Consider the following 72089-nt stretch of genomic DNA (forward strand, 5'->3'; position numbering starts at 1 on the left):
ACTGTCAGAAGAAATAAAAAATACTTGCGCTGGCTCGTTTTGCTTACATTCCATCCTAAACTCAGCATTACAGTCAAATCAAGGGCATTTTATCCTACGTTTAGCATGCGTTGATCTAACTGATAACAGCTCACTGCATGGTGCGAACAAACTGAAAAAAAAATCCCCTTTGTAAGACTGGTAAAACCAGACATGGGGGAAACTAAAAGACATGCACAAACAGATGCACAAAGAACATTGACAAACACACGCTTATACAAATGCACACATCAGCACTCCATAGACTGTGTGATTGACCCTTCACTAATGAATGCAAATTAACAGCGACCACATATCAGCAACATATATGTTGACCCTGGCATTCTCATTAAACCATTATAACCATTGGGGGGTTCTTAAGAATTATTAGAAGGGGACTCTTATCTCTCTCTCTTATAGTGTATTTTTGTTATTTTTATGTGTTATTATATGTGTGATATTGTCTATCCCTCATGCAGAATAGCCCCATTGTAGCCCAAGTAGGGGCAGGTGCTTAGTGGGAGCCCCCCAGGCCACAGGTTTAGATGTATTGGGAACATATGGAGGAAAGGGTGGAGGTTGCAAAGAGGTTGGGGTGGGTTGCTTCTGTGCAGTTGCAGTGCCACAAAAGATTCATTCATGGCCATAGTGTTGGACATGTGGAGATGCCACAAGCAATGAAACAGACAGCGGGTGGTGACCATATTTGAGAGAAATAGGGATCCACTCTTTATACCTTGACATAAAGAACATAAAAAGTTATTCATCAAATGATGAACATATCTAAACCTCCTTAGGAGCTTTGACATTTTGATCAATCTGATATAAAAAATAAATAAAATACATAAAAAAAATACAAAATAATACATTTAAAAAATATATAAATAAATACTTATTATATTATAAATATATAGGAAATAAAAAATAAAAAATAATAATAACAAATAAAAATGTATTTAATAAAATTAATGAATTAATCACTTACTAAATAAATAAATGAATGAATGAGTGAATGAATGAATGAACTAACGATCAAACTTTTCAGAAAAAAAGATTTTGGGTGTCCTTCATTTCTTTTGTCTGTCTCTCTCTGCTTGGTGTATTGTGGCCAACTGACTGAAGCAGTGTGATGGATTTGGTTGCATGTGTTTTGGATCATCTTCTGAAGCTCCAGGTATATTGAGGATTTAAACTGGCAGGAAATTCTCTGCTGAATTCCAACACCCAGCCCCCTATGACAAACATATCATCCCACTCTTACACATGGATTCAACCAGGGAAGTCTTCACAAGCCCCCCAAGAACCCAGTGAACAGAAACTAACATAGTAATGGAGCATTTTCAACAGTGAAAAAGCATATAAAACATAAATCACATAAAAATTTAGGAGTGTGCACATATGTATGCAGGCCAATGAGCTCTGGTGACAATGATGGATTATAACCAAATGCTTCATATCACAACATTTTACCATACCCTGATTAGAGATAACAACATTTTAAAGCAAAATGAGGAAAATTACCGTTTGTATGTCTACAACATGACAACTCTCATCATTACATAGTCCATTCCTGATAGGGCTGAAGATCAGATTGGGACAGGCATAGCCTTCTGTATACCAAAGAGCATGTGAATGCAGGGTTGCGCACAGAGCTGCTGCCAGGTATTCTGTTTGCGCAGGGTTTAAATTTAGGGATGCAATCATGTCAAACTTCCCTCTACTTTTGTGAGAGGCTTCTGGGGCCTCCTCTCAGCTGTTGCGGTTGTTGGCTCCCATTCAGACCTTCGGTTTCCAGTAAACAGCATGACAAACTGAAAAAAAGAGTGCAATCAAGAGGCAGATTGTCAGTGCCTGTCTGACAAATAGACAGACATAAACAGTTGGAAGAGTCGCAGTGCAACATTTGAGATTCCGAAAATCTGCTTCTTATACAGCCTGCAAAACAACAGAGGACTAAATAACTTTGCATTTAGTTATTATTATTTCTTTGTTAAAGGTGAAGCTTTCTAGACAATAATGGTACATCTTTCCAAAATGAATGTAAACATACATTATGACAATAAGCAATGAATTGGCTCAGGGATTTAATCATCCAAATGTCAAATAGTAGAGTGTTATTGTACATTGTGTTTCAATCTCTGAAACTTATTGGGTTTTTATTATTATGTGTCTCAAACTTATTATACTATTCCCATATGTATCTGCTATAAATTGAAGTAGTTTGCAAACATAAAATTTAACTCAAAACTGTGTAAATTAATGTCAAGTACAAAAACTGGTGTTGTTACACCCTTCCCCAATACCTGTGTTTTAAATTCATCAATTCACCTAAAATATTTAAATAAAATAATAAAAATGAGTAAATAGTGTATTTCAACAGCAAATAAAATATAGAAATACATGAAGCAGGACAATATCTGTGTGTGTCTTAGTCATTCTTACGACTGTTGCAAATATAGACAAGTAAAATTTAAAATGCTACAACCCAGCCCATATGCTCAGTAAAAGCTGGATGCTTTATGTCATTAAACAAGACAATCTGCTTATTCAGATGATACCAGTCATTTAACATTCATTAACACCATCATCATGACATGAATTTACACTTTCTTATATGCCTATCTCAAAGTTTTTTTTCTACTGTAAATCCTTTATATTTTATATAGAGCTTTAAAACTTCGACTATCACCTCTGGAAGGTGATGGTCATGCAATGATATCATCCATTAAGATATAGGCCTATAATTTGTAATTTAAAAAAATGATGCTGTTCTCTTCAAGAGAATTCATATTTTGGCCTCATAGCAATAACTGAGATTAACTACTGAGTGATGACACAAGCTGAACAAGAAGCATTTTGTGCATTTGAAAATGTGAAATTTCGTGCTTGTATTGTGTACGTGTGGACGAAGTGCAGCCTGCATTACCTTTCGCATGTACCCGCGTTTTAACTGCACGCTTGATGAACGTTCCCAGCAGTGCAAACATTTGTCTTCACATCCCCGTGGCTCCTCCTCGCAGGGGCAGAGCGGCGAATCAAAATGCGCTCAGGGCTTGGACTCCTTTCCAACTTGGGCTGTGGAGTTAAACTTGTGGTGGAACTAGGGACGCCAGATCTTATCCACACCACACAGCGGTCAGATACCTGATCGTGCTTGGATGGAGGGGCGAAATCCGATCGCCTGATGTGCTGCCTGAAACCCAGAGGAGTGACTTATCAGGACGCGCTCAAAATGTCTTCTTCTTTAAGCGAGGTCCTTAGTGCCGATGACATCAAGAGGGAGAATCGTGGGAGTGTCAAGCTGTCAGTGCTGGACACCGCGGAGTTGCCGATGGAGAATGCCGAACTTTTGGACTGCTCACCGGCCTCCCTGGCCTTCTCCCCCGAGCAGGTCGCGTGCGTCTGCGAAGCGCTGCTGCAGGGCGGGAACGTGGAGCGCCTGGCCAGGTTCCTCTGGTCACTGCCGCAGAGTGACCTGCTGCGGGGGAACGAGAGCATCCTGAAAGCGCAAGCGATAGTCGCGTTCCACCAGGCCCGCTACCAAGAGCTCTACTGCATTTTGGAGAACCACAGTTTCAGTCCGTCAAACCACTCGTCTCTGCAGGACATGTGGTACAAGGCGCGCTACATTGAAGCGGAGAAAGCGCGGGGCAGACCGCTGGGTGCCGTGGACAAGTATCGTTTACGCAGGAAATATCCGCTGCCTCGGACTATCTGGGACGGAGAGGAGACCGTGTATTGTTTCAAAGAGAGGTCTAGAAACGCGCTGAAGGATATGTACAAGCGGAACCGGTACCCTTCTCCAGCCGAGAAACGAAATCTGGCCAAAATGACAGGACTTTCTCTGACGCAGGTCAGCAACTGGTTCAAAAACAGGAGGCAGAGAGACAGAAATCCATCCGAGGCGCAGTCAAAAAGGTAAGCCGCAGTTACATTTAAATTGTTAATCAAGAGTGGAAAACTTATGATGGAATGCGCGAGACCGAATGGAGGACACGTTTCACCAATGTTTTGAAATACGAAGCTTGGAGCGCTTCAGTGAGGGGCATTTTTGAAGAACGTGGAGACTGCGGCGCGTTTACTCTTAAAAATAAAGGCTCTACACTGGTTCTTTCGAAAAATTTAATCGAAATTTTTTTTTTTTTATTTAAAGCCATTTAGGCTGTATAGGGTTCTTAAGTTGATTATGGTACTTTGGAGATTAAAAAGTTCATGCAAGGTTGCTCAAATGAGTCAAGACAAAAAAAAAATAATAATAATAAAGTACATATATATGGAAAATAAAACGCTTATTTGAAGAATTGCTTAAAAGTTCGTCTATGTAAAACCCACATTTTGAGCTGTTAGCTCAGCTAACAAATAGCCTCTTTTAACTCTGTAGACATTTCATAAATTGTCAGATTTAATTAAAAGGGTTACATTAATTGGATAATCACAACAAAGACATTTTAACAGACATATTACTGCTTTCAAATACAACCCAAACAGACCCTAAGTTTACTTTAGATATGATCAGCCATTACCATAGCCATTGTCTATATTTGTTTCTGGATTTTAAAGCTATTGTCCCACCCTGATTATCAGTCAGAGAGATCTGCACTCAATCTCCTGAAGTGGCAAAAATCCTCTTCACAGCTGGAGGCATCTGAAGATAAGAAGCACCTCTGTGTTTGTAAACTTTTGCTTGCAGATCGTTCAGAGTTTCAAACTGCGGTGGAAATAACTCTGTTATGCCCGTAAAATGCTGCTTTTATCATAAATACTAGCCTAAATCTTGAGACTCGTAAATAAGGGATGTCAGGCTTTTCCGTATGCCTATAGAGTACGCGCTGCTTTGATGTTGCACTGTCACTCTGACAAAGATAATTACTCATTGTTTAAAACGAAGATGTGCATGAACTCTTAATGGGAGCTTCTGGTCTCAGAAAGACCAATGGCTTGTCGTGTCAATAAGATCTTTGTATAGACGCGGCTTCACTGCTCGAGTCACTCCGAACGATGCACCCGCAGCTGTCATAGTCTGTAAAGAAAGAGACCCACCAAATGCCTCCAAGAGCTCAGATCCTTTTATCTAATTTTTGACCCCCGGGGGCAAGTGGTCCTGTTTAGAAAGGATGACTGAGATATTTACAGTAAATTATTTTTATTATAGCGGTCTGTTTTTAGTAGAGCACAAGAGGTTTATAAATGGTTCATAAAGTGTATTTCCTAAAGTGCTTCTACACAAGTGCATATAATGCTACTGAAAAAGCAGTTAATGGCATGCCTTAACTTGGCATGTACACACTTTCTTCATTTTGAAACTGCAGAGAAAAAAAATAAACAGAGAGATCAATTTGAAAATAATCTTTTTTTGACAGATTTAAAGTATGCAGGTTTACCAGATAATTACAATACACAGTAGCTATTTCCAAATGATTATAATATTTTTTTTATATTATTTATTGTTTATAAAATTAAACAATTCTTGAATTAATATGTAGCGTACTTCAACAATTCAAAATGAACAGACTAAATTCAAAACACTGCAAATTATGGATGACTTTGTAGAAAAAAAAATATCATCTCATGACAAACACAATTTTTTGCACCAAAGCAATAAATAAACATACACTAAACCATTGGTATGTTTTTAAAAAAAAATCTACATTTTTTCAGTGAGTCAGATGGCAATCACAGTACAGAAGATGAGTCCAGTAAAGGCCAGGAGGACTTGTCACCACGTCCCCTCTCCAGCGGCTCTTCTAGCTCAGTCACACATGGAACAGCCCCCCCTACAATGTACTCAGATGGAGGAACAACCGTCATCCAACAAATTGGAGATGTCAAAATGCATTCACATGCATCTGGAGGAATGAGTTTTAACGGTGATCTTGCAAGCGTGAATGCTCACTACATCAACGGTGGAGGCTACGTTCAGTCACACGGTAGCAACTCTCTCCTGAATGGACTCGGCGCCACGAGTGGCCATTTCTTGACCTTTGATCCCCAGAGGGTCTCCCATCACAGTCAGGAGAGGCTGTTAGGTGGGTCTTCTGTGACTTATGCTCCGTTCTCAATGGGGGTTTCTGAATCTGCCTCTGGAAAGCTGGAGGCCATGCAGACTCTAGTTTCCAGTGCTGAAGATGGAGTCATTTCTTCAGTGGTCTCCTTCGCTTCGGCCCCCTCCACGCCATCCACTACCTCAGGAGGCCTTCATCTCAGCAGTTACAGTGTGGTCAATCTCCCTGGAAGTGAAACCACCATGGGTCTTCCTCCTGTAATGCTGCCCCCATCCTCAACATCATCCACTCACGGTAGGAGGCCATTTATTAGATATATTGAGGCAGTTCACTCAAAAATTCACTAACTTTCATGTTGTTCCAAACTTGTATGACTTTTCTCAGTGTGTTTTTGTGAGTATAATAAATGTCAGTGGGGTTCAATGTTGTTTTGGATGGCTTTGCATGGGCAAAAAAGCAATCTTCTTTTGTCATCATACAGATTTGGAACAACATGAGAGTGAGTAATGACAACATTTTTCATTTTTGGGTTATTTCTTTCTTTAGATTGGGTATGTACATAATGTTTTCCTGACACTTCCAGTTGTGCTCCTCTGCATCTCAAGCATATGTCTTTGAAGATACAATAACAACAATATTTAAAGTAGTCCAAGCACTTCTAGTGAGCTCATAAGAGCCAAAGTAATTACATCATCACTTTGGAGAATACTGTGACCGAACATTTATGTGGTTAAGCTTGCCAAAAGTGACCGCAGACCTCTATGCAAAAGAGCAGAGGTTTTGCAAGAAAGCCTTGTGGGTCACGGGAAGTTGGAGTGCATTGTGGGTGAAGTTGTGAGAGGCATGTGGGGGTCCAGGTCAACTGGCTAGCGGATCATACCAAACGCAGTCTCTCAACACAGTCCCCACCTCCCCTCCATGGCCCTAACCACTCACTAATGGTTCTTTCCATGAATATTTTATGGCCACATCAATAACAGCAAGGCTAGCTGCATTCTGCTCCTCTCTTGCTAGTCTGTTTTATCCTTTATTATGCAGTTTACGAGCCACATAAAAACAAACCCACCCCTGGCTGAACTTTTGATTTAGAAGGAAAAATGTTGAGCCCAAACGATCCAGCAAGAAAAAGACGATATTAAATTTGTTTAGCCAAAACCCTGTTTCCTTGTGCCCATAATTTTCAAGGCAATTCAATAAACCACATCTTCATAAAAACACAAAGTTTGATCTCCAGTGCCTCACAAGTACAAAGAAACAATAGAAATGTCCTTGCAGTGCCATTTTTGTCTATGAAGTCAAAACTAATGAGATACGGTTTCAGATTTTTCTATTGCATAGTCATCCCGATGACAAAAGAGGACTGAGTAAACCATATAAGTCAGATGGAAGAAAAATATATTCCTGACCCCCTTTAAACAACAACCCTCTTCCCACAAGCAATGTCTGCGGGAAGCTCAAGAAAACTTGTAGAAAACTTGGTTCTAGTTTCAGAAAGTGACTGAGTGTGAAGCGGGGGAGGGGGGTTTGGACGGAGTGATTATTTATCAGACATTTGTGCAAGCCTAATGGAAGAAAAGTGTCTGGCCGAAAGCCAGCAGCTGTCACTGCAAGAGACATGTGCCAAGAACCACATTCTAGAGTTACAAGGAAATCATAGCGAGTTTAACCACAAACTGAAAATGAAAAAGGTGTTTCATTTTACAGTTCACTAGAAAAGTTCTGAAGAAAAGAATGAAGAGAGGTACAGACATACTGACTGAAAGAATGAAATAAAAGAAACAGACAGGGACAGAAGCAAACCTCTTGAGATAGCAACAAAGGAGTCCCATCTGGATAAACAGATCACACCTTCATGCTCTGTCCTTTCTCTCTCATCCATTCTCAATTGAGTTGATACGAGCTGTAAGAGCAGCTATTGCCAACTAAAAGAAAAGAACCTTGAATTAAACTCAGAAGTGTTCGGGGTTACCACTGTATAGCTGCTCCATCATTTTCGTTGGTGTCGGTTTGAACCTGAAATTTTCAGTTTTTTTTACATAATTAGATGTATTTAAACTACATAAAATAATTAATACATCAATATAACATTATGGAAAATCTAATACATTTATAATATTTTATAAAATATCTTAGTGATATTTTGCTATTTGCACTTCTCTAAAATAATGTTTTTCTTGCTAACTACTAACTATGGACACTGAATGGCTTTCCTGAGGTAAACGTTCAATGAAACACTGATAGAGCTAAGTTGTTTCAACATACCTTCTGATGTTCATTCATGTTTATTTAGTGCTATAACGTTTAGTAAAGCAGAAGAGCAGTTCATGTGCGCTTCGTGCCACAATTTGAGCTGAGGCAGATACAGTGATCAGTTACACCACATTAAAGAGCGTCAAAAAGGACATTTACTGTTTAAAATTTAGCGAACTGACAAAAATGTAAAAGCTGACACAAAGTTTTTTTTTTTTTTTTTTTAATTGCTTTAATTGTGTTTCTCCACAAAGGACTCACTGCAAATTCCGATCAAATTAATAGAGCATGAGCATGAGCGTGTGATGCATCACATATATTCAATAATTTATGAAGCTTGCCAGACATGTAGAGCTACCTTTACTGAACTGGATTTCATCTTCTCTTTTAACCCCCATTCAGGCTCTGTTTCTTTAGGCAACTTGGTCAGTGAGTGTCCTCAACACTCGAGCCAAACCCTGCTGTACACCCAGACCGTGAAGCAGGAGCCTTTGGATGTGTCTGGAAGCTACACTTATCCTTCTGAAATGCCCCTGGACCAAGGCAGCAACCTGGGCTATACAGCATCCCTTTTCCTTTCTTCTTCCTCTTCCGGTGGTTCACTTCCCCCTACTGTGACAGCCACTGTCACCTCTGCCCTCTCCGGCACTGAGGTACACCATGCTCTGAATCAGTCTGGACGTGGCCTCCAAGAGACTACAGACTACAGGTCTCAAGATGTCCACCTGCACAACAGCCTGCAAGTTGCTTCTAGGGCAGGAGAAGGCCCAGTTAGGGTTGTTTGTGGGGATCTGGACATGGAAGGGAAAGAGCTGGCCAAGCTGCAGACGGTACAGATGGACGATGATGGAAGTGACCTATGATGATGTCATTAGCAACAAAGAGCTGCATTTCACTCTTGCTAGACTGGTTTTGTCGTGCCGCATTGTGCCCTTATGGACCCTGTAAGCACAAATAATTTTCAAATGAACCTTGACGATGGATATAAAATGCGAACAGTGCCTTCCTGTCCTCAGATGTCCCAACTTGCACTAAGAGAGCTGCAGACTGTACCAGACAATGCACTGACCTTCTGAAGATTATTTAGATGCACTGTCTTTATACTCTCACCTCATAAAAATGTACGAAAAGACCCGTTAAAAAGCACAGTTGTGCTCTGAATCAAAAAAAATGCAGCTTTATAGTGATTGTTCTCTTTTAACAAGATTTTATTGAAGCACAGATGTGTTTTGTTGTTGTTGTTGTTCATGGTTTTTTTTGTATTTAAATTCTTTGAGTGTGATGATGCAAATGTGATAAATGTTATTTGTTTCCTTTGACTGTGGAGGAATTTTATGTTAGAGAATTTGTGATTCATACTCATACGTCTCTTTCTACGCATCCCAATGTTGACTTCTTAAGTGTTCTTTTTAAGTATATAATCATGACCATTAGCACAACTGGTCACATGTGCCTTCCTCATAAACTGTTAATATACTAGGAAGCTAGTATGAAGTACGAGTGTTTGTTTTTGTTTATTCGTGTGACAGCTGTTTTACAATGATTTGGACGTGTTTTGTAATTTCAGTTAGCATTCGAAAATGCCCAGCGCTGAATTCTGTGAGCTTTGTAGGGCAAGATAAATATTCGTAAGGTGCGGTCACATTTACCGTAGTTGGGCAAATTTTCACAAGCAAAATGCAGTATGAATTTCAATAGGAATCCACTCAATTTGGAATTTCAAGTTCAAGTTAGTGAGTAATGAATTTTTTGTTTAACATATTTTTGTTTGTTTTTGTGAAAGTTTCTTCTTCTGCGTGAGCTGTGAAATGTCACTACAAATCTGGCAATGACCTTTTCAGCCATGAAATTATGCTAATGTGACTGCACCTCTACACCAAACATGAGCTCTGTAAATACTGTGAGAACCACAAGAAAGCTTAAAACGTCAGTCCTGCTTGAAAAAAAAAACTATTTTTCGAAACCCTTCCACCCTATTAAATATTTATATTTGTACATATATAATGAATGATCCGAGGATTGTCTATGTCACTGACACCGGTGTTTCACATTAGACTCCTAAGCCTGATAATTCAATAAGTAAAGGGAATGACATCACTTTCAGTGAATCATCTCTTATTAGAAGCACCAGGTAAGTCAGCTATATGTTTTTAACCAACGGCAATCCAAGACTCTATCCATTTAACCAGATCAGGCTACAACTTGGACCCCCTGGATGGCTGGCGGTGATCTCAGACATTATTAATGCATGGACGTACACATATGCAGCATGGTGGAGATCAGGCTTGTGTTCTCACCAGAGGCGTCCTCTGTGATCTCTAGCCAAAGCCTGGCAGCTGAATAAGCCCCGCTCACCCTTAAAGTGTCATATGGTACCTGACATGACATTACTCAAAGTAAAGGTCGTCCAAAAAGCCACAGTATATGAGGAGAAGTTACACATCCTTATTAGATTTCCTGATCTGTCCTCACATGATCTAGCAAAAATAGATTTTGGCTCGAACTCTATGGAAAAATGCAGGCTCATCATTTGGTAGATTATGAAAGAGTGATAAAAGATATATACTCTCTTAATAGTAATACTAAACATGATTTTACAATGACATTCTCTGTTCTTTCATATCAAGACATTGTAGTGTATAATGCATTAAGACAGTATAGATACTTAAATAAATGAGACAGGTATTTATGCAAACTTGAATTGCTCATAGAAGTGTGAAAGTAGGAGCCAGGCTGTCCAAAGTCAGTTTACTGCCGTGGGAACATTTCCTTCTCTTGATGCACAGTTGTCTACACCAGCCCGTGTGAGTCAGCGCTAATTGAATGGCGCCCAGGTAGGATTTGCTCCCTCGCACAAAGGAGGAGACAAAAAAGCACATTGGGTAAAGAATCTATTGTTACCTGCCCAAAGGTGACCCTGTCGCCTAGGGCACCAGATTAGCTGATTGCCAGGTATCAGATGGCGCCGCCTGGAATACTGAAGGGTAAGAAAGCACTATTGTCTGGGGCTTTGGGCAAAGAACTGGTGGGTGCAAGAAAATGGGACATGTGTGTTTCATGTCCCCTATTTCCCCTTGGCAGACTATATGTCACTGTGTGTTTCATGGGAAGCGGTGTTATGTTGCTTTTTTGTATTATTTAAATAGAAAATACGTCACTCCATCTCATTGTATCGTGAATGGGATGGTTTATTAGGCAACCTTAAAACACTTTTCATCCTTTATAACAAAAGGCACCAAAGAGAAGAAAAACACCTTCCTTTGAATTCACTCTCCAGTTTCACCAAAAGAATGTAAAGTACAAGGAACAGGCCTTCAGTGTGAATGAAGTCAACCAAATAATACATATATATTCATATGAGAAAAGTTCCTCAAAATAATAAGTTTACAAATATGAAGGAAGTCATAATAGATTCACACTCCACAAGACAGCAATTTTCAGTGTCTGTTATTAAAAACAGTAAAGATGCTCATAAATCCTGGGAATGACAGACCATAAAAAAGGAGGAACCCTGCAGAAGAGGGCTTATTAAAGAACCTGACCCCTGACTTTTTCTGGAGGTTTCAAAGTGTGAAATTTACTGAAGCACAGCAGACTGTGAAGCACATGTAACCAGACCCTTGTGCCCACTGCGCCACAGCACTATACACTGTGCTAATGTGGGGTCAAGGGGCAACTGGGTTTGAGACCCACCCCTTTCATATACCCCCTCTTAAATCAAGAGAACAAAAATCATTGGGGCTATGTTTAAGGTTTATTGTATGAACATTTCTGAGGATGAATGTTTCAGCAAGACATGTTTGTGCACATCCATTATCACACTCATTCTAAAAAAAAATAAAAAAAATGGGGTTATATGATGTTTATTAATATTTAAAATATTTATAGTGTCATTGTAAAAAACGTTGCTATTTATTATTATTTATTTATTATTATTATTATTATTAACAACTTTTGGCATGTCTCTAGAGGATCCATACCAGCAGGGGGCAGTGCTGCATGACTTCAATGTCAATAGTCCATTAAATATAAGTGATGCTCATAATCATAAACCTGTTTGCCTGTACCTGTTTTGAGAGCTTTCCGGTCTGGGTCTTCTGTGGCTTTGCAAACTTTATCTCAGGAGCAAAATATAGAAATGAATGCTGATGAGGGTTGTGGTGTAGTGAATCCAAAGACTTGATACCACACATTTAAACTTTAAAATACAACTATAACAATACTAGTGAAAAAGAAGAAGAAGAAGAAGAAGAAGAAGAAGAAGAAGAAGAAGTTCTATTTCAAGCTTCTTGAGGCACATTTCTGAAATAGCTGCATGGAAGTGATCGGTATCAGTGATTTAGAATGATCAGAATTAGGAAAAGACAATAACAATGTGACTAAAAAAAATGATGTTCACGTCACGTGTCCAGTATAGACCCAGCAAAACACTTTCTTCTTATTTTTTATTTATTTTTTTTTTAGTGTTCGGGACACAAAAAGACAGTATGATAGTATGATTGTTTTAATGTTTTTTTATTATATATAATGGTAAATTTGGTGTTCCCAACCTTACACGATGTCTATTTCTTTATAATAACATGTTTTTAGCAGCAACTGGTAACACAAATAATACTGAAATAAGTTTCATAGAAGTGTCATGTTTCATAGGAACATTTTTTCAATAGTATGTAATTAATCTGTAGTGTCTCCCCAGGAGATGAACACACACACACACACATACACACACACACACACACACACACACACACACACACACACACACACACACACACACACACACACGGTCCTGATGTCCTCTGTTGAGGACACAATGTCTTTCTTGTACAGTAAATTAAACTCTGCTTAGAAAACAAGAACAAATCTGGAAAAAAACACAAGTATCACATATAAAATAATAATCAGGTTCTCTGTATCAGGTTTTCATATTTTTAGAGGAAAGTGTCATGACCTAAGCCCCAAACATTTGGTATCTCTGAAAAACCTCTTTAAGTTGTGCAGTCACATTTAAGCATACACAATCTCAGAGAAATTCACAAAAACTCATGTCCTTAAGAACTGTTGGTTCCCAGGAGGATATTGCTGAGGCTATAAATAATGACTTTGCAGAATAACAGAACAGACCCTAAAGACAACATTAAAATAACAAAGATGCCATTTTTGCATCGTAAATTGACTGATGGTGATTTGTGAATAGATTGCCCAATAGATTATATTAACGGGCCTTCACAGTTATTTCAACCAATCCATTATTATGATCCATTGGAAATGAAAAAAAAAAAAAAAACACCTCCTTATCATGGGGACATTTTTCCACTTTTCGACAGCTGACTCAGGGATTGTTGCTCCCAATATTTCAGAACAACGAATGAGAATGTCATATCATAACTTACCATATCATAAGAAAGTTGTTTATAATTGAGCAGAAATAGTGTATAAGCTTTTTTTTTTTTTTTTTTTTTTTTTTTTTTAACCCAAATTACTTCAATTCACCCTATGACTTCAATAATTAAATGTAAAAGTATTTTAAGCCTCAACCTACTTTGGTTCTCTTCTTACAAATGACCAAAATTAGATTTGCGAATTATTGATTTATTAATTTATTTTTAAATGTATTTATTCAGTGGCAATCAGTTTGTTTGTTTTTTCTAATTTTGGATTACTTTGATGTTAATCGGTCACACTGCACGTTATACTAATGGCGCTTTAATAGAACATGCATGTTTAAAATCGTTCTCTCAAACTGCTGAAAAATAAGAATTATGTGTTTACGAACGAAATTATTGCTGCTTTAACACAGCATTTTGAATTTCAGCTATTCCTTTAATACGTCTGGAGAGTTATGGACATGACTGAAAGATACTTCAAGAGAATGACCTCATTGTTGTCCAATGTATAGCCTACCGTGATGTCTTTTTGAGGGAAGTAGTTTATGGTGTGTTTACCATTGGTATGTGTGCAGGAGTTTGCGTCGACCTCGCCAACCCTCGCCTTTAGGCCATAAAAGAGCACATCTTGAAATGATCAAGGCCTGAGAACGGGCACGGCCTTTCGATTTCTGAGGTTTAAGGAGGGGGCGCGCCGCAATGTGCTGGAGACATTACGACAACCCGAGCGCCGTCAATCACAGGCCCGTGTGCTGTTACAGTGAAGCTGATACTTGACCCTACTGACGAATAGACCAATATGTCGTTAAATTCAATAAAGTCTACAGTCACATACAGTAATGGAAAATTGGTTATGAACTGGGAAACCACCGTTACAAACTTAAGAAACTTCATTTAATCTAATAAGAAATAAAGTGATACAGAAGTCAAAATAAGACCGTAGACATTCGCATGAACGTTGAAAAATATATTATAAGTAATATAACTACATTGTAGGCTATGTCTTTTTGTAAGATATGTGCTCTTACATAATTTTGTAAAAAGAGAAACATAATTTTGTAGCTCAAGTGGTAGAGCATTGCGTTACGAAGCGCAAGGTTGGGGGTTCGATTCCCCGGGAACACATGATAGGTAAAAATTGATAGCCTGAATGCACTGTAAGTAGCTTTGGATAAAAGCGTCTGCTAAATGCATAAATTTAATTTTAAAATTTAATTTAATTTAATTTAATTTTAAAACCTTTAAAGTGAACAAATGATATAAAATTGGGGATTTTCTAAAAATTACAAAGTGCAGTACAACGTTGATTTGTTTTGTATTTTAAAACAACTTTTAAGCCCAGAAAAAAATCTATGGCTTTTACATTTGAAGTGTTTTTTTTTTTTTTTTTTTTTTTTTTTTTTTTTTATGTGCCTTGGGTGATCTTTCAGGACAGATGGATGGGGCAGCTTTCATTAGCCTGCTCCTCTCTGACCCTTCAGAGACAGTGGTCAAAACGTTGTTTTCACAGGTGTACGGATTGGCTTGCTAAAACCGATTAAGTCCTCGTTTCATGTCAATGTCTCGAGGCTTGCAAGATCATGTCAGCGCCAAATAGAGGGAACAGTGGAGGCTCCTTAAGTATAGTCCACATTAACGGCCCCATGCATAAAGAGCATCTTAAAAATGAACGCCGCGTCTCAAATTAAATTAAAAGAGGTTCTCCATTATGGGTGAGTGATTGTGAGTTTTGCGTCGCCGTGGTGTCAGGTTGCAGATTTTGATGAAGATAAAGAAACGCGATCTATGCCTTAAAACAGCGTCTGGATGGCAAAGACCTCGACGAACACAGAACTCATTTACTAATGCACCGGTTTTAGATTTCACTGTACAGAGAGAGGAGAGAGGACTAGAAAGAAGAGCTGGGGGTGGGGTGGGGGGTGTTTGGCATTTTTCTGAGCCTATAGAATAGAAATCATTTAAGAGCTACGTCAAGCTAAGATGTTTTTATCATAAAAAGTAGTATCTTAATCTTAATATATAAGTATCTTAATATATATTCTGTAATAACTTTTATTTATTTTTATCATTTTTGTTTTACCGATGTTGTTTATCGATATTAACTTTGATTAATATTAACTTTGATTTGGATTTGGCTAAGGTTTTTTTGTAAATAAATGCATCACAGTCTTTGTGTAACTAGTGCCATTTCAGAGATTCTACCGGCCTTGCACGTTCGGTCGAACAGTTTGAAAAGCCGGGAGCGCTACTTATCTAGTTAGGTTATCTTACCATCTCGAGAGGCTGATTGTTTTTAATGGAACTCCAAATATCTCTGCGCGCATCTAGACCTTGCGCACAGCGTGTGCCGTTGACAATGGCACAAGCCAGGCAGAGTGAAAATAACTGAGTAGCAATCAGCTGTGTGATTATTTGTTACAGATGAGACTTGTCCACCTAATAATTAATTTGCAATTGAGGAACATCTTTTCTCATAAGTTAATAAATGAAGATAGGCTAATGCAGTTCATTTGACTCGCTTAACTTACAAAACAATGTGCATTCAAATTTTGTTATGATAAAAAAATAAGTGCTAAAAAAGCATGCAGTAGCTTTGGGTGCAATGCTGGGTGAACGCTGCCTTCAGACAGTTGCTATAATTGATTAGTTTCGAGGTGCCCAGCTCCCTCAGGTAGAACTGGAGACGGGGGATCCAGTTTCAGACCACCGAGTCCCCGTGGTAGGAAATGGAAGCAGAGTTTTCTCCGCACTGCTGCTGGGGATAGGGCAGCTGGAGAGCCAATCAGCAGTTGCGCAGTGCTCTTTTAGCGCGACATGAGTCTATAGCGAGCAAACTGTCTTCAACAAACACCCAAAACTTCACGGCGCGCGCAGAGGACATCTCCAACCCCAAAAATTGTCAAGCGACATAATCGTTCTCATTAAACGAAGGCAAACGGGGTGTCTCCCATTCCGCTTCCTTCACAGCATCTAGAGGAGAGCGGTTTGGTAGCGGGAGTCAGACGTCATGTCAATGTTGCCTTCTTTCGGGTTTACTCAGGAGCAAGTCGCGTGTGTGTGTGAGGTGCTGCAACAAGGGGGGAACCTTGAGCGTCTCGGCCGTTTTCTGTGGTCTCTTCCGGCGTGCGACCATCTCCACAAGAACGAGAGCGTCCTCAAAGCCAAGGCTGTCGTCGCTTTTCATCGTGGAAACTTCAGGGAACTTTATAAGATACTAGAGAGTCACCAGTTCTCTCCGCACAACCACCCGAAGCTGCAGCAGCTCTGGCTGAAGGCCCATTACGTTGAGGCTGAGAAGCTGAGAGGGCGACCGCTGGGAGCAGTGGGGAAATATCGAGTGCGGAGGAAATTTCCTCTGCCACGCACAATATGGGACGGCGAGGAGACCAGCTACTGTTTTAAGGAGAAATCCCGCGGTGTGCTGCGGGAGTGGTACACGCACAACCCCTATCCATCTCCTCGGGAAAAGAGGGAGCTGGCCGAGGCCACAGGGCTGACCACCACACAAGTGAGCAACTGGTTTAAAAACAGACGGCAGAGGGATCGCGCAGCGGAGGCAAAAGAAAGGTAAGCTCAATCACCTGAGAACAAAATAAATAAGCGTTTCCATCACCCAGTTTAGCTGCTCATAACACCCTACTTTACAGCTGACGGCTGTTATAGTGCTGACGATGCTATATTTAAGCCTACTTGGATTGCAAGTTTGCTGCTTTATTTTAGAAAAACAAAAACAAAATAGAGATCAACATCGTAAAACTGTATGTAATAGCATACGAGTTTTACCTTATAAGGATCTATTGCTGTCTTATCTGACTTTTACAAAATATATTTATTAGTGTAACCAATAACATCAGGTTAATTCAGTTTTTTAAAATATGTATTTGTTAAGTAATTAATTTGTTAACAGATGGAGCACCTAGAATTCCAGTGAAGCCAGATTAAAGACAGAATACTAATATTTCAGGTCATTCCAATTAAAAATGTTCCTTTATTTCGAATGCCAATTCAGTAGATATTAAATAAGTTTGAATTTGAATGTGTGAGAATTTATTTTAATATAATTTGTCATGACCGAAATTAGATTTAGATTCAAGAAAACTACGGCTTTATATTTTACACAGCATATTTTATCTACAATATAAAGTTTACCCTGATCTCGTTATCTTTGACAGAGAGAACAGCGAGAACAACAACTCGGGCGCTAACAAACAGAACCAGCTGTCACCGCTGGACGGCGGGAAGTCCCTGATGTCAAGCTCAGAGGACGAATTCTCACCCCCGCAGAGTCCTGACCAGAACTCCGTGCTCCTGCTCCAGGGTAATATGAGCCACCCCGGCGCGTCCGCGTACTCCATGACCGGCCTCGGCGCCGCACAGTCGGTACACGGCATGCAAGGACACCCACATCAGCTTCAGGATTCATTACTGGGACCTTTAACTTCAAGCCTAGTGGACCTCGGTTCTTAACTGATTACGACTGAGCTTTTATTTATTTTTATTTTGTACCAAATATAGACTGAGATCTGCCACTTTTACTGTATAGCTATATATATATATAAGGGTAAATGAACAGTATAAATCTAAGTAAAAATCCTTAATTTTTCTCTGGTTTTCAGAGAAATACTCAGTGGTACGCTTTACCGTGGTAGACTATTATGGACTGACATTTGCCAAGTCGTTAAACTGGTCAGAAGACAAACCAAAATCAGTTAATAAAACGATTCTTTTCTTCAAACTAATAAGACATTCGTCTAGCCATTCACCATTCTGTTTTGCACCAATAAAATCCTGAGCTGAATTAGTGGAAAACTCATATTTCTATTTAAATAGAATTTCGGGGTGGTAATTTTGCCATAAATCTGTTTGACAAAGGTATGCTGAAAAAATATTTACAGATGAAGCGTCAGGTCTTTGTATTATAACCTCTAAATAATTCGAAATATTATACCATTACATTTAAATAAGAAAAAAAGTTCATTTTACTTGAGGGTGAAAATAACACTTTTGAGTAGGCACTTCATGTATAAGGCGAAAATATTCTCGCTCATCATCTTAGACATAAAAATACTCTACAAAAGTATATTTGTTTTAAAAAAAAATCCTTAATCCTACTGGCAATCATTGTATAATAAAACTACCGTGTTTTTCCCACTCCTTTGTTCATCCCAAATCAAACTTAAATGTTAAATCGAATACCAAACAATTCGTTTTTCAATTTCTTAGCTTGCAGAAATGACATAGGACACAGACCAATAGAAATTAGGCATATTAAATAACTAATAAATAACGAATTATTAAAATGTACAAATTTTTTTTAATTAATAGATATTTCATGACGCTCATTTTTTTTATCTTCTTATAATAATAGCCCTTCTTCTTATATACTAATCCAGCTCATTTCTATATAATTTAGGCCTACCCATGTCACAAACGTCCTCTTAATAATGTGGGTCAACAAAAGCGGGGAGTTGTTGATTTTCCTTTAGCCTCAGGAGGCGCGTGTTGCTTTTGTGGTCGCAGTGCATCGTCAGGTTTGTAGTGGGGTGTTTACTTTGCGCTCTCCCAATGTTTGTTCTGGTGGTTCTGGGCCAAAGAGAAGACATACCAGCTGCAGGAGGCAAACTCACGTGGCTTCATTCATAAGTTTCTTTTGAGCAAAAACGCAAACATGGGTTTTAGGGCCAGCTGACTGATGTTCTTGCTATCTCATGGGCATAATGGTCTTCAGACAACAACAACATTAATAATAAAACAAATAATAATAATAATAAAAATGGCCTCCACTAATACAGAATAACAACATTATTTGGCATTGCCCAATGTTAGTTTATTGAAAATGTGGTCAGATCGTATAGGAAAAACTTTATAAGGACCCCAGATCGTTAGCCCAGCTAAATGTAAAGTAACCAGGCATCCTCCCACCCATCTTCCACGTCAGGGTAATTGTTTTTAGCAGAGAGTACCGAGGATTTCCGGTCGCTAATCGGAACCAGTTGCTTGCGCTCGGTTCGCATTGTAGAGCACTGGAGGCCCAGAACCGCCCATAGAGGGGAAACTTCAATTCTGCCCCAGGGGTAACAAAACGTGCAGTTTTGACGTTCAATGCAACATTTGTTGACAGCCGTGGGTACCATTTTTTTCCCCGTTTCTTATCTACATTCCCTTTATTTTGTTTTAATTTTAAAATAACCAGATTAGCGAATTACTCAGACTTTCTAAAATGAATGTATTATTTCGTATTAATAAACGTATTTCTAAAATTAATTAATTAATGATTTAGAGAAAATGGAATAGTATACTTAACCCAATTTTGTTCATGACAATCATGAGTGTATAAACATTAAGAGCAATTGAACATGTTAACATGGTTGAAAATGTATTTTCCCGAAACGTTATTTGAAGAAATATGAGAACACATATTTGTGGATATTTCAAAATGTGAAGATACACCTACACAACATTATAAGTGATAGCTACTTGTACTCTTAACAAATTATCCTAATTCACATTTCTAAAAATGCTAATTAGGATAGTTCACCCAACAAATAATATTCTTTCATCATTTACTAACCTTTCTGTTGGTCCAAACCTATAACTTTATTCATTCTGTGAAACACAAAAGTAAATATTTTTTATATACTTTTATTTGTATCCATAAAATGAAAGCCATTTGGTCCAATGCCATTTACGACCTCAACAGTCTTCAGAATATCTTCTTTTGTGTTCCACAGAAGAAAGTAAGTCATGTCAGTTTTGTCAAGAAAGATTTGTATGACTTGAGGGAGAGTCAATATTGACAGAATTGTCAATTTTGGGTGAACTATCCCTTTAATAAAAGCATTGAATGCTGAACTTAAACAGAAAAAGAGTAAATCAAATTTACCTGGGTGCACTGTACAGCTTTATTCAATATGCAATAACCATTTAGAGTTGAGCACAAAAAATAAAATATTAAAAATAATAGTAAATGAAAAATAAGAAAAAGTTTTAACCTTTAAAACAAGGTTTGCTGTTATTTTGTCACCACCCAAAAAGCGGGCAGCTTGGGAAAGAGTGTGGAGCACTAGTGGGCCAAAGCTGCTTTTTAAAGGGTTCAGGTTTCCAGTCCCTCATTCTCTGTCGGAGCATGAGCTCTACAGCACTGTAAACCTAGGTGAGCACACAAAGCAGAGGCCTGTGCTGAACGTAAATGAGACAAATAGAGTGCTTCTCATGTGGGAAGAAAAGGGTTCGGCTGTAATGTGAGCAGCCTTTCTGGGGTTTAGGAGGGGGAATGACTGAGTGCCATTTTCTTCACAGATAATAGTTGAGACTTTTGGGAGTTGTTGGGGAGGGGGGGGGTGTAAAGGGAGAACAGGTGGGCTTCATGGCTCCCTGCCCTTCCCTCTCTACCTTTTGTCACCTGAGCTCAGGTCATCCCTTGCCTCGAGGTTTGGCTCAGTGAGGCATCATGGGATTACAGGACGGGAGAAACAAACAACAAACACACAAGACAAAATGTTTGGAACCTGTACAGACCGAAAAGTTTTTGAAATAACAAGTAGAGAAATCTGTGTGACTATAGCACATATATGACAAAAAATTAACATACAGATGGTTGAGAAAAGATAGACATAAACTGTTTAAATTAACTTTAGAATTTAGAAGATTAAGACCGTTCTGTGTCGGAGGCAAATGTTAATTTGTGTTAACAGCTTATAATAAATCACTGAAGTGCTCAGGAACAGTTGGGCATTTGCAATAATACGTGAAAGCAGTTTTCCATATGGTTGTGTCATCAAAGAATATGGGCTTGGAGAGATGCTTAGAATCCTTTATTAACTGTAGTGGACGCTGAAAACTCAATAGAGTATTCATTACAATTCAATGAATCATAAATGAAAGAAGATAAAAATAAACTATCAATATTTTTAAATAATATTCTATTTTCACTAACGCTTTATTTTAAAGTGTCCTTGTTACAGTGTAATTATATATTTAAGAACTGAGTAATATAAGTTAACATACTTACTATTGGGATAGGATTAGGGTTTGGTTTAAGGTTATTAATTATGTATAATTTATTGTTATTACTATAGTAAGTACATGTGTAACAAGAACACTAAAATAATGTGTTAACCTATTTTCCTATTCCATTATTAAAGGTAAAGTGGAAATAAAAATAAATAAATAAATCTGTCATCATCTATCCATAATTTATCTGACATCCAACAAATCTGTATGACTTTCTTTCTTGAACACAAAAGAAAATATTTTTAACGTTTGCTGTTTTTGCAGTGTTTGTCCATTTAACGAAAGTCAATGGGGTCCAAAACAACACTACATAGACAATGTTTTATATATATATATTTTTTTTTTTTTTTTGGAAATATCTTTTTTGCATTCCACAGAAAAAAAGAAATATTTCACAAATATAAACTTGTTTGGCAAATTCATGTTCAAAATTAGTGGACAGCTTTTAAAACATTTTCGTTTCATTTTGGTTTTTGTTCGTTCCTCCCGAAACAAACTAAACAAAGAATGAAGTGCGCTGGACTAGCCCAGTGCAGTACGCTGTATCACCTTACAGGAAGTTATGACTAATGGCATCACCACAGTGACTGTGCGCTTCTCTGACTGTCTACTGACCAGCATTGTTTTCCATTACAAAATGACATCAACGTTTACATTAACAATACAATAATAATTGTTGCAATTATCTCATGTAGGAAGGTCTGGAAAAAACACAATCAGAACATCAGACCTCGGTACCCTCACAGGGTGTCACGTGGTACAATACAGAGAACTAATTTTCAGCTTAGGAGGTCAGAAAAAGGCAGCAGTTGTGAACAAACAAATGCCATGTTCCCTTATGCACTGACAAGCACTCGAGCAAACACACGTCATAAAAGGTGGACTAAAGCCTGTGCTGCACACCTGCTTGTGTGTCATCTCTCTGTACAGCAAAATTACAGCTGATTTCAGATGAGCTTCCTCTCTGGGGAATATTTTGTCTTTTATAGATTTGTCAAAATGACAGCAATATTACTCCATCAATTTAGAATTACTTCACGCTTTTATCTGTGAAAAGTCGAGGGTCACACGCTTTCCCAGCACCCTCGATGGTCATGGTCTGTTCTGCAGAGCTGGCTAACGGATTACTTTCAAACGGTCACAGAGGCTCAGGTTTCAAAGCCAAGCCTCACTGATAAACGAGTGGAGGCAGTTGTCACCCAGGCAGGGAGTCCTCCATCAGCAGCGTCTGAAGAGTAAGAGGGCAGGGGTTTCTTCACAGACGCACTGCAAGCCTGGCGTCAGTCGCTCCAGGATTCACAGAGCAGGTATTTAAGGGTGATGACCATAGAGGAGCCGACATGTAGAAAGCACAGCCTCATTTAAATGGACATGTAGATGTGTGTGTACACAGTCACATTCACACATACAAACTACACTCGTTCTCTTTCTCAAGTTTTCCAGACTATGGAAGTCCTGGCTTATATGGCACAGAAAAGTTGAGTGTACTTTAAAAAAATAATATAAAAAAAATTACATAGATGCTAAACATGGATGGTAATAAACAGGAAGAAAGGGAGGAATAATCTAGAAATTATAATATACACAAACCACTGTTTAAAGGACAGCAAATTGATCATTTATAGAGAATTTCACATTTATACAGACATTTATAACACATATATTTCAAATAAATGCTGCATTTTTTAACTTTCCATTCACCAAAAAAAAAAGAAAGAAAGAAAAAATCCTAAAAAAACGTATCATGGTTTTCACAAAAGTATTAAGCAGCACAACTGTTTTCTACATTGATGATAATAATAATAATAATAATAATAATAATAATAATAATAATAATAATAATAATAAATGTCTCTTGAGCACCAAATCAGAGTATTAGATTTCTGAAGGCTCATGTGACATTGAAAAGTTCAGCATTTTCATCACCGGAATTTAATACACTTAAAAAAAAAGAAAAAAAAAAAAACAGTCATTATAAACTGTAGTAATATTTCACAAATATATTGTTTTTGATGTATTTTTGATCAAATAAATGCAGCCTTGGTGCACATAACAGATGTTAAAGAGCAAAAACATTCATATTTATAATAAATAATTTATTGGCATATTAAATGTTATAACACTGTTATTTTTTTTTTTTTTATATCCTGTACATTATGATGTTGTGATGCGTAAATTTATTTGTGGAATTTAGCTGATTGATTTTAGCTTTTAGTGTTTTAACTTTAATATATTGAACTATAGTATAAGAATAGTTGTGTAGACTTTTTCATATCTGCCATTTTTCTGTTGTCAGCCATGATGTGAAAAGAATTTTTGTGCATTCCTAGTTGAAATGATAAGAAAGGCAGAGATATAGAACAATCTCACAAAGTCTCACAAAGCCTGAGATCATTCAAGGTGAGGGAGAATAACTGTTTGTTTACACACATATTCTGTTCTAAACCGAACAAACCCAGCAGTCTTTTCACACTAGACATTTCCACACTGGGTTTTTTTAGAAGTGGACTTGACAAACACTGAAAGGAGATCCTTCCTGTGGAGTGCAGAGGTGAAGACATGCACAATTACAGAGGTGAAGAGGGGCATTGTGGGAGGAGACTCACAGGTGACCAGCGCTGACAGACACTCTGTCATAACATCTTGATCTGCGTCCAGGAGAGAAGGTCAATTATTTCAATTTGCACTGAATTTAAAGGAATAGTTCACCAAAAAAAAAAAAAAATAATAATTTACTCACCCTCATGTCGTTCCAAACCTTTATGAGGATATTTGGGACCCCACTGACTTTCATTTTGATGACAAGAACAGTCCTTTCAAAACATCTTCTTTTGTGTTTAACAGAAAAAAAAAGAATGTCAAACAGGTTCGGTAACAACATGACAGTGAGTAATGATGACAGAATTTACATGTTTGGGTGAACTATCCCTTTAAGATATCATGTGGCTTCTTGCTAGTCTATATTGGGTTCACACATAATATTAAACACATTTGTTTTGATCTGGAACAATGCTGTTGACCTTGAATTGCTTTTCTGAAACCTCTGACTCAAGCATACTGTTAATACTTTATATTTTGCATGTGTGTGTCCGAGTGAACCCTGAGCAAAACTGAATCGTAATGGAGGAGGTCTGTACGAGCCCCTCGATCTCAGCTCAAAAAGAGAGTCGTTTGTTCATTGAGGATAAGTGACTGGCCAGGTAACTCGAGCTCCTTCCCCCTTCCTCCACTCCCTTCACTCAGTGTAACGGGCACTGATAAAACCCTGGATGTTCCCTCAAACATTTCAGGAAATGAAAGTTTGAAACATGATCCGGCTGCACCAACATCTCCTGCTCTGAGACAAAAGAGGCTCACAAACCTGGCGGATACTGTTCACCTAACAGATGATGGAGAGAAGAGTGAGATGAAGGAGCGAGAGGGAAAAAAAGAGAAGGATGCCAGAGAGGTGACTCAAGGAGAAGAAGAAAAAGCTATGCATTTAGATGTTTTCATGCAATAAAACTCAAATACTTTAGCAGTCACACGTCGCAAAACCAAGCGAGTTCTCTTTTTCTTTCTGTGTCCCGTTCCCCACTGCTTGGAATGTTTAGTGCTGTCTGTCACTGCTCATTGCAGAGCTGGTCATGCTTCACTGAAGCTTATCGTGAGAGTTAAATGAGTGACAAAGCATAAACTCATAAGGTGAGACAAACTGGAAACACCTTTGATGTCCTCCGCGTCTCTTTCACTGAGACAAGCCCGGGCGCCTCTGTGTGAGAAATTAAATCATTTCTAGTCCTCCATCATCTCTGCACTGCATGCTAACAAACTTGATAAAGAATTTAAAGGATCAACCACTATCTTGAGTTTATCAGTATCCTGTGCTTAAAAGCAAGTATCTATTATTCTGTCACTACAATAGCATTTTCTACCTCAGGAAAATGGTTATGGATAATAATATTGACTATTCAAGACACCAAAAAGTTAGTTTATGTATTCACACTTTATGTGTAACAAATATTTGTCTTGATGCCACAGTGTCTCCCTAAATAAGCTGTAAATAGTTGAATATGCAACAGCTAGAGTGCAAACCAGATGCAGTGTCAGTGTTAAAACATTTATAGCCAAACATCATATACACACTACTGTTAAAAAGTTTGGGTTCATTAAGATATATGTTACATTTAAATTTAAGTATTTCATGCTCACCAAGGCTGCAATAATATATTGTAATAGAAATATTACAATTTAAAAATATATTTTCCCCCCCAATTTTTTATATATTCTAAAATGGAATCTACTCCTGAAATGACAAAGCTAAATTTGCAGCAGCATTGCTCCAGTCTTCAGTGTCACATGATCCTTCAGAAATCATATGCTGATTTGCTTCTCAAGAAAATTTTCTTATTATTATCAGTAATCAAAGCAGTTGTGCTGCTTAATATTTTCGTTGAAACTGTGAAATGATGGATAGAAAGTTCAAAGGAACAGTGTTTATCTTTTGTAACATCATAAATGTCTTCACTGTTACTTTTGATTAATTTAATGAAAAGTATTTTCTTACCTAATTTATTATATATATTGTTTTTATCCCCTATATATTATCATATTATTATATAATATATTATCATACTAATATATTATCATCTTGTTGTCATTAATTCTATTAAATGATTACAAATGATAAAATTAGAATCAGAATCAGAAAAATTAACATCTTTGTGCAAATATTTTGCCATGAATTCATGTCAGCCTGTAAAAGAGAACCTCCTCAGCTGATTTTTTTAGTTCTTTTCATGTCCTTTAACATCCAGGGACTGAATTTATTGGAACTATTTCACTGCGATGTCAGAAGAATGAGACAAAGCCTTCGTGCCCTAGTAAGTGTTCTTCACTCAGATCCCCACGGAAGAGGCCGCTTTAGCCTCATTAGCACCTGGTCTCATCTAAAGGCCCGCCGGGTTCAGTGTTTGGGATGGGGATAATAATGAAGAGGACAGAGATCCAGCGGCTCAGTCTGCGCCCGCTGCTCCTCAACCAGAATTACTGGTTAGCATGAGGGTTTAGCTGTTTCACATTGAAAGATAAGCTTTATGGATACAGGAAGAAATACAAATGAAAAGTAGTCGAGTACCTATATTTACAGAGACTGTAAAGAAAAGCTAGTATCAGGTCTTTCTATGATGAACCATAATTTGAATCTCCTTTGAATATATTCATAATTTGAAAGCAGGATGATATAGAAGTGTTCTATTCATAGAATAGATTCCATTGATAAGAATCTTTGAATATATTCAAAGATCAAATATATTAAAGTCAAAACCCAGAACAAATTGTCCTAATACACAGTCCATGAGGGACTTTACGCTTCTCAGTGGACTTTCCTTTACAACAGGAGGTTTTCTGGTCTTGAATGAATCTACAAGCAGTACACCAGGTCTTGTTAGGGTTCTGTCCTCAGAGAGATACAAGGAGCAGGAATTAACTATGGTGACAGCTGCAGAAACCAGAGACCAGAGTTATTTATAAAACCCCTTCTGTAACATTTCAAGTCAGCATCCCTCCTCAGACAAGTGCACTTATTAACTGGTGCCACTCATCATGTGAGGAATCTGTACATTTTGCCAAGAGAAAAACAATCCTGAGCATGCATGAAAATTTGTATTGTATTATTAGTATATTTCCAAACAAAGTATTTGGCAAAAAGAGAGGGGGCACAAGCAAAAAAACAAAAAGGCCATTAATCAAGACCATTATTTAAATAATAATATAATATATAAAACAAGACAATAAGAATACTTATTTCCTCATTTCTCATCAGTGCATCTGTAGTGGGATCAATTTTGTTTTCAAGACCAGTTGCTGCATCATTCATGTGCTGCCATACTAACAAGGAGTGCTAAAGTCACATGCCATCTGGAGTGCAGGCTTGAGGTGTGTCTCTATGCAAAAAAGGACAAGTTTCTGTCACTCTAAAAATGAGTCATTTTACAGCTTTCCATTAAGATCAAATTGTCAATATGCATAAATATATATGATTGTTTAGGGGACTCATGGGATAGCTCTATGCATCACTTGTTTCTCGTTAGCTGTGACAACCAGCCATTGTGTTTTTATTTGTCATTTGTTCATTTTCATTCAGGCATTTGTAATTTTCATAGGCCTATCTGCCTGACTATGCCAGTAGACTAGTGGCTAGTCCATACAGTCAATATGTGAAAAAACTGTTCAAATAAATTTGACAAATACCACTTAATCCATGGAGATCATAAAGACTGGAAACATGTAAAAAAAATAAATAAATAAAAAAATAAATACAGATGCAAAGTAATTGCAAGCTTCCATACTCACACCAAGTCCACCCAGAACGCTAAATTTTCAGAAGTCTATAGTTCATTATTAGATCTCCATCTTTTGGTCATAACTGTGCATTACAAGAAAGTCAGAGCTTCGAGTTTCTTATATTGGACAATTCTAGATTTGATCAAAGTGACGAATTAAGTTGCAGTGTGTGATCAAAGTGACGCACAAATCATGTAGTTTATAAAGTTTTCAGACTGAGAACTTAATTATGTGAAAGTGAAATAACGTAAGCAAGAACCAGGTTTGTGTAAGAAGAAATTGCAGCATTCTGCTATATTTGCCGCTCTCTAGTGGACAGAGTTTGTATAACAGTCCACATAATATGCCCAACCACTCGCAACTCTGGAAAAGGTTCATTAGTGATGCATCATAAAACAACACAAGAAAGTTCTGATAAAACGAATTCCAATTATATACAGAAAATAAGAACATCCATTTTATATTTACGATTAACCTCATAAGTAGTTTTATTTTAAATAAATGTATCGTAAAATAGAAAAATACTGTATTTTTCTTTGTTCGATAAAGAGCATATAAGCCTACTTATTTAGTAACTGTACCTTTAATACGTAACCGATACGTTAAATATGTCTGGATTTACATTTTATTTATCAGTAGATAAGTCTGTCCTGTAGATAAATGGTGGAGACTGTAACTTTCTAGTTGCATTGATCCCTCTGCTTCGGATGACAAGAATGGTACACTACAACAAGAAATCGTCTACAAGGCTCAATAATGAACTGTGCACATGCTGCAATTGTGTCGTCTGCCACTTTAAATGCTCGAGCTCTTTAAAGCAGGATGGATCCTGATTGGCTGTCAAAGTTTTTAATCATTCCTAATCATCCCAAGTTGTTCCTCGGTGCTTTTATAGTTATAGTTGTAGCGTGAACTCTGCTATTCTTTTGAATTTAGAAGGATTTTTAACGATCTTTATCGATGTAATTGTCGTCCTTTGTGTGAATGGGCCTTCAGACAAATGCAAATCATTGCAAAATGACTGTAGAAAAAAAATCATATGAAGATTGCACAGGCACTGGCCATGGTGCTGAAATTGTGAAATTGTACAAGACTGATGAGCTACAACAATGGGGAGAGTAGATTTATAGGAAAGCGACAATCATTCACAAATAGCCTATGGTGAAATTAAAAAGAAAATAATGTGATTCTGTCTTGCAGTATAAGGATAATCGATACATATATGTGTTATATATTTGGAACTACAGAGTTTGTTACTTTTTAGTCCCTTCAGTAATGTTCTAAAACTACATTTGTGATTCTTAAGATAACCTTGCCTTTCTTCTTGCATTACTTGATGACATGAGAGCTATAGCACTGAGAGGAGAAGGCCATCATAGTATGAATTGAAACGAATTGCTATTTTAATTGTAACATAAAACAGCAAATAATATAAGGAATGGAAATTCCTACTGAGGCAAACTTATCCCACATCTGAACCCATAATGTTCATATATGTAAACGTTTTCATTTTGCAACAGTTATTAATGCAATTTTTTAATTAAAATTTAATTTACAATCATGTCATATATAATACAAAATAATAAGAAATTAATTATTAAATCACACCTGTAACAACATGCCAGTTTTTAATTTCAAAAACATTTTTGCTCCACAAATCTAAATGAATCTAACAATTACTGCTTCGATGAAAAGTCAAAAATAAGAGGAGCAAACAATTCACTAAACGTGTTTATTGCGATTTAGTGCCATCTATGGCCAAGAGGAAAATTAAATACGATAAAAAAAAAAAAAGACAAGCCTATATAAGTCGTGGCCAAAAGTTTTGTCAGAGACATGAATTTTGTTTTGCAAAGTTTGTTGCTTCAGTATTCGTAGATTATTTTTCCACATGTTTCTATGGTATACTGAAAAACAATGATAAGTATATCATAAGTTTTAAAGGCTTTTATTGGCAAAAAAAAAAAAATATGAGTCAGTATTTACAGTGCTGACCCTTGTTCTTTATAACCTCTGCAATTCACTCTTGCATGCTGGATATTAGCTTCTGGGCCAAATCCTGACTGATGGCGATCCATTCTTGTCTTATTAGTTCTTGGAGTTGATCACAATTTGTGGGCTTCTCACAGCAGCTTCACACATGGTCTCAGGATGCTTCACTGTTGGCACAACACAGGACTCATTGTAGCGTTCACCTTTTCTTCTCCAAACAACTGATTTTCCAGATGTCCCAAACAGTCTGAAGGGAGCTTCATCAGAGAAAAAAACTTTGCTCCAGTCTTCTATTATCCAATCATTATACTTCCTGCAGAATTTCAGTCTGTCCTTGACATTTTTCTTGGAGATAAGTGGCTTCTTTGCTGCTCTTTTTGACACCAGGCCATTGTCCAAAAGTCTTGGCCTCATTGTGTGTGCAGATGCTCTCACACCAACCTGCTGCCATTCCTGAGCAAGCTCTGCACTGCTGGAGACACGATCCTGTAGCTGACTCCTCAGGAGGAGACGGTCCTGGCGCTTGCTGGACAATCTGGGATGTCCTGAAGACTTCTTCACTGCAATCAAAACTCTCTCCTCGAAGTTCTTGATGATCCGGTAAATATTCTTTGTAGCAATTTCCTTGCATGTGAGGCAATTTTGATGCAGACTGATGATGGCTGCACATGTTTCTTTGGAGGTAACATTGCTAACAAGAACACAATGATTGGAAGTGCTTCTTCCCTCCTTTTATAGCAATCAGCCTGCTCTTATCTACATTTACATTTATCAGACACTTTTATCCAAAGCGACTTACAGTGCATTCAGGCTATACAATTTTTGCCAGTATGTGTGTTCCCTGGGAATTGAACTCACAACCTTTTGCACTGCTAACGCAATGCTCTACCACTGAGCCACAAGAACATGGCTTTACTCTTTACTCAAATGGCCTCCACAGTCACCAGATCTCAATCCAGTAGAGCAGCTTTGGGATGTGGTGGAACAGGAGATTCACATCATGGATGTGCAGCCGACAAATCTGCAGCAACTGCATGATGCTATCATGTTTTACAGTCTAATTAGTATGCTAGTGATTTTATCTGTCTATTACTCATTCACACTTTCACATGTTCTGCTGATATGATTAGTCAGTTAATGTTAGCTGGTCATTTTGTGTTAGGATCAAAAAACAATGAAATTTTTTTTTTTTTTTTTTTTTTGTGAAAAGTTCTTTTTTTTTTGGCCAATGAAGCTTTCAGCAATTATTTAAAATGCATCTGATCACTCTACACAATAATCTAGAAACAATGTGAATGTACACCACAACAGCTTAAATGTCAAACTTTGCAAGACAAAAAATTTATGTCACTGCCAAAACTTTTGGCCATGACTGTATATATACTCACTGGCCACTTTATTAGGTACACCTTGCTAGTACCGGGTTGGACCTCCTTTTGCCTTCAGGCCTTCAGAACTGCCTTATTTCTTTGTGGCATAGATTCAACAAGGTGTTGGAAACATTCCTCAGAGATTTTGGTCCATATTTATATGATAGCATCACGCAGTTGTTGCAGATTTGTCAACTGCACATCCGTGATTCGAATCTCTCCTTCCACCACATCCCAAAGCTGCTCTATTGGATTGAGATCTGGTGACTGTGGAGGACATTTGAGTAAAGTCAACTCATTGCCATGTTCAAGAAACCAGTCTGAGATGATTTGAGCTTTGTGACATGGTGCATTATCCTGCTGGAAGTAGCATCAGAAGATGGGTACACTGTAGTCATAAAGGGATGTACATGATCAGCAACAATACTCAGGTAGGCTGTGGTGTTTAAATGATGCTCAATTGGTACTAAGGTTCCCAAAGTGTTGTGAGAAAATATCCCCCACACCATTACACCACCACCAGCAGCCTGAACCGTTGAGACATGGCAGGATAGATCCATGCTTTCATGTTCTTTACGCCAAATTCTGACCCTACCATCTGAATGTCGCACCAGAAATCGAGACTCATCAGACCAGGCAACGTTTTTCCAGTCTTATATTGTCCAATTTTGGTGAGTCTGTGCAAATTGTAGCCTCCGTTTCCTGTTCTGAGCTGACAGGAGCGGCACCCGGTGTGGTCTTCTGCTGCAGTAGCCCATCTGCTTCAGGGTTCAATGTGTTGTGCGTTCAGAGATGGTATTCTGCATACCTTGGTTGTAACGAGTGGTTATTTGAGTTACTGTTGCCTTTCTATCATCTCTAAACCAGTCTGCCCATTCTCTTCTGACCTCTGACATCAACAAGGCATTTTTTACCACACAACTGCCGATCACTGGATATTTTCTCTTTTTTAGACCATTCTCTGTAAATCCTAGATATGGTTGTGTGTGAAAATCCCAGTAGATCAGCAGTTTTTGAAATACTCTGTGAATTTAAATAAAACAACAAATTAAAATACAGAACATAAAGAGTACAAATAAAATAGCCTACCTTGTTGTCTCAACTTATACTGCGAGTCGCGACCTTGTTGAAATCCATGCACTCGCGCTGACCAATGACAGTTTTGGGCAGCAATCTGCAGTGGTAAAGATGCTGACAACATTAAAATTAATCACTGCCCTAAAATTTTACATTTATTTAAAAATCCAATAGGCTAATCCATCCAGTTATCCGACAACTGGGAAAAACGTGGATATAACAATGTGTGGTCACTCCAGAACATATTAAACATTTAAACCGCACAGTCATTGACAAAATGGAGAGACTTTAAAGTTTTTGACTATAAATCCAATCTCTGATTCAACAGAAATCACATATTTATTTATATTATTGTTTTGTTGTTGTTTATTTTGTTACTGTTTGTGCTTAAGGCTAACCAAATAAGCAAAAACTAAAACGTGTTCATAGTGGTTCTGCTCTAACTGATAGCTGTTTTTGAACCCAGAGTTTCTTGTTCTTCTTTAGGAATCCGGGCCCTGGTGTGGGCAGATTAAAAACGAGTTTTAACAGCAGAGGGCGCTAAACTCTAACAAAGCCAAACAATGTATTGTCTCCGTGTTTGAGAGATAGGCTAACATAACAGGCATACATTCCCTCACAAGGGATCTGCTCCTTTTCAAAAATAAATAAATAAATCCTTTTTTGCATTACAGAGTTTACCTTGATAGCCTATTGTAAACTCTGTAATGCAAATAGGAAAGATATGTGTTATTGCAATGTCGTATTGTTTAATACATTTAATTTGGATTGTGCTATTGCACTCTTCAAAAAAGCAATAAAGAGAATGTTAAAATTAATTAATTGTGTGCAAATTCGCAGCACAGTTGTACATTTTCAACGCCAAATGGCAAACGTAGGGCATATTCTTATAAATAGGCTAACTGCAAAGAGTGAGTGTAATTATTTTTCCACAAAAACACCGAGCCACTTTGACTGTAAAAATCATAAGAGCATCGTCTGTTGTGCTTTAAATCAATGCAAAATCGAGTATTACAATAAAGAAATTGCTGGACTGTACATTCAGTCCAACATCTCACGAACAATTTTGTCTTCTCCTTCTTCAGGACATAGGCTACTACGGTAACAAACACACCACCAATTATTATTATCTGAATCAGTTCCGTGAAACCAAATAATGCAAATTTTATGTATTTATTATGACACCCTTTTTTATATTTATTATAATTATTTATTATAACCCACAGACTGTCTATAAGTCCATCAGTTTATAAGTGTGTTTTTGCATGTAATCCGCAGAGATCAATGTGAAATACATCTTATGTCTTTTAGTCAACAGAAGGATCTTCAACAATCGTATACACCAGTTTTTACTTATCTTACTTGGGACTATGGGACGCTAGGGATGCTTGCTTGGATGCATCACACCAACCAGCCTCATTAATAAGCCATTTGCAACTGGTAGTCCATTGTTTGGGGACTTGCAACGAGAATCGTTCTGTTATTAATGTGATGGTATTTATATAAAATATACGTTTGCTGTTCCACACATAATTTTAGTATAGGCAATCAATTGCATGTTTTCTGGCCTTGAGCACGACACATTTGTATTGTGTTATATTCTCAAAAACCCATGGAAATGGTTAAACACCCAGGAGTTCTGAATACACTAGCCTCAAAGACCTCATTTAGTTTTAGTGAATGCAAGTCCCTGCTCAATTTTAATACTGATATTTAGAAAATGAAAATTTTATTGGAGCCAGCTAGTAGCGAATATTTTATTTTATTTTTTGTAAAAAATTTAATAAATAAATAAAAAAAATAATAAAAGAAATAATTAGCAATATTTATTTTAAAAAATTACTACTTTTGTCGGTGGTGTCTTTGTGGCTGCTAATGATATGAGGAATACATATTCCTCATACTATTCACACATACACACACACATTATTTAAAGCCTATATTTTTCGATATTGTAATAAATATGCACTGAAAAAGTATTCTTGGAGCACGTAGGGGAGAGAGCACACCCTTAACCCCAACAGAGCTTTGAAGAGCTCATTATTGTTCCAGTTGGGTTTGAGAACCGGTCATTACCGCTGATTAGCGCTGAAGAGTTTGACAACCTTATTGACTGTCAAAAACACTCTTTTCACCTAATCTTTCCGCTTTTGTCCCTTTGCACACTCAACAGCGTGCTCTCCTTTCCCCTACCACATCTATGCCTTTTTTCCCTTCAATAACAATTTGTTAGCCAAGGATTATTGACAGACTTTAAACACACAGTTTGTCGTTCCTTCCCATAACAAAAGTGTCATTTAAGGAAACAGTGATACAAAACGAAACATAAAAATGAAAGCAATAAACAATGGCAAAAGCACAAGATGAGTAGCCTATAGTTATTCATCATAATAATAATCAAAATAAAAAGTGGACAAAACCAAATTATTTGAGATGTTTAAATTCGGGTTTGAGGTTTTGATAAGCCAAGACCTTGAAAATGAAAAAAAAAAAAAGAAAAAGAAAAAAAAGTCTAGTAAAACGCTGTAAACGATCACATTTTTTTTTTTCTGTAAGCAATTAAAGCACAAACAAATAAGTAAATCAGTAAGTAAATTATAGCATTCGGTTGTGCATTTTACAAGTTTTGGATGGTTTTCCTCTCTAGCTTGCTCGTTTTGAAACCGGGGCGCTTCGTCCTCTTGTTGACCTTCTCCTGTCAGAAAACATTACAGGACGGCAAAGCCAATCACACGGTGCGGTTAACGCGTCTGGACACGCAGTAAGCTATCAGGTTAAACACACCACTATAGCCTACATTTAGCCTACCGAATCCTGGCTGTGCGTGCACCATTTACACCTGGAATAGTACAGTTAGAGGCTAAAGTTCAAGTGGTTTGTCTGCCTAAAAGAAGGGTGAATGCAGACACAATGCATTCACATATATGCTACTAAGGCTAACAAAATACGATGTCCGGGCAGTCTAAAATATGAGATGAAAAAATCCAACACAACTTTTAGACCTATATAATAATAATAATAATAATAATAATTTGTAGCTTATCAACAAAATAGTTATCGGAAATAAACATGAATTTAGTTTAATACTGGTAATTGATGAGAATAGCTAAGTCTGGTTACTTTGAGCATCAAAGTTTTATTATAAAAAGTCCTTCATTCAGTAAAATCATCACTATCGGCGCACATGCTCTTAAAACGCGATCGTTTAACATCGAAAATGACCAGACTTGAAATGACAAAGCAAATAAAAATAAGATTCTATAAGAGCAATAATTTAATGCGTAAACACCTTAGAAAACCTGGGAGGTAAAATGTTTCACCATGAAGTCCTTTTCAAAATTAACAAAAAGTGTTAATATCATTTCCATAGGGGCACCTATTTGCTTGAGGCAATCGATTACAAAAGTAGAGTTTTTTTTTTTTTTTTTTTTTTTTTTTTTTTTCGCGTTTGCCCCCACTTTGCTCTCACAAAAAGATACATACATTTTAACGATAAAGCATTCCATGGATCCCAAGATTCCGGGCTGGTGTAACAACCTTCAAAAAAATAATAATAATAATAATAAAAATAATAAATAAAATGAAATGCAGTAAAAACACGGCCTTTGATAGGTTAAGGCAGGCACTAATGTGCTTGTTTATCTTGCTGATTGTCTGTCTCGATTTCCTCGTATGTGTTAATTTTCTCATAGTCTTCCCGTACAGCCCGCGGGCCGGTTCGTGGTGCGACGTTAGATGTCACATTCGCTGTCACTTGAAGTGATGGAGATTGCCGACGCAGCGGCTTTGCTCGACAGGCTCGCTTCAGGGCTCGACGAGTTCCCCAGTCGGTCCACAGCACCATCCTCTCCAGTTAAGGACCGAACCGAGCCATTAGACAACACCTGCTGTTGTAACCTTTAAAAAGCAAAAGGATGGTGTTCAGATGAACGATTTTCTATTAAAACTCAGTGGTTTCTAAATAAAATCAGTGGTTTAAGTGTCGATTTTTCTGCATTTTTACTTAGGCTAATAAAAACGTGCAAATAATGTAAGTACTGAACTAAAAATACTGTAAATACTATGGAGGAAATCTATAAACGTAGGCTATTATGAAATGATGCTCCGCTTCTTCCAGGTTTAGCCTACTAACGGAATGCCCCGGAAGAACACAAAATGGGATGCTACAGCCAGTGCGCGCATCTGTTGTCTAGAAATCTGTTATCTGGCTTTGTTTAATAAAATGAATGGCAATGTAAAAACATTTATTCTTAGTTTATTGGTTTAAACAAGTTTTAACCAAAAATAGGCTCATTTTAAAATAGGCTATAGGCCTACATTTTTAACGGGTTTGATTTAGTATAGCCCAATTCTAACGGTGTTAATAGCATATCCGCTTTTAAATTTAAACTTAAAACAAAATATAGAACACAATTCGAAAGAGGTAAATTATATTTTGTGAGAAACGTTCCTTATTCGCTTTACTGCAGAGACCTTGCACGACAAAATAAAAAACCTACTGACATCACGGTAGAATTTCTTCAATTCACAGCTGAACTGTCTAATGATAAAGATTAATCATTGGGCTAAAATCAAAGTAAGCATAATCTATGCTGCATTTTTTAGTCTCTCGTTAATTGTTATTTCGCATATCGAAATACCCAGTGATGTAGACTAGGCCCAAACCATAATGCACAAACAAAAGCTATAGCCAATGTTTTTTGGTCATAAGTGACAAGTAACAACATTTTGTGCATGTGACGACCCTTTTTGCGCTGTTATCTCTGTTTCTTTTTCAGTAAAAATGAAAACAATAATAATAATAATAATAAAATAAACAAAAAATAAGTCCAGGAAATGTCGGCTTTAGTCAGAAAAAAAAATACAGTTAATAGCTAAAGTTACAAATAATAACGTGTTGATAAATCTATTTTTTATTTTTTTTGTATAGCCTACTGTTGGTTTATTGTTGACAAGTGAAAGTAGGCAATGCTATGCTTTAGCCTATAGCATTTCCTTTATTATATTTTATTTAGATTATATCGATATGTTAGTTTATATCCATTTTATAGCTAAAATATGAAATATTTGCTCAAAATGGGCCCCATGATTGAAATGGGAAAACACACCTGTTTTTAGCGGCCGCAGCTCTGTCCCTTTGTCTTCGATTTTTAAACCAATTTCCCACTTGAGTGGGAGTGAGTCCCGTAGCTTGTGCAAGCTCTCTCTTTTTACTTGGATTCGGATAAGGATCCTGGAGGTACCATTCTCGAAGTAAATGCCGGGTCCTTTCTTTAAAGCAGTGCGTCTTTTGTTCTCCATCCCAAATTGTTTTAGGCAGAGGGAACTTCTTCCGTACCCGGTATTTGTCCACTGGCCCTAGCGGGCGGCCTCGGAGCTTCTCTGCCTCCTGGTAGTGTGACTCCAGCCAAAGTGCTTGCAGTTTGGAATGGGACTCTTTGGTGAACTTGTGGTTCTCCAGAATGTGGTAAAGATCGCGGAAATTCCCAGTGTGGAAGGCTACGATAGCCCGAGCCCGCAGCACAGACTCATTTCTGTTCAGCACCTCGCAGGCAGCGGGCGCGACGGGCAGCGACCACAGGAACCGGCCGAGGCGCTCGATGTCTCCGCTCTCTTCCAAAGTCTCGCATACCCCCGCTACCTGCTGGGGACTGAAATTCAAGATTGGCAACTGAAACATGAAGGCTTCTGTTTCCCCCTCGGAGTCCTCTCTACCTCAAGCACAGCTTCGTGCTTTATGTGGCTTTTCTCTGTCTCCCCCAGTCAAATCCAGACAAAAAGGCAATCCCAGAATCAGCTGGTGAACGTTAGGCGATGCAGAGAAATAGAGATGTCGCTCTGACGGTCTGAGGCTGCCTCGAGAGTTCGAGGGCACGAGCTTATAGCACAAGAATGGAGGGAAAGACGTGCTGCCCGCTTCTGATTTTCTATTGGACTTGGCAGATTGGTTGCGTGGTTTCCACCGACGCCTGTCAGTCACTGTCAAGCGTGCCAATCACGCGGAACTGAGCTTGAGTAGATTTCAGCACCTCCCAGACCTCGACAGCGCCTTTTAGAAAGTAAACATCAGCGACCTCTGCTTTTACCGAATCCCCGCGAGTTAAATCGCCTATAGCTACTCAATTGCGTATTTTAGCAACTTTTAAGTTAAAAAAAAAAAAAAAACCTAATGGAAAGTACAGTATTTTCTCATCTAGCACGAAATGTTATATTTAAGCTGTCACTGATCGTCGGCCTTTTTATAGTCTTAACACAGGAGAGGACATGATTAACTTTTTCATCGTTCCGAATAGGCGAGCACAGACGTTTCCGACGCGCAAATGGTTCGGATTGAAATGACAAATGACATTAAATAAGATCCGTTTGTTGTGTGGATTTTCAGAAAAGAAGTCAGCCGCCAGCCCCGGAGTCTCGCTTGTGAAGAATAACGGCCGCTGACACAAAAAGGAAACAAATTAAGAAAGATTCGTTCAGTTACGCATTCAATGATACGAGTTCGTAGACATCTGACAGCTCAGCGCATCAGTCATTGGCCTGTCAAATTTAATATCGCGCTGTTTAGAGTGAAACGAGTCTTAACTGGACACACCATTCCGCCTTCCAGCTGCACGTGGACACGAGTCTGCTGATCTTGGGTTACCAGTAGGCTAATTAACAGCTTACATAAGCAGTTATAATCGTTCATTTCAGCAAAAACTATTTTTTAAGCAAATATTTTCGTCCAAGGTATTTTAATTGCTTTTTAATTCTATTTTGATCCAACTAAAGTGTTCTTATATCACAGCCCTTTGCATCAATGAAATATTTTGAGTTCATCTCGGAATTAATCAGGATTTGCGAGGGCTATCAATGAACAAACCTGTCATCCGTGCGGTTTGTGGAGATGCCATATCATCAAAAAAAAAAAAAAAATGTGGTATAGTATCAGCTGCAGCTCGCAATAAATAAGAAGACGGATGGATAGCACAGATGGTTTGAAGCGTCGGGTCAGATTATTTCACGGCTGGCTACAGTGGAAAAGTTCATTCTGACGGAAAGCCCCTGATATTATTTTCACAGACCCACACATTTCATTTGAAGAAAATCCTTCGGGGCCTTTTTGCATGATGTATGAGCTGCCCGTAGCTCCGATTATAGAACTACCGTCTGTGTACAGAAAGCTGCTCATTTTCATGTACTGCATGTCATGTCACGGAGACTGATTCTTCTTTACACCATCAAGATCTAGATTTGCACCATTACCTCGGACACAATTTAACCTGCAGACTATTAACAACAAGTTACATTCGAAACAAATATCTGTAAAACTGATAATAATAATTATAATAATAATGCAAATAAAACAATTAGGCTACAGAATACTATTTATAAGTTGCAATAGTTTATGTCTTTATGTGGGCAATATTTCATAATAAAATAGGCATAAATAGCATAAAAGGCCTAAATAATATAATTAGTATTCATAATTTGCTCTATTTTTTGTATTATTTAGCTACTTTAAAACAACAGAAACTTTTAAAACAAGAGAAAATAGATAAGAGAAGGCTTTTCATTTAACATTTCAGTAGGCTATATTTGTCTGGGAAACAGTGAAGATTTCATCAGAGATATGCTGGCTATAGGGATTGGATTGCCCCTTACTCCACACAGACTGTACAAGTAACAGGAAACACGTTGTTTTAGTGGCCTGACAAGCTTAAGCATTCAAACATTTAAAGGTCGTTTAATATTTTATATTATGTCTTGTTATTTTGAAATAGTCCAACAATTGCCTTTGTGTTGCTCCAAAGAATAAGAAAAGCGAGGCTGTGGCCTAGCTGACATTCAGGTGTGAAAAGAAGTTACAGACGTTCCTGCAATAATTTCAAATTTGATAATATTTTCAATTGATATTTTGAGTGATTCAGTATTTTTTCAGTATAGAAATTTTGATGGATTTAAGTAAATGATTAAACTAAATAAGTTTAATTTGCAGTCAAATGTATAAGCTCATCATTAAAACAGCTTTTTAAGGGTTTTACATTTTTATTAAGTGTTTACATTTCTGTTATTAAGTATATCATTGGGAAAATCACCGGGAAAATATGTAATACATTTATATATAGTATGCTTTCATACAACTGTATGGAGTAGAGCAAAATGATTGCTTGTCAATGGGTGTTTTATTGTTGTGAGGAGTTTTGCATAAAGACTAAATGCAAGCAACAAAAAATTATTTTTTGATGGGCATTAACTCTTCTCTTGGCTTTCCAGTAACTTATCTTTTGAATGTATTTTCTATTTAATTTATGATGTTTATGATTACTATTTTCTATTCATTTTGTCATGATAATGGTTGAAAAAGGATAATATTTAAATATTCTACAATTTATCATTATTATTATCATGCTAGAGTTTCTTTTTACATTTTTGGTCTGCTCCTTTTTTTTTAATCACAAAGGTCTAATAAAAGAGAGACAGACCATTGCTCTATATCCTCAACCTTTTTCTTGTGAGACAGTTAAAGTTGTCCGTTGTGGACCATAGATTCCCACGGTGTGGGGTCACAGCATGTCCCAAAGCAAGAAAAAAAAAAAAAAAAACAAGGAATAGTGGGTGAGGGGCCATTAGATGCCCCAGATTCCTCTGGATGAGCTGTGCAGCCTATACACTGTATGAGAGCAGGCTGCTCTCATTTCTCTCTTTCTCTCTCTGTTTTTTCTACCTCTGTTTCCCTCTTTCTAAATCCATCGTAAACATTCCTTTCACTAACACTTGTTCATATACACTATCCTGCCTTAACATGCCTCCAGCTAGTGTCACAGTATCATGCTTTTGTTGTACAAATGGCCTAGAGTACACATCTGGCTTTGTTGAGCCAAACTAAGGATTATCCTTCATCAAACATGTTGGATCAGTGACCATTAGATTGTGAATTTTGAAATATCCATAAGGGAGCAGATTAAGCAAACACAGGCCTAATTTTGTCATGGCACCACCGAATTTTCAGAAAGAATTGCTACAATCTCAGAGACCAGAGAGCAATTGCTCTGGCTGGATTATATTGTAATTAAGGTATCATGCCAGTAGTCATATTAACAACCCCTCTGGTGATCTAAATATGCTATGGTTAAGCCGTAAATGGGCATTTAGAGTGACAGGGATCCCAGGATCATTTTGGCAGTTGAGGATAATGTAGTGGATAAATCTGCTGCTTGGACGGTGCCAAACAGCATTAGAAGAGCTGACTTCTGCCTTTTTATAAACCATAATCTATACCTACAGTAACAGAGAATATCTAATATCCATAGGACAGCAGACACATATTTATAATCAGACAACCACACACAGGCTCACACTTACTGAAAAATTCATGGTCATCCTGCATCCTCAATCCTTTATAGGGGTTGTGATGCTCATTTTCCCCCAACAAAATAAGCAGAAAAATACTATTTATTTATAAAGAATTGTTTTTTAATTATATATATATATATATATATATATATATATATATATATATATATATATATATATATATATATATATATATATATTATATATATATATATATATATATATATAATTATATGATTATAGCATGTCAATGAAAAAACCTCATCGAAAATATCAGATACTTTTGGCCTTTTTATGACAGGATAAGATTGTGAAATGTCATTTGGTGCAACTCCTAAAAGAAGCAAATACTTTTTGATTTAATAATTCATGATGTTTGTGGAAAGATACTTTTTTCCCCCTTTAAAATATATATAGCCTATTGTGCTTCCCACAGGTTTGAAATATACTTACGGTGGTAGCTGGGTGGAAATCCTCCTATTACCCACTGCACAAAAATTGTCTGCTACATGTGACAAACAACATTTTTATTTATTGAAATTCATTTTGATAACAGATTATTCTGTTTACCACAAAATTCTTCAACTACACCATTAGCACGAATTTGAAATATTACATTTTTATAAAATAAAAAAAGAAAGAAGAAAAGAAAAAACACTTAAATGATGGTCAAAATTAAATATTTAAGTTGTTTCAGGATATTGATCTAGGTGTTAGTGGAAGAATCATGCCATCTGCTGGTTACAGAAAATCTGTAGGAAATACAGCTTTAGAAAAAAACTTACCGTATATATCCAGCAGAGGCCCACAGATATGGCTAACTGCTCTTATAAATGCAGTGTGAACATACATTTAGTAATTAAGGTGTCCCACACTTTTTTGAGTTACTAAATAAATATGTTTTTGAAAATGGTTTAAAAATCAACATAAATACGAAGCGTTAAGTACATTTAGGCATATTTATTTGTTTGTTTCAGTCTGTCACGCCGAGGAGGTAGCCTCCTGATTTTATATTATAATAATGATAAAGAAATCGTTTAACTGAAGTTCGTATATTCTCCATGACCAAATGAAAGCCATAATGAAAGTGACAATTAATTGACCTCAGACTGAAAAAAGGAAACAACTTGAACTTCGATCTGTGAACAGACCTAGGCTATATGTACATAAACAAGTGTATTCCATTGTCAAAGACTGTATCACCCACTGAATATATATTTAATAATAAATAGGTATTATAATGATTGAATTAAATAGCTATTTTAATCAAATACACTCAGTATATAGCCTAGCTACGCCTATAAACTTTCGGTGTAGAAACAATTTTTCACTCAGAAATTGCTAGTAAATTTGAGACTGAAATAGCATAGTGTTTTTTTCCCTAGTAAACTTACTTTAGCAGTCTTTGTTTTGTTTGCCTCTAATTTCTTTGAAGAACTATAGAATAATAACCTAACATAACCTATATAGATTTAACATAAAACAAAACTATTTTAAACATTCCATGTTCCATAAATATGTAGTAGCTAGATGTAGAGAGGTGGTTGTGCTGGCTTGTTTTAACTGCTACTGCTAAAATTACTGTAAGCTTTGGCATCATGCATTGCATAAATCTGTCCACATGAACACACTGTTATATATGACCTATGCAGCCTGCACACACATGCACAAACAAACAGCCCAAGGTGAGAGTGAGACCACTTTCAGTCTGTTGAGTAGCAGGCCTTATTAGGAGCCCAGAGGGTGGGAGGAATGTGGGTGAGGAAGACTGGAGTTCCCAGCAGTCTGTGCATGATGACTAAACCATGTTTAACATTATGATACAAGGCACAAGAGAGCTCAAAGCTTCCTCTGGCTAATCGGCTTATTGGGAACAAATGTAAATCGGCTCAGAAGGCGTAGTTGTAAATATGACTTGTTTGGCTGGAGGGTCAAGCTATCCCTCTGTGCGAGAGAGATTTTGTGATTCTCTTGTAGAGGTTCTGAAGAAGTGGTGATTGGATTAGCTGGAAAAAGGAAGGATGCTCTTTTGCATAAGGCTATATAGTGGTGTTACAATCTGTCCTTTTCTCTGTTTATATTCATTGCTCTCTTTCTGATGATTCATTCTTTGTATTGTCACACAAGGATCTTGTGTGTGTTAGTCGATTCAGTTTAGCTGTTATTTATTTTATTTTTTATTTTATTTTATTTTTACTTTTGCCATTATTTATAGGACAGCAGAGTGTATACAGCCAAGTAATGGTGACAGCGAGGGCATGGGATCAGGTCTGACTCAGACCTCTGTGCCTGGAGCCAACCGCTCTTGTCTTGAGCAAGAGCAGTGCCACAGATATATTTTGCATTTTGTTTTTAAATTTTTTTTTTTACATTTATTAATATTAAGTGAAAAAGAGCATTTTTTAAATATAGTGTACCTCAAAGTGTTAAAACTACTCTCATATAAGACCTGCTCAATGACAAATTCTCTTCCGTTACACCACGGCTAATCCAAATTCAATGCTCAAAGATCAGCACTTAATTGACGTTGTAGTTGTAAAAGTTTAATACACTCAAGCTTTACAAATCTGCCCTCAAGATTAATGACATGCTCGCTTGACCTTGAGCCCAGGTCCTTTACAGACCACTGCTCTTTACACCCACGCACATAGCCCACTGCATCCTGAGAGTCTGAAAGTGTTCACCAAAGTAGATCATGCTCTATTTTAAACTCCTAAGGTGCATGTTCTAAAGACGGCCTTGTTTCCCAATCTGGTGCCTATGAGAGAAGTGACATCTATTAAATGCTGCAAGCAGATGGGATTCATTAAGGTTATAACTAGCCCATGGGGATTCCAAGAAGGTGCTATAAATAATGTCTGGAAACAGTTTGTTGTGCTCAACCACAAATATCACCACATTTTAAATATAGAAAGGATTATTAATAGAGCATATCAGCTTAAGTGGGCTCTCAAGGTAAGTACTTTAAATTTTTTTTTTTTTAAAAACATTTAATATTTATTTAATATTTACATTTTATATACAGTACACACTTAATGTTTTAGTTTTAGTAAAAATAAATGGTTTGAATTTTAGTTTGTTATTAAAAAAGCTTAATAGCTTGCATGGATTTTCAAAATATTTGTAATAAGTAAAAAAATATATATATTTAAAAAAGCCAGATTTTTTATATTTTCATTTTACAGTACACAATTACTATTTAGATTTTTAAAAACAAAACAAATAGCATGGTTTTTAGTTTGATTTGTTATTAAACAAGTTTAGTGACCTACGTGGATTCTCAAGGAAAATTTTTTTTTTATATTTTAAAAATATTTAACTTTGTGTTTTATAAAGTGAAAAATTTTTTTTTTTTTTTTTTATAAAGTGTGATTTTGTTTTAATTTTTAGTAAAAAAAAATGATTTCAAACATTTAAAGTTTTAGCTTCTTTTCAATGGCAGAACAAAAATATTTTGTAATGAAATATTTGCTACAGAATTATTTACCAGTGTTTGGTATATTGTAAGTGAATAGCATGAATTATAAATCAAACAGAAAAACGGTAGAATAGCACTGCTTCTACAAACAGAACACCCCAGTTTCCAAGTATAGGTCAGGATTTAGGAGTCAGCTAGTAAGATTTAAGTCATCTATTTTAGGAAGGAGTGACTTGCCCATCATGGGATATTTTTGAAACCACAACATAACACTTTAAAACAACAGAGGATATCCATACACTGCATTCACATGGGTTTGTGGCATTGTAGAATAAATCCAAATGAATCTGGTATATCAATATCAATAAGCTCAAATAAATCTTCACAATAGCTATGAGTCCTAACATGTCCTTTTTCTCAGCATCACTGGAAGCTGTGGTTGTCCTGTGATAGTTTCAGCTCTTCCCATGCAGTGATCTGGTGTACATGTTTAATATAAAAGAGAAAGCGCTGTCACTGAGGTGCCGTGTGTGGATATGAAGCTGTTGAATTATGAAGAGGGCCAATGGCACCCATGCAACTTTCATGATGCCTGCTCTCCATGTCCGTGCACAGGGAGCATCGAGAGCATCTCGTGGGTGTCAGCTTGTCCGCTTTTTCCACCTCAGTGAGCAAAACCTCTCTCTCTCTTCATCTTTCTGCCCCCTAAGAATCTCTCTCTACACCCCCCCCCCCCCCACCACCTGACTATGCTCTCTACCTGTTTCCACATTATATATGTGCTTGCTTGGCTCTTTTTTATGCTGTCTGTCAGTTTTAGTGAGCTCAGACTTATGAATTTAGCGAGTAAGAACAGGCAACATATGAAAACACAAGCTTGTATTATATTTGCATAGACAGAGGATACACATAAAGATTATTTTTATTATATTTATTTTGTTTTATTATTAATACTTTATCAGAGATAAGAATAATAAGAATGCTAGAACATCAAACTTACAGTAGACAAAAATTCTAGAAAGATCTATATGTGTGATTTACCTCATTTTTAGCCATCAGTTTTATTTGTTAACAATTAATTCAATAATTCTACTGCATTTATTAATCATAATGTTATAATCTTAACATTTACTAATACATTTGGAAAATAAAAAGTGGTATTTGTTAACATTAGTTAATACATTGTGAACTAAGAGAATGAACATTTTTATTTACAAAAACAAAGATTAAAAGATGCTATAAAAATATATTGCTCATTTTAGTTCAAGCTAGTTAACGCATTATTGATGCTATATAAGTATTTTATTATTTTATTAATTGTTTGTTGGTTATTTATGTGTTGTGTAGGATTTCTCTATTTAAGTGATGAAACAAGTTATAAAAAGTAGTATTCATAATATAATATAATATAATATAATATAATATAATATAATATAATATAATATAATATAATATAATATAATATAATATAATATAATATATATAATATAATATAATATACATTTATAAAGTTGTTAATTTCAAATAATATTACCCAATGATTTCTTAAGCATTATATTTGTGTTAAAATTATTATTATAATTTTAATTCCCATCAACATATCTAGTCATATCTTTAAGTGTAAGACACATACAGAATCACAAATACAGACAACAACATATTAAACAATATTGATCTTTTCCCAGAGTCCCCTTGTCAGGTTGTTTTAACTTTGTTTTACTTACATTAGTAATCCGCTGTTGTAATCTGTACTGTATACCCGGTGTCTTAGGAGTAGATGATGTCTTAAGTCTCTCAGGGAATAGAAATACACAGTATCTGTTTCTACAAATAGCCATGACGTGACCTCTGACTAAACCTGGGACATCCTGGTGTTTCAGTATGTGAAAGCCTGAGACCCTGAATGCTCCTTGCTACTATAGCTAGAGGAAATAGTGATGTCACAAAGGTGTTAAATATGTAAATGCATGACAACTGCATTCAGTCAAGAACTTACTGTCAACGTATCATTCAGTTTGGACTTTGTTTTCCTTTTGCATCGTTTCCGTTCTTTGAGTTAATTGTTTCATTCCATTCAGGTGTGTGTTATTAATTAGTCTAGTCTGCTTGTGTATTTGAGTTGCTGTCTTTCTGTTCATTGTTGTCAGGTATCCTCGATGTACGTGTGTTGTAAGCCTGCCCTCTGTTTGGATTTACCTTCTGTGTATTTATTAAAGACTGCTTATCTTCATCATCCTGTGCGTGTGTGTTTATCAACACAGTAGTGTGACACTTATATATTGTGCTGTAATTGTGTACTTAAAATCCTTCTACATAAATTCTCAACATTGGAAGAATGGAATCTGCAATGGCTGTTTAAAATAAAAAAAAAATAAAAAATGAAATGAAATGAAATGAAATAAAACAAAAAATGTTGCAGAGGCCGAGCAAGCGTTTAATCAGTTGTTTTGGGTGGCTGGCTGCCCTTCTGTTACCACTGCACCACTGCACTGTTATGACTGCACCACTGCACTGTTATGATTGACCTCATGACACATGTCCAGGCGGCCTACAGTAATGCCATCTTAGTGCTGCTGAGCCTCTTATAAACTCATAAAGTTCAGGTCAGGGGGAGATGGGAATCAGAAAGGGACCTGTTATCCACACCAGCTAAATGACTGTTTGAAAATATGGTTAAAACCCTGGATATGGTCATACCCTATTATATATAATTCTATAGATAAATATAAAATAAATTAATTAAAATTTTAAATAATAAAATAAAACAAAATTTGCACATTTGCACAAAATATCTGTGATTCATGTGTGGCCTTTCTTCTTTGCGCATATGGCTTAAATGGCTTATATCCACAAAATTAATTCCATTTCTCCAGTTTGGACTGGAAACTATCAATTTACCATGGTGTGTACATGGAGCATGGCTTAAGGATGGATTGAAAGGAGAGAGTGGGGACTTTGCTTGCTAATATGATCAGTGGTTCTTAAGCAGATGCACGAGTGGCTCGTGGCATAAACCCATAACGGGGCATCATTGCCTAATCACTTCTGCAGATATTTGGGTAAGGAGGCTAAAAGTAAGCCACACACAACCTCAAGGTAAAGGTGCTACATGTAGTAGTATCAAAGGTTTGGTATATGGCATATATTATAATGCATAACTTTTCAATTCACAAATTGTTCTTTATATATTCACATGAAGAAAAAAATGGTTCTTTTAAGAACTGTTCACTGAAAGAACTTTTGGGGAACGAAAATGGTTCTATGGCATTACTGCAAAAACACCATTTGGAACCTTTATTTTTGAGAGTATATGCTAAGAGTTTAAATGTTATTTAATTTATTTTAAGTAAATAAATGTATTAAAAATATATTTTTTATTTAATTTAAAAATATTTATTTTAAATCTATTATTTTTAAATTAATTTATTTTAAATTGTACATTTGCTGAGATTAAATATCTATCTATCTATCTATCTATCTATCTATCTATCTATCTATATATATATATATATATATATATTTATATATATTTATATATATATATTTTTTTTATTTTTATTTTTTATATATATGTATTTATATTTGTTTATATGTGTATGTTTTTTTTATTTTTACAGTAGACGAAAATCCTGAAGTTTGTGTTAAAATGCCTCTCACAGTAAGCAGGGATTTTCTGGGCATGGCTAGGACAGATGTCACAGCAGCCTACATCATATCAGGTCACTTATAGGCACTGGTCCAGTCTTGTGTTGCTGGCTGGCATGTTAAGGTTGATTTAGCTGGTCAGATGCTTGCTGTCACCAGGCTGTGTGGAGGAGCTTAGAGTCCCTTTGGAACCTGTCTGAACATGCATGTGTAACAGTAAGTGGAGCCAATGGCGAGCACTGCTGTCCACATGCAAATATGGAGACTCAAAGACAGTGATATGCAAGACATAAGGGGACAAAGGTATCATCTTGACCTCTGTGATCATCAGTAATCTTTCATATATACTCAATATGTTACATCGTATTGCACGTTATAGTGTGATTTGTCTGAAAATGATGTCTGATTTATGCACTGGGTAGAGTTGGCAGAACTGATGCTCTGTTTATGACAGTGGTGCTCTGAGACCTCAAACAATGCAAGCCTTAAGAATGTGATATCATGCCATGAGCTCGGCGACGGCTCCACACTGAAGAACGTGATGTCATCCAACTAGTAACAACAGAAGCTGTTTCTTTTTCTTTCTTTTTTTTTCAAGATATACAGAGACGACTTAAAATCAGATGTCAAAAATCACGTTCAACCAAATATGCTGGAAATGAGAGCTGGCAATTGCTTTAAGCATATGACCTTTAATCAAAACTCAATGACACATTTGCAATCAAAGCGTGCAAAATAAAAGCATTCATAATTAATCATGCAAAGACATTACAGAAACATGATCCCTTGTTTAATCTGACAGTAATAAACCTTAATGTATTTTCAATTCTAAAGAATCATCAGATTTTCATTTTTTTTAAGATACACACCTCTATGCAAAAACATTTTGATTTCATGTGGTCAAAAGAAAGAAAGAAAGAAAGAAAGAAAGAAAGAAAAAGAAAGAAAAAAGAAAAGAAAGAAAGAAAGAAAGAAAGAAAGAAAGAAAAAGAAAGAAAATTTGGGATGAAAACATATTATAACTTGTCAAAAATGGACAAAGCATTATATAAAACATTTGTTTGTTTATTCATTCTTTACATCATATTTAAGGAATTGACATCATAAATCATAATAAATTTTTTGACCACGATTCAAACTTAAATTTCTCTCACCCTTTTGATCAATAACTGAACAAATTAATGAAGTGATATTATTTAAGAAAAATAAGTAAATGGACAAAACAGTTTAATAAAGATTACATAGAGTAAAATGCATGGTATTAGTATTTCAATAAATGGAAAAAATGATTTTACAAAAAACAGAAGCTATACAGTATTGTGCAGCAGTCAGTGTTTCCATTCATTAAACTGTGAAACTATTTACTAAATGTTTCAAACGTAAACAAAAAGTATTTTAACACTTAAAACAAAGATCATCAATTTATAATGATGTGCAAAGATAAAATATAGTGAATATAAAAATGCAAACTAGTAGAGCATTCAACGCACAGTTACAGCAGGCGTTTGGTGCTTCATTGTGCTGAAATATTGTGTTCTATTAGTTAGCTGTATAGACAGAGTTTTTGTTCAATAGCCTTCTGAGAATCACTCTATAGGGCGCAAACAGTGCAAGGTAATTTTTTCCCTCTCTGGGAACTCTTTATTTCAGAGTAAGTGGACAGGATATGGCAAGGAAGAGGGGGAAAAAAAGCAATGTGACTATCTGGGACCAGAACAGAGAATTGAACAGTGTATAAATGAGAAGAAAAAGACGGACACGCAGTGGTTGTTAGTCACCTAGCAACAAGTCTTCCATCAACACCCCCCTCGTTCCCTCAGCCTCTCGTCCAAAGTCTTCCAACTGTGCTCCTTAATTCAGCAAATGTGCTACGGATGTACTCCAACTCCTCCCTTCGCCCCTGCTTCCCCTTAACCCGACAAAGCATGTTCCGGGGTACGCTGAAGGACGCGAGGCTCCACCTTACACACAACCACTCAGCCACCCCATTGACAGTTGAGGCCTTTCTCCCGGAACACAAAAGGGCAAGGCACAAAGCCCTGAAAAGAGGGGCAGGCCCAACAGGGAAAACATTTGCTTCTAATTGTGATTGACTGCATAATTAAAATGATGTTCTTTTTTTGTGTGTGTGTGTGGTGGGGGGGGGCTCTAAATGCCGAGGAGGGGCAGAAGGATGCTTGTTAAAGCCAGCACTTTGTCACCAAGTAATGAGGAGAAAGCATTCCTGCTAGGTAGAGTGGGCAAATATTGAGATTGCGCCTGGAACAACTCAGAGCGCCTCTTCAAGTGTGCCTCTTCAACAATGAGAACAGAAAAGCGCTGGAGTCTCACACATGTACACACTATTAGACCCGTATTTAAGTAGCCACACAGATACCTCACAGATAAACAATACATTAGCTCTGCTTTCTTAAAAATATGTCTAGTTCCATGAAGAACCTTTAACATCCCTGAAAACATTTCATTGCACAAAAGCTTTTTATATAGTGGGCAAAAAACTTCTTTAGATTATATAAAATGTTCTTTACACTACAAAAAAAAAACATGGTTCGTTTAAGAACTGTTCATGGCATCACTGTGAAAACATCCTTTTGGGACTTTTATTTTTATGAAGAAGTTGCCTAAAGCATTACTAATTTGTGGATCCTGAATGTGTAGCATGTAGTATGTTGTTTACACAGCAAATACAAGATGGTTTCTGTCATCAGAAAAGCCACATTGCAATTCAGACTTCTACACAGGCAAATTGCAGGGCATTTGCCATCAGAGGTCCCACCTGGGGTGCCACAATAGACACATTCAAACACCCCCCCAAAGATCAACCTGTTTTCATTGCTTTTGAATTTCAGAATGACCTTGGTGACCATTCTCCCCTCACCTCCATCAGTGGCTTGCCTGTGCTATCTCTTCTCTTTGTCTCCTGACTCAGCGGGTACATGCTGGGTCATGTGCTGTAAAAAGAAACAGACAGGAGAGTGGCAAACATGTGGGAGTCCAATAGGGAATCGTTCGGAAAATGCACAGTAAAGTGTATATGTATTGGGCTCCTAAGTTTTTCTAAATAATCATTTTAATATCTATCTTTTGTATGTTTGTACAAAGAGATGATATATATAACAAGGTTGCAGATCTCTCTAGATTAGGCAGATGTAGTTGTATGTAGGCAAATGTGCACCATCATTTTGAAAGCTGTAAGAGTTAGAAAAAGGATGGTCTCAGTGAACAAAGAAAAGATAGAGAGATTTATTATCATTCTGGTTTTTCTCAAACCCTGTATGCCCCTGATCATACTGAGATTGAAATAATTGCTTCTTTTGGCAGTGCTTTTCGACTACACATGGATGAAACATGTGACCAACAGGTTATAACTTTGAGTCTTACAATACTAAAATAAATACAAATTTATATTTGACATATATTAATGGTTTCATTAAAAGGTCAACGTTATTTTAATTTAAAGGTGAACAACTGTCTAATGTTGCACCAAACCTTGTTTACATAAAAAATGATTGTATTTTTTGCCAATAACATTTTTTTTTATGAAAAAGTGGTGGTCTGTCCTGTTGAATGAGTTAGTCTAGTAAAAGTACAGATATCTTACCAGAAAATTACTTTGGTAAAAGTTGAAGTCACTGTTTAGAATATTACTTGAGTAAAAGTCTTAAAGTATGTGATATTTATTGCACTTAAGTACGAAAAGTATTTTTAAAATCTTAAACGTACTTAAGTATTAAAAGTAAAAGTACAAGTAAATGCAAAATGGAAAAGAAGCAAATATATATAGAGAGGGGACATTGATGCATTTTCACTGCACTTACAGATGCATGAATAGGCCTAATGTTTTGTTTTTAACAAAGCGTTGAAGACTGATATTTAAAATAATTTCAAACATGAAATAAATAGTCAAAATGTAAAAATTAAAACCATCAGTAGGTGACAGCAAACAACTGTTAAAGGGATACTCTAACCCAATTTGAAATTTTTTTGATTAATCTTTTAATGATTTAAGCCGCTTAAGTACGCTGGCTTTGTTCGTCTTCCACACAATTTAAGATATTCTGGATGAAAAAAGACCAGTCCCATGCCTGCCCCAGTAAATAACAGTGTCAAGGTCCAGAAAAGGTATGAAAGTCATCGTCAGAATACTCCATCTGCCATCAGACATGCAATCTGTGTTATATGAAGCGACGGGAACACTTTTTGTAAGCGAAGAAAACAAAAATAACGACCTTATTCAACAATTCCTTTGTCAGCAGTCTCCTCTGTGTCTCTCCATATCACCATATGCTGTGTATGCTCTTCTGTGTCATCCGCGCCACAAGGATGTGCTGTTTTCTTTCAAATCAAAGCTAAATACATAGAAACAGCACAGTTTTCATTTTGGGGTGGAGTATCCCTTTGAGTGAGTCAGTGAGATTCAACCGATTCATTCAAACGACTGATTCATTTAGAAATAAAGCATTTGACTGTGTTAATGAGTGAATCACTGAATCATTTATTCAACCGATTCGTTGAAAAAGCTGATTTAATCTATAAGTAAACACCGTCCATTGCTCAGAGATGCAAAACAGTGCTGTGATCTTTGTTTGTAATTATTTTCGTTTGCAAAATTGAGCAAAAACAAGCAATATAATGTCTAAAATGTAAGTCACTTATTGCTTTACTGAAATTGTATTAAATGATTATTAAATGTGTTCATGATGATATCTGCAGAAAAAATTTACTTTTTGTGTAATATAGATTAAGTTAACTAAATTAAATTATACAAATATAAAAAGAACACGGAAGCATTTTTGCCGTCTACAATTTAGAATGCCTGGAATTTTGAGTTTTAATAGACTAATAAATCAACGTGTGTGCACTCGTGTGTGGTTTGGGGATAGCCTACTTGATAATGTCAGATCGCACATCATTACAACAACACTTATATTATCACAGACGATGCTGTATCACACACCCCAGACTTGACTTGAGTGGAAAATGAATTATCCGCGGTTGTGCGCACACTTGTTTGCACATGAGCATGAGTCTAACTTGCAGATGCCAGATCAATGATTCGTCAAACATGTTTTCCTGCAGTCCATGATCTTCTGACTGCTGACTATTTTGTAGTCAGTAACGAATATGCTTCGGGGAAATGTAGTGGAGTAAAAGTAAAAGTTGCCTGAAATGTTAAAACTAAAGTAAAGTACAAAAACTTTACAGTTTTGTAAACTGAGTATATATATATACTATTATTATTATAAATACAAATTAATATATATTATTTACATTTACATAGTTATTATTTACAGCATGCATTGTGACTGAATCAGAGAGTAAGAAATAAGAAATACTTTTATCTTATCTCTGTTAACATGTTAAGACATATGTTGATTTGTCTTTTTCTTTTTTATTTCTCTTGTATCCTTTTACCCTTCAGCACTAGCGGTAAATCTCTCAAATAACTTGTGCCCTATTATTATGGATATAGCTGTAAGTCATGGAGATAAACACAGCACACAAATGGCACTGTTTCCTCAGATTGACCCTTCAACTGCAATATCAAAATCACACTTTGTGTGAGGACCATTCTTGCACTGGCAAAAATCAGACAAAATAATTTAATCTGTTATGTGGTTCATATTTAATTATACCAAACAAAATGAGTTGTTTTTGTATGCTGTTGCACAAAAGACATTGTAAGTGCTTCATGGGTGTATTTAGGGATTGTAGCCCATTTGTGACTGTAAATGATATGTCTTGAAATAATACGCTTGAGTTTGAGCATGACTGTGTTTTGGAGGTGAGTTCCCAGGCAACAATCTAGTTTGAAGCCCTCACTTTGCCTTTAATTTTTCAATGATCTGACAAAGAGAAGGGACTCGTCATCCAAGGCAAATTCAAGAATGTAAGGCTCAGTGATGGATGCCCCCTTTGCAAAAGTGGTTTGAAAAAGGTCATGAAGACTGGCTGTCCTCTCAGAGCTCCGATGTGTCTCTCAGCTGCAGAGACGCTAAGCTGACACCAATTAAAGAGATTACATCTCAGTTTACAAGAAAAGCTGAAGTCCTCCAAGCTGGTGATCTTTTCTGACAAGGTTACCAGATGCCAGGCAGGGAGGGCATGACCTCCAAGGCTTTCAAGTGGCCTCTTAAGAGCGTTTTCACCACTCAGAACATCAGCACCCACAGGCCAGTGTCTGAATTACATTTGAGACAGAAAATTTTGCATGTGTGAATGTCCCTTGTGGTGGTATACATTTATTTTCTGTCACATGAAACCAGCATCAAAATACGTTTCTTGTTTGTGTTGATGGTATATACTTTTACCATCAACACATTTCTGAAACTACATAGTAATTATCAGAAATCTAGAAAAAAAGTATTGGCAAATTCAGTGCCTTGCAAAGGTATTCAGACCCTTAATCAGTCCTTTCTTTGGGAAATTTGGTCTCTATGATGGTTTATTTGAAAGACATTTCAACACATACAAAACGTTTTCTGTCCATAGAGTTTTCTATAAGAAAAATAACTGAAATATACTATTTACATTGGCACTTTGTGAGTACAAGTGTTATGAAGATAAAGGGTGATTGGTTCACCTTTACTCTCAGCCAGTGAACTCTCCTTCAGAGTGGTTCTTCCTCACTCAGGCCACTTGAGAGAGTTTTGAGGCTTTAGGAAGTGTCAGGTGGTATTATGTAGCTAATACTTCCCAATATGTTTGCTGTTCAACAAGTCGTTCTAACTGGTAATCTTTTCTGCCATGAAACAATACAACAACAACATAAATTCAGTTGCCTTATAATTGGCCTTCTACAACATGAAAACAACTTTCACATCAGATAACTCATAATTAATGAGACAAAAAAGGAAATTTTGTCAAGTTTACATCTCTGGCCATATAAATCATAAAACACATTTCTTGTATGGAAAACAGAAGCTAGGACATTCTGCTTATGTTGTGTTTCATGGAAGTATGGTCAGAATGATGAAAAAACATATTTTTTTTTTAGTAAAATATCCAATTTACTAATGGTAAAGGTAGTTGTGCAAGGTCAATTATAAGGCCACTGAATTTTTGTTGAACAAAAGTTGGTTTGGTCTGCGTAAGTTTTGCAGTTTAAAGGACTGGGGCAAGCTGCCCCACCTTTTACAGAATCTGTTCCTGTGAATCTGCTGCCAATTTATATATATATAAATTGGCAGCAGATTCACAGATATATATATATTCCAAAATGTTCCATCAGATTCAGTCACACTGATGTCATTTCAACAAACTGAAAGCCACGGAAGAGACTAGTAACTGTTCTTAATGGCAAGGTTTTTGTCAGAGGATTGTCATACACTTTTTTTTTTTTTTGGTTAGGTAATCTAATTAAGTAGGGAGGGGTGAATAAAATGGTGAGTAAAAGCCTGATGCTTTAGTTGAAAAGGCAGAGAAGACTTCCAGTCTGTATTGTTTTACATGAGAATTCAGAGGATGCTGCTGATTTGTTTGGCTGTTTGAGGCAGCTCAGCTCTTTGTCTGTCTTCCTGCCCTGCACTGAAGAGTAACTGACCAGCTGCAGAAGTCAAGCCCACCCACCAACCCCTTTTCCCCAATCATAGAGTGAAGAGCTTTTCTGCAATACCAATGGAATCATCATGATGCCTAGACCACATAAGAAGCAGGTGCAGAGGAGGTTTGTCTCTCTCTCTCTCTGTGTGTATGTGTGTGTGTGTGTGTGTGTGTGTGTGTGTGTGTGTGTGTGTGTGTGTGTGTGAACGTGTGAGGAACAGGTGCAGAGGAACTCATTTTTTGGGGGGGGGGGGGGGGGGGGCTTTGCTTTCACAGTAGCTACTGATTTGATGTCTCTACATGAAAAAGGTTGAAGGTTACCTATTCTATAAAAGCTGAATTTGTGCAGGCTTAAATACTGTTTTGCTTGTGTGTAAATTATTAGGTCTAATTTTTCCAAGAAAATTGGATTGCAGAACTAGCTCAAGTGAAATTGGTGCAAGTATGTGTGGGTATTCAATAGACCATCATTTATTTTCCCATTACGGACTGAAGTAGGCCTTTTTCCAATCTCTGCAGTGCTTGGGAAAATAAGCAACTTACAGTCATTGCTTTAAACAGACTTAGAGATTTCATTGCAGTAGTTGGAATTTAAATCAGTCAAAATTAAAACATTTTGCTTTTAAGTAGTGACAAAACTAATGTTAATCAAAATATCAGGCCTGTTAATGTCACTGAACTTTGTGTTGTATGGTGAATTACTGCACTAATTGTTCTCATCATGATGTGATTATGTATTTCTTAAGATTAATGATTCTGAAATTACTAGTAAGATATTTAATATTAATATTTGATACTTGTAGACATAGAAATATTCAGTTTCTGGGCATATTAATAGTCAATGGGAGGAAACTACAGGATAGGCTGTAGTATATTTGGAGGTCTTAACATTCAACCTAGCAAGAATCAGTGTCTATTAAATAAGATCATGGTAATTTTGTTCATGTGTACATCCAAGGTCACAGAGTGTCTTAGAATCACAGCGGAGACAAATATCTGAGTCTCTCCAGCAAATGGTGCAGAAAAGGAGAACCATTACTGACCTTGTTGCACCAACATGAAAGGAATCACATCACATTAATTTGGTTTCTTTTTAATCACCCATCAAAAAGAGTCTACATTTTTTTTATATTTAAATTTTTAAAGCCATTTCATTAATGCTTTAGTGACCTTTGCCAAAAAAGCAGTGCTTTTCCATAAAAAATGCAAGAGTCTGTCCAATCAGCCAGTCCCCATTGTGGATTTAAATAAGACATTCACCAAGGCTTTGCTTCCAAACACTACGGTTTTTCAGAATAACGCTGAATGGGAACACACTCTTGCACAGCTGTGTCCTGGCCTGTATGCGTGTGTGTCGGTGGTTTGGTGCATGTCTTTATAAAGAGTCTCCTCTATTTCATTCAACCGTAAACTGTTTTTTAATGGAAACAATTGTAAACAACCACAAAAGTGTAGGCCATCCTTGAAAATATGGTCAATAACGCAACAGACATTCAAATAAAATAAATCACATCAGCTATCTCATAGCCCATTTTGTTCACTTATGTATTCCTTGAAGAGAAACATATCTGAAAATAATAAAATATATCTTTGTTCAGTGAAAAGGAGGATTATGGTTTGTGCTTGGACTGCTTTGTGCCGCAATTGACAAATCACAATCAAGTATTTCAGAAAGCAGAGTAATAATTAAAAAATAAACATTTGTGTAACAATGGCTAGCAAATGTTTTTTTTTTTTAAATCATGAATTCAGAATCCACTTGGAATCATTAAAACATTGATTTGAGTGTGCTTAAGCACGTTGAGTGGTGAAGAAGTTTACAAACATTATACTAAGAACTGTCTAATTTTTCCATAAATTGAGGAGTACCAACAGTCTGAACTCAAATCAAATCCACTAGGGCTCTCTGCACTTTTAAATGATTTTGTATTTTTAACTAATGAATTTGTTCCATTTTAACTTCACATAAGCGTCTATGTGGGAGTCAGCTTCAGTCAAACAGTTCTTCTGCAGAAATTCAGTGAATACCTCACTCATTGAATTACAAAATATTACAATTACTTTGAAAATATCAAGGCCATTGTTCTTTATTGAGCAGATTTTTATTCTTAAGATAAAAATATTTTTTTCCACTTTTTGTTAGGTACTAGTGGTTAGCTTGTACAAACATGAGTAGAGATGTCAGGTTTAGGAGTAAGGATGAGGCGAGAACTCAGATGCAGAAATTCCACTAGGCTTTATTAATTAATAAAATAAAACAAGACCAAACAAAACAACCCCATGGGGGAAAACAGTGCTGGAGGAACAGCCCAGGAAGTCTTAGGATGAGACACGGAGGTAACATAAGACGACAAACTGGCACAGGACAGAAAACACTGGGAGAATAAATAGGGGAGCAAACACGGAGGGTAAGAAAGAAGGACAGGTGGAGCATCTGAAGCAATAATCAGGTAACCAGATTGGTGGAGTTAGACAATAGACATGGGAGCACATGGCATATAGAAACAAAACAAAGCCATGTGCTCACAAAAAAACATAACAAGAAAACGTAGCCAATGAGAACGCATGATCCATGCAACACATAGACGGGAGCATGCACGGCCCGAACAAAATTGAACTGCACGCTCACACAAAGACAAGAAGATACACGAGTGTCAGGGCTCTGCCACATAACCAAGAATAAACCAGACCAAAGCAACCCTGACAAGAGATTGTCTTTTTGTGTGGTGTAAGGACCATTCAGACTGTGCATTTAACTGGAACCAATCAGTATTGAGTTCATGCCTGAGTGGTGGAAAGCAGGAGAAGGAAACACACCAGAGCAATGCTAAATGCAGCATTGCTGTAAAACTGGGGGTCAATAATTTGCCCTCTGGAGAATAGGAATATGAACAAATCATATGCACCTTTCATATTAATGGCAGCTATATATAAATTCAAAGATATATAAAAAGATGGTGAAAGAGAAGCCAGGCACTTCAATGTATGTGATAATGAAGCAGTTTAGCAACCTAACTCCCAAATTCTACTTGAGATTAATTTCTTCATGTGCAAAATGCATGAGATATAAAAATAATAATTTCAAAATTAACTTATTATTTTCCTTTTTTCTAAAAGTTTACATTTAATGTGTGGTGTAACATTAAGTCAAAACAACATATTTTTACTTGCACTTTGAATACAAGCACACACATCATAATATTTTTTAAGCCTTTTAAATATATTTTTCAAAATAAGTCAAGAAATATCCTGACTTAATAATTCATAGATGTCCTTACCTTTGGGGGGACAGTCTGAACTAACAATGCCTTATCATAGAAACATTAAATTATCACACAGTCATGAGGGTCTACATAGGTTTTTCCCCAGCATGTTTCTGCACATTTTTTTTTTTTTTTTTTGCATCACATGACTTTGATTTTGATTAATATTTTAATTTTAACAAAACTGTTTTAATTTTTTTTATTTGTTTTATAGGAAAGATTATGTTATTCTAATTTACTCTGTTTTCGATTACTTTTGGCTACTTTCTTCATTATGATATCAACACAGACATTTTTTTTTTTTACTTTATGCCCTAAAGAATATCAAAATTATTTTTAATTCAGAAACTAAAAATGTGCTCATCATAAAAAAGATGTATTGAAGTCATTGAATTGCATTTTTAATTTAATTTGGATTGAGCCAAAAAAGAATGAGTTATAAACCTGATTTAAAAAGTCTTGTCAACATGTTATGTGACCCATATATGTTACTCAGCAGGACCTGCAGCTAACAGCAATATTTGTTGCTCATCTCCAGCTCATCAAAGTGCTCAATAAGGTGGCCTTTAACCCTTTGGTGGCCTGTCAGTCACAGCCTGGCTCAAGCGGGCCCATGCAGGCAGAGCAGACAATGCCAGTCCAGCTCCAGATGGACCGCAGCTGTGGTTCAGTGGAGCATGGACAAACTGCCCTCGTCAGCTGCCTGCATTGCAGCTATGCCGCATGTTACGCAAGCCGCTCTCTCTCCATATATCTCATGCGAGAGGAGGGCTCTTAATGGCACCCCAGTGACTCAGGGGAAACATAGAGCAACTTATTTACCCAGCAAGCACTGTAGCAGACGCCCCCATATTCATCAAATAACCTATCGAGAGGACAGCGAGAGGCTCGAAAAGCACCTGAATCGTTTTTTCACCAACACAATGAGCAAAAGTCACATCCCTGTCAGGATTATTTCATCACACTCATTCACAGGAAAACTAGAAAGAGACAAAGAATTGAAGCCAAAGTGGAAACAATGTGCTTGACTTCATTCAGCCACGTGTAACATGGGCCATCATCCGGAACAATAGTAGTTGCTAGCCTACAGTCAAATATTAAATAGAGAAATCATGAGCGAAGGAAGCCGAAGTGGATGTAAAGTCTCTTAGAAATGCAGCCTATGTTTCTGCTAAGCAAAATGAGGTCAACTGACATTAAATATGAACTGGGTAATTTAAACCGTCTGGGTGAAGCTGCAGGCTGGGATGTGGCAGTTGCATAAAAATGCCTATAAAAGAAAAACATTAGCAGAAATAGAGATAGAGGCAACAATCACCACCAGCTACCGGTTGACTGTCTTTGTCACATTTTTGAAGACATTCCATGTGGATATACATACAAGTTTTGTTCAGCAGAGCAAGTTGCAAGTAAACTGGTCACCACTATTAAAAAGGTCATATTTGGGTGCAATCGTAACATTTTCATTGTTGACCTTGAATCTGACATTGATAATGTGTGGCTTGGAGGCGGGGTGCCAGTTGACTGTCAATCAATAAGCACACAGGCATGTGTATACATAGGCAAAATACACTGTAAACGACACACACACACATACGGCTTCATCCCTTCCTTCATTACAATGATATAATGTATCCCAAGACTGGAAGTAAACTGCAGGAGAGAGGGCTGACATCAGATCCCTGGGCCTTGGGGTGGAGCAGGCTAACTGCTGCACGGCCGTGTTAGTCACACTTAATGGCCTCAGTGAGATAAACAGAGCATGATGACATGGGATAAATAACACATGCAGCCCCAGCAAGGGCCAATGCTCTGCTGATACGGCTGGTTTTAAAGAGCATGGTGCAGGGGAGTATAACCCCACCAAACTTATTTGTAAGTGCAGAGCAGTTGTTCTTAACCTTTTTGACTCCAATACCAAAACAATAGACAGTATTAGAAGGTCCCCCCACTTCATCTAGAGAGTGATTTAAATGAATAATTGTGATTCATTAAAAAAAAACGTACCTGCATAAGTAGGCTAATGTAAAAAAATTAATTAATTAATTAATTATAATAACCTAGTGACAATACACAAGTTCGATGAACTCAAATGCAATAAAATATCAATTGTGCAAAATAAAATAAAACATATATTAAGTAAAATAAAATTCAATAAACAATGCAGAACTAAGAAAGTAAGCTATTCAAAAAAAAAAAAAAAAACTACAGAAGATTATAAACAGCATGTTTAGTGATGAATCACACTTTCAGGAGAAAGTGCATTCTGTTTACATTGAGAACGATATTTATGGGATTCACTAACAAAATTTATATAGCCTAGTTTGAACCGATATGGTACCATTAAGTACAAACCATTGTACTGAGAAAAAAAAAGAAATGAAAAAAAAAAAAAAACACTCTGCTGGAGAGCAGTGTGTTCCAAGTACTGCCATTCCATACATCCAATGGGGAAGATAAGGGAATTCCAACTTCCATTTTCCCAAAATGCACTGCAGCTAAAGAAGGACCTATGTGGCCTGTATATAACAGCAACAGTGTGGACTAAACATCAATTATAACGCATTAGCCTCTCTCGCTCTCAGCAGTTCAGCTTGATGAGAGTGCTAGCCTTAACTAATCTAATGTGTCTCTCCCTCTCAATTCCAATGTTACCTCCAGGAAAAAGCAGTAATGTAATATCTTGATATTTTATTATTTTTTATATTTTCTCTATCTGTGCTTTATGTGAAATGTAAATTGGACATGCTTTTATTGAGTTCACCCTGTCTCAGTGTAGGTTACAGTTAACCATCTGACTCTTGTGAAATATTTAAATAGAAGGCATTGAGGTGTTATTGTATAGTCTTTAAATATGCGCTTTTTAGGTTAAACAAGGCTGAACATATCTGTACAAGCACATAAAACCCACCTATACTGAATCACACGGAGCCATGAAAGGAGGCCCATCTCATTTGTGCAGGAAAGAAAATGAAAGAGAGAAGGGAAAAGCGTGGTTTTGTTCTCAGTAGTGCTCCAGAGAGAATTGTAAAATAAAACACTTTCACATATCAAGGAGAAGGTATAATAAATCGGAGTAGTGACACAGAAAGAGGCAAATATCAACTTAAGCAGGAGTACAGGTGAAAAGATAAAGACAGGCCAAGGACGAGAAAATCTCTGGCGCCCTCTAGCCACAGAAGATGATAGTGCTGTCTGACAGCTCCTGATACACATGGGAGGAGAAATGTGTATTTCTGCCTAATTTACGGCTTAAATGCATGCTACAAGACATATAAATGAAAAATTTTAATAAATAAATAAATAAATAAAACCTTTATAATATCAAACAGCATAACAGACTGTTTTTGTAGATCTAAAATATTTGGAAGTCATGACACTGGAAGCACATTCAAAATGGCTACACCTGCTCTTCAGGTCAAAAATAAGGTGGATACAAATATTGCAGGCTGAAATAACGAAAAATAGATTTCTGTTCTGTTCATACCCCCATTAACTGAAAATCTGGTGATACGCGGTAATAAAATCTCAAGGTCTACTCACATTCTTCAGTGCCACCAGATGTGTTTGTGCGAGTTTGTTTGCACTGTTACATACTCTCTCTCCGATCGCTCCAGGGGGAGTGCCAAGTCGAGCTAGCCACCCCTCACTAGGCTGCCATATGGCTGCCTAGGAGCTCAGAACTCCAGATAGCATGGCGTATCATGCATGAGCGATCGGTGAAGCTGGTCAGCTGATCTGTGTGGTAGAGACTCCTGATGATCTTATCCTCATTAGTGATACTGAAAACAAAGGGGTCCTCAGAGAACAGCACCACACATATATTAACCCAGGGGCCCCATTTACATACTCAAGATGGCAAATTGGATATAATGGAAGGTCAACAATGTCAATTTAACTAACAGTTAAACAGTTACATTTTTGTTGGCTACATGTCCTAATGGCTTTGCGCTGATGAAACATGACAGGAGACACCAGGACAAAATGAAAGTATAGGGAGCAGTCAGATTTTAATATTGTACAGGATGTTACAAGAATAGATGATATTGGGAAAACAATTTGTCTATTGACAAACTAAATATTACATTAATAACACCTGAGCATCAAAAAATAAAAAGGGAAGATGTTGTAAAGCTGATTAAATACACAGTGTATTGCATTTTAAAAATTAATTTTCATTTTCATTCAAAACATTATGGGGTTGAAGATTGGTGCAAAAATTGCTAATACAGCCTAAACTAAAAATTATGTATGTGGTTTGTGACAAGAACAATAATTCAATTAAAAATCATTAATTATTCACCATAACAGAGGTTGATTGAGCTCGATGACTTCAGCACACACTAATGTTCAAAGGTTTTTAAAAGTTTTAAAGTTATGTTAAAGTTACACTCACCAAGGCTGCATTTATTTGATTAACAATACAATAAAAACAGTATTGTGTGAACTATTATTCCAATTTAAAATAACAGTTTTCTATTTTAATATATTTAAAATATATATATAATTTCTTCCTTTGACCATATTGTATGTATCTGATGGCAGTATATGACGGCAGAAACATCAAAGCAGCTGAACAAGAAAAAAATGCATTCCAGAAAAAAAAAAAAAAAAAGGACTTTCCTGGAGAGAGAAAATAAATATATTCATACACATAAACTGAGATCATGAATTTTTATTCTACATAAATTATATTGTAATGGTCATTAATTACACATAAAAATATAAAATGAATGGACACCAGAAAAGCTGTGAATTCTCACAGTTCTCTTGGTTGGTTTGATTGTTATATGAAACATGAGTGTACATGCAATGCTGAAAATATGCTTGTCAGATAAAACTATTTTGTTCAAGGACACAGCTGATTGACTGATACTTGCTCCCCAGTGTCAGGCTCTAAATCAGAGCTTCGCTGTGTATCTGTGTACTTTTCTGATGGATTCAAACAAGAAACAGGCCTTATACAGACAGCCAAATGAGAGCCAGAGCATGCCAAAACAATATTTGGTCTGCAATTCAACAGGCAATGCCAAAATGATGATGTTTAGACAGTGCACCTGCAGGGAATTAATATTACACACACACATACACAAACTTTCCCTATAATTACTGTTATTATTTTAATTAATTAATTAATTTTTAGCAAATTATTGTACAATTTACTTGTACAAGCAAATTCATAATAATTTTAATGAAATTATTAACCTTTTTCATGTATATGTATTTTACAAATGTTTAGTAGAAATGTATATTATTATTTATATAATTAAAAATCATTTTAAGCAAAAGGTGTACACAAATTAAGCCTCAGACAAATTAAGTATTAACCTTCAGACAGACATCTCCAGACACATTCAAAGCAAAGCTGTTTCTGTTTTATGCTCTCTGTAGCAGGGACACTTTCTTTGATCCTCAAAGCAAAAGGGGCAGGAAACAGATGCAGGATGATGATGCTCTGAACTGACCAGCACTCAATAAATCTATAGAGGCAGCCAGCAGTTACTGATCAATGTTAATATAACTGACAAACAATAGGAAGAGTTCTGTTGAAAGTAGAAACTGATTCAATAAAATTATTATTGATTTTATAGAATTTTTTTATATGTTTTTGCATAGAGTATAAGTCATAGACAAGTCAAAATATAATTTAATATAATATAATGCTTTAAAATTGTAAATGCCAATTTATTTTTCTCAGAAAAGAATAAAAAGATCAAGATAAAAAAAAATTAAGTCATTTGTATCTGACCTCTTGAAAAGTTCCCATTATATGTAAAAACAACAAAAACATTATGCGCAAGAAAAGGGTTCAACCTCACCAGAAACATCTCACAATAAAACACTCATAGACAGGTTTATGAATACCATCCACTGATTCACACTGAGACCTTCATGGGAATGAATACATGTCTTGGTTTAAGAATTTTTACTCTAACATTCACACAGTGCACACAAAATCTTATTCAGAAGGTGCAAAATAATACATAGGGACATCAGGAAGGCAGGCAGGACTCAAAGGATGTTATGGCTATAGATTAATATCACCATGTTTAAATAAGAGGGTCAAAGTTGAAATGATTCAGCTGGTCACAGCGTGCTGCATTATTAACCATCAGGCAACCATGAATAGGAGGGTGTAAAGAAAGTCTGTCGTTCATTTATTATTCAATCTCTAGTTATAAATCACTGCATAATTGGTCTCTGGAAGGTCAGACAATAAGAGCAAGACCAGGAGTCCGTCTTTGCTTTCCTTTCTCTCCCACGTTTGTCTTTATCTCAACACAAACAGTGCTGAAAAGAGATCTTCTACCTTATTTATGAAAGATAATATACAATATAAGTACAATATAAATAGTTTTTAAACTATTAGAGTTTTAAACATTTCTTATGTATCTTAAGGTGTTGGCATTAGGTTTGAATAGTGAATACAATATGGTAATATATAAAAAATTTAAAAAAGGACTGCATTTGGCTAATTTTGTATACACAGTGAGTCTCAGTAATACAGTTGGAGTGAATGGCTGAATCTCGGGTTTGCTGGAAATTGTTACTGATGGTATGCAAGCTTCACAGTTTGTTTTAATTCCTTATGTAAGCCTCACAGCCTCATGTGGTAGAAAGCATGATGTATTGAAGTGTTGTGAAGTGGTTGTAAAGAGATGTTATAGGCTCAGTATACAATGGAAGGAAAAAAATTTTTTTGCTTTATAATATTAATAAATGTTTCCCCACTTAATGCCACCATGCTGATGCATAAATCAATAGCCAAGCAATCATTTTTGCAGTGTATTTTTTTAAATACTGTAAATAATCTTAATAACAGTTTAATACCATTTATACATAATCAGTCTCAGCGTTATTATAAGAAATCACTGTGAAGACTCACTGATTATTAGTTTTTGTGGATATAGTGCGTCATGACTCATAGCATCACTGATCTTGACCTTTTGTTATTATATTGCTTCTTGTTTGATGAGAATATGTGGTAGGAATATACACACTAACATTCAAAATTGTAAGGTCTGTAAGTATAACTTAATGCTTTTCAAAATAAGTCTCTTATGATCAAGCTTGCAATTATTTGACCAAAAACACACTAAAAAATGTATTGTTGTGAAATATTATTACAACTGAAAATAACTTTTCTATTTAAAATATTTTAATATGTAATTTATTCCGGTGTTGCAAAGCCAAATTTTCAGCAACCATTACTTCAGTCTTCAGTGTCACATGATCCTTTAGAAATCATACTAATATACTGATTTGGTCACATTTCTTATTGTTAAATATAATGTTAAAATACAGTTGTGCTGCTTAATATTTTTGTGGAAAACATGATACACTTTTAAAGGATTCTTTGATGAACAAAAAGTTCAAAAGAACAGCATTTGTTTGAAATGGACATTTTCAATAATTCAGTGAGGCCAGTATTTAGGAGGGGGAGAGAGAAATATGGAGAGGCAATGAGACAGAAAGAGAAAGAAAAACAGAAAAATTATGTCTATTATAAGAGGAAAAAACCAACAAATAATAAACAGGCTACACACAAAAGATGTGGGTCACCCAAGCAGTCCTCCAGCAGAGCGATTTCTGCATCAATCAGACACTACAAACATTATTTCAGCATTCACATCTAACAAAACTAGAAGTAAGCTGGAGAGATACTGACATGCTGAAGAGTGCTGAAAAAACAGCAGCCAATATGTGAGTCATTGCCTCTTCATTGCAGGGAGCCTATTAAACATCCTCCATGACTCATACTCTGTGCCAAAAATAAAGCATGTTTTTCATTCAGATTTTTTTTTTTGGTCTTTAAAAAAATTATCATAATTTTAAATGGTAAAAGTCTTTAAAAAAATACATTAAAAACCTGTTAACTGGTTAATGCTAAGTTTCTTTAGTATATACAGTGAAAAACTGTATGCAATGAGACATTTACTGTCATTTTTTAAACCATAATGTATATTCCCAGAATTCCCTGTGATAGCTCATATTTGATGTTTTTTGTAATTAGTTATGTACATTAGTGTTTCATGTTACATCTTTTGTTAAATTATTGTTTATTGCAGTATTTTAGGGTCGTGTGTTACCACAATGGTGTTTTGTGTTTGTACATATGACACTGTCCACCTTTTCTCGGTATTTAGCTCAGCTTGTAGAAAAGCTACTTGTGATGAACTTTGATTCATCATGTGGCTATATTTTTACCCACCTGTGTTGTTAGGGTGGCTGTTAGTATATTATAAAGGTCATTTGGTATATTAAAGGTATATTAATACGGTTTCAGTTAATGAAATACATTTTTATGGTAAATTTAAGTTTACAATACTATTAAAAAAAATATTACTGCCACATTCTCTATGGCAAAGTTATGGTAACTCCAGCTGCCATTTTTAAAAATCAAATTTCACAGAATTTCATAAAAAATTGTTTAAAAAAAAAAATAAAAAACAACAACAAAAAAATCTGTTTACCATACATTCATTTTCAATTTAACTGGAGAAAAAAAGAAGAAAAAAAAAACCACTCACAAAATCAGGGTTTTCCGTAAATAATTTTATTTGAATCATCTTTGACAGCCAAGAATAACAAGATCACAGTTTGTCTACATTGCTAATACCCGGGTACTAATGTACAAAAATAAAAACTAAAGAAAGAAAATATTGTGTGCTCACCCTCTAATATTTAAATACTTTTCTATGAAATTGTACTTGAAAAATCTTTCAAAATGAGCTTTATAAAACTGTTACCTTCTGAGAGGTAAAATTGAACAAACACAGACACAACAGTCTGCTGGGTTAAGAAAGGACCGATCATAGATTGTAACCCTTACACATCATCAACCTTGGACCGATCTACTCTGACAGAACAGTGAAAAGTGTGAACAGCATGTGAAGAAACTACTTTGTGTAGATGAACCCAAGACATGATGTATTTTAACTCGCATAGCTTTCAGTTCAAGTGGACTATTCATTACAGATGTATAACAATAAATACAAGGAGAAAAGAATATAAGATTTTCATTGCATTAGTAGTGCTTATTTGGCTAAAGAAAATGGAATGCATGGACAGTTTCATTCAAAAGAGGCAAAATACTATAAAGACAATAAATAATTCAAATAAATAGTGTCCTCTGTTGCTTGTCAGTTTGGACCTGAGAGATAAAGACAGAAGTGACACACAGGGACCAATATCACAACACAGCGCAAGTATATGACAATAAGTGGGCTTCTGTTTGCCCTTTTGATTAATATTCCAGAAGATACATTTTCAAATTATCCAATGTGTTACAAAGGCCTATTTTATTTGCAGTTGGTTGCTTCATTTGAAATGCAATGAACAATGAAGGACAGACTTGTAGTTGACATTTTCTTTCCCTGTACATCTCAATTTCATGGTGCTACAGTGTTAGAAATCAAGGTAATCTCCTACAATACTTTGTGGCCCATTTAATGCCTGCTTTGTTTGTCAGTAAGGCAATATTTCCACCCAATGTTTGACTCACTGGGGGTTGGGTTTTGCTATGTGCAGCAATGATCTCAAGTGAATGGTTTAAAATCACTCGCGTGGCACTTTCTGTAAGGGGCCAAATGCTACCGAACGCACAAGCTAAAATTATGCTTGATTAGAATAATGTTACAAAATGAACAAAATCACCTCAAAAGACTTAGAAAGTTCATCTGAATGCTACAACTGGCCATAAACTAACTCATAGGCACAATTAAAGGCTCTCCCAGAAGAACCTTGTCACTCTTTGTAGGTATACAAACACATGACATGTCTCATCAAAGCATATGGATCTCACATATGCTATTATGGAAGAAAATATTTAAGGCTAATTTAATAAACAGTGGATTATCACGATATGTCAAACAGTGAGGAGATACAACAGCAAACCCAAGCAAAATGATATGGGTACAGGAACAACCTACAATCATTTTAATCTCAAGAGTTCTCTTGAGCAGGCACACTATGTTTTTCATCAAGATAAACACATCTTAATGCTAAATTATATCTCCTGGTAAAACAAAGAACATGTGGGATCTTTTGGTTCTAAGGGGAAATTTTGCTAAATAAAAAGAACCATGCTTTACTAATGCAGGCAAAAACAAGAAAAAAAAAATCAGTTTCTGTAACAAGGTGCGATTTGATAAAACAACTCTACATTTTGCCGGTAACGTGGTTATTTTTTCTCGTGTTGTGCACTGGTAGACCTGTCCACACTGAAAATTCACTAGACTGAAGTTCTGCTCAAGTATATCGACTTCATATATATTAAACATCAAACATGGACGAGGAGGAACTGATTCACACATTCTGAAACAGTGGGAGCTGTTCTGATTGGCCAGGTTTTTGCACTGCGTCACGTCACATTTAAAAGTGATAGTTCTCCCAAAAATTACAATTATGTCATCATTTACTTCGAACCTCAAAATGATGTTTTTTTCTTTCTTCTATGTAAGAAGATACTTTAAAAACTGTCTGCTATTTTTGTCCATATTATTAAAGTTAATAGGATTCAAAGTTTTCCACGAGTTTCTATGAACGACATGAGGGTGAGAAAATTATTTTCATTTTTAGGTGAACTATACATTGCACATTAGCCAAATTGCTTGTCGTGCCATTTTAAGTCCAAGGGGTTTAAAAATATAAAAATTAAATGAGACGCTTCCAAAATCGTAGGTACAGAAGGAAAAAAGCCAAATCTTGTTGGTTTTACAGACACAAAAGCAGTGTACCATTGTACTATAAATGTTCAATCATTGTAACAACAAGGGTCTACATCTCAAAAAGTGCAAACAGGCTGAATGCCACTCTATGCACCAAGAATTCCCTAACTAAATGATTTTTCTTAATATTTATAGACAAACCAGAGGACTGACAAAGTGTCAGTTTGAGGCAACAAGTAGTAAACAACTTGGAGAGGATTGTAAAACATTGACACAATCTTTCAAACACTCTGTTGAGTTCACAAGAAAGCTGTTGCTCAGGGGTTACAAATGTATACTGTACAAAGTACAAAACTACTGTCAGACCAACTTAACTCTAAATAAGATCTATCCCTGTTTTTTCTTAAGGTAGCGTACATGCAAGAGGTGTGCACAACTTATCGTGCTATCGGTACAGTGCATGCTTTCAGTACCATGTGTCGATTGGATTGAATTTTACTCTTCCAAGCAGTTGGGGTTGATACCAAATGCTAACCTATCGATTCTAATCAAGGTAGTCACTCTAAATTCGGCCTAAGGCAACAATGTTCCATATTACAGAACAGGAATCATGCAGATTAAAATGCTCGTGGCCACCGCTATAGACACGAAACTGCACCATCAGGCCACTTACAGTAGTGTCAGCTAAAATTTCAGGTAATCAGCAGTGGAGGCCTGACATTCACTCTCACTTAGATCGACTTCTCAGAAAGATGCAAATGAAACAGGTGCGAGACTCAAACACATGCTTGTATAAGTGGATGAACAACTATCTGAACAACACACGGTCACAAACAGTATGCAAAACTACACTTTGTATTAATTCTGCTCGAACACATAATATATTGTATTCTAACTGAGATCTCAAATTTGGTCTCTCTCTTATTAATAGAAGATGCCTTTAAGAATAGCAGCGTTTAATGAAAAAGTGCAGAGCCAAATGTTGGGTTTTCATCACTCCTTTTTCCTAAACTACAATTGCACTTACTCACCATCACTTAGCAGCTAATAATATACCAAGTAATATGCACTGGTTTGGAGGATTCTCGGATGCACTACAATAAAACCTCTGGGGAAGCTACAGGTTACCTCTAAACTGTGTAAGTGCTTTTCAATATTGGCAATAAATAAAAGCCTCTAATTATCAATATAAGCTCAAATAAATTCACACTGTGGTATTTCTCTCTGGTTAAAATTGATCCTAAATAGTCCTAACTGTGCTAATACAGTACCACTGAGTCTTTCCTCTCCAATATGGGGATTCGTTAATTGGAAACTTAACGTTAGATGTAACGTATATTTAATTGGTAAGTGTAAACTGCCATCTAACAAACTCCCCTAATTAAGTAAGAATGCTCACTTTCTAGAACTCTTTCTTCGTATTTGTAATACATTTTATTTATTTGCCTTTTTACATGCTCCACCCTCTCTGTTCTGCAGGTACTTATCTAGCTCCGCCTCTCGCTTCACCACTTCTGGGTTGATTTTTGGGGCACCAGGAAAACATACAAGCACCACACTCATGTTGTCACGACTGCCCTGTTGATAAACAAATAAACACAGATAGCATGCTCAAGTTAGATTAATAACACAATGCAATGTTCAATGATTCTGATATTTTTAAAGACACAGTCATGAGGGTATGCATGGGTCTGATATTTCCTTTTTGATGATTTTTTTTTCTGTGTATGCTTCTGCGCATGTTGGTTGCACCACATTAATTTGTTTTGGTGGACAAAAGCTTTT

General features: G+C 36.4%; 4 protein-coding genes across 4 annotated transcripts in view; 2 read left to right on the plus strand and 2 right to left on the minus strand.

Annotated features, from left to right (window-relative positions):
• The first annotated feature begins 3023 nt into the window (after positions 1 to 3023).
• LOC109101718 (homeobox protein SIX4-like) lies at positions 3024 to 9589 on the plus strand. The gene is made up of 3 exons (XM_042777615.1): positions 3024 to 3936; positions 5677 to 6314; positions 8673 to 9589. The coding sequence occupies exons 1-3, from the start codon at positions 3203 to 3205 to the stop codon at positions 9131 to 9133; spliced, it is 1833 nt and encodes a 610-aa protein (XP_042633549.1). The 5' UTR covers positions 3024 to 3202; the 3' UTR covers positions 9134 to 9589.
• A 6798-nt stretch (positions 9590 to 16387) lies between these two features.
• On the plus strand, positions 16388 to 18458 carry LOC109101717 (homeobox protein six1b). Its single transcript, XM_042777616.1, has 2 exons — positions 16388 to 17224; positions 17830 to 18458. The coding sequence occupies exons 1-2, from the start codon at positions 16665 to 16667 to the stop codon at positions 18122 to 18124; spliced, it is 855 nt and encodes a 284-aa protein (XP_042633550.1). The 5' UTR covers positions 16388 to 16664; the 3' UTR covers positions 18125 to 18458.
• Positions 18459 to 32345: 13887 nt separating this feature from the next.
• Positions 32346 to 39260, minus strand: LOC109102068 (homeobox protein SIX6). Its single transcript, XM_042777617.1, has 2 exons — positions 37542 to 39260; positions 32346 to 36330 (listed from the first exon to the last, which is right to left on the minus strand). Exons 1-2 carry the CDS (start codon positions 38111 to 38113, stop codon positions 36165 to 36167), a joined length of 738 nt encoding a protein of 245 aa, XP_042633551.1. The 5' UTR covers positions 38114 to 39260; the 3' UTR covers positions 32346 to 36164.
• Positions 39261 to 68169: 28909 nt separating this feature from the next.
• LOC122148962 (protein phosphatase 1A-like) overlaps positions 68170 to 72089 on the minus strand; it is a 5860-nt gene continuing 1940 nt past the window's right edge. The window contains exon 3 of the mRNA XM_042777618.1: positions 68170 to 71882. Within this exon, the coding sequence (XP_042633552.1) occupies positions 71739 to 71882 (144 nt within the window). The 3' untranslated portion in view covers positions 68170 to 71738. The remainder of the gene's footprint in view (positions 71883 to 72089) is intronic.

The sequence above is a fragment of the Cyprinus carpio genome, chromosome A20, assembly GCF_018340385.1.
Source record: "Cyprinus carpio isolate SPL01 chromosome A20, ASM1834038v1, whole genome shotgun sequence".
Lineage (NCBI taxonomy): Eukaryota > Metazoa > Chordata > Actinopteri > Cypriniformes > Cyprinidae > Cyprinus > Cyprinus carpio.

Bases quoted from the DNA above. Each gene is read 5' to 3' on its own strand.
- LOC109101718 (XM_042777615.1), top strand. From the start codon at position 3,203: ATGTGCTGCCTGAAACCCAGAGGAGTGACTTATCAGGACGCGCTCAAA. The intron at 3,937-5,676 runs GTAAGCCGCAGT...ACATTTTTTCAG, and splicing joins TCCGAGGCGCAGTCAAAAAG to TGAGTCAGATGGCAATCACA. The intron at 6,315-8,672 runs GTAGGAGGCCAT...ACCCCCATTCAG, and splicing joins CTCAACATCATCCACTCACG to GCTCTGTTTCTTTAGGCAAC.
- LOC109101717 (XM_042777616.1), top strand. From the start codon at position 16,665: ATGTCAATGTTGCCTTCTTTCGGGTTTACTCAGGAGCAAGTCGCGTGT. The intron at 17,225-17,829 runs GTAAGCTCAATC...TATCTTTGACAG, and splicing joins GCAGCGGAGGCAAAAGAAAG to AGAGAACAGCGAGAACAACA.
- LOC109102068 (XM_042777617.1), bottom strand. From the start codon at position 38,113: ATGTTTCAGTTGCCAATCTTGAATTTCAGTCCCCAGCAGGTAGCGGGG. The intron at 36,331-37,541 runs GTGTGTTTTCCC...TGCTTTTTAAAG, and splicing joins GCTGCGGCCGCTAAAAACAG to GTTACAACAGCAGGTGTTGT.